The sequence below is a fragment of the Ahaetulla prasina genome, chromosome 4 (assembly GCF_028640845.1).
Source record: "Ahaetulla prasina isolate Xishuangbanna chromosome 4, ASM2864084v1, whole genome shotgun sequence".
Taxonomy (NCBI): Eukaryota; Metazoa; Chordata; class Lepidosauria; order Squamata; family Colubridae; genus Ahaetulla; species Ahaetulla prasina.
This window is the reverse complement of record NC_080542.1, coordinates 149,808,464-149,864,789: the sequence shown is the minus strand read 5'-3', so window position 1 is coordinate 149,864,789 and position 56,326 is coordinate 149,808,464. Positions and strand designations below refer to the sequence as shown.

At 44.9% G+C, this 56,326-nt stretch overlaps 1 protein-coding gene across 2 annotated transcripts; it reads right to left on the bottom strand.

The window, feature by feature from the left end:
- Positions 1-20,688: 20,688 nt before the first annotated feature.
- On the bottom strand, positions 20,689-28,305 carry LOC131196532 (verrucotoxin subunit beta-like). 2 transcript variants are annotated; one of them, XM_058179383.1, is made up of 4 exons: positions 28,262-28,305; positions 26,090-26,243; positions 24,872-24,990; positions 20,689-23,888 (listed from the first exon to the last, which is right to left on the bottom strand). In XM_058179383.1, exon 4 carries the CDS (start codon positions 23,618-23,620, stop codon positions 22,733-22,735), a length of 888 nt encoding a protein of 295 aa, XP_058035366.1. In that variant the 5' UTR covers positions 23,621-23,888; positions 24,872-24,990; positions 26,090-26,243; positions 28,262-28,305; the 3' UTR covers positions 20,689-22,732. The 2 variants fall into 2 exon arrangements, with proteins under 2 accessions (XP_058035366.1, XP_058035365.1); XM_058179382.1 differs by lacking the exon at positions 28,262-28,305 and having other exon boundaries at positions 26,090-26,786.
- Positions 28,306-56,326: the final 28,021 nt, after the last annotated feature.

Below are 56,326 nucleotides of genomic sequence, written 5' to 3'. Positions count from 1 at the left end.
AAGACAAATTCCTTGTGTGTCCAATCACACTCGGCCAATAAAAATTCTATTCTATTCTATTCTATTCTATTCTATCCTGTTCTGTTCTATTCTGTTCTGTTCTGTTCTATTCTATCAAAATGGACCTGGGGAAGGTGAAGGCTGTGCTAGACTGGCAACTCCCACGAACACAACTTAAGCAACTTCAAAGCTTCCTGGGGTTTGCAAATTTTTACAGACAATTCATCCCATCCTTTGCTGAGGTTGCGCTCCCTTTGACGGAATTGTTCAAAACAGGTCCGTCTCCCACCAAGGCAAAACCTAGTCAACCCCTAGACAAACAGGAATACTAATAAAATTTAACAGCCAGGAAGCAGCAGGTGAAGCTAAGCAAAATCACATCAGATCCCTGCACAATTAGCACAGCCCCCACCCGCCAGGGCTGTGTGCTCTCTCCACTTTTCTTCTCTCTGTATACCAATGACTGCATCTTAAAAGATCCCCCTGTTGAAGTACAGGTGTTTGCAGATGATACAACAGTGATTGGTCTCCTTCGAGATGACGACAAATCTGCATATCGATGGGAGGTTGAACACAAGCCTTGTGGTGTGACCGGAACAATCTTGAACCAAACACACTCAAAACTGTAGAAATGAGGGTCAATTGTAGGAGAAACCCTCCTATACTACCGCCTCTTACAATACTAGACAACACAGTAGCACAAGAGTGCCTACCGTTCCTGCCCTATTGTTTCCTTTCGTTATATCCAATTAATATAGTTATTACATACTCATGCTTATATATATGCTCATATATTGTACAGTTATTTCATGCTTATGCTTATATATGTTGTGTGACAAAATAAATAAATAAATAAATAATAAAACTTTCAAGTATTCTAGGTTCTATCATATCTCAAGACTTAAAATGGACACCTAACATCACAAACATTGTCAAAAAATGACAACAAAGAATGCTTTTTCTGTGCCAACTCAGTAAGCTCAAACTGCCCAAGGAGCTGCTGATCTAGTTCTACAGAGGAATGATTGAGTCTGTCATTTGTACCTCTATAACTTGTTGAGTTGTTCCACAACCCAACAAGACAGACACAGATGTCCACAGATAATTAGAACTGCAGAAAAAACAATTGCCTTCCACTGAGGACCTGTATACTGGACAAGTCAAAAAGAGGGCTGTGAAAATATCTACAGATCCCTCACATCCTGGACATAAATTGCTTCAACTTCTACCCTCAAAACGACACTATAGGGCAGGGGTGCCCAACCTTTTGGACCTCAGGGACCACCAAGTTTATAATTTTAAATCCGGGGACCATTAATATGAATCCAGTGTGCCGCTTGGTGAAGTGCCTAGACTCCCAGTGACGGGAGGGGGTCCTTCAGGCATTGTCCCTCCTCTCCCTTTCTCTCTTTCTCCTCGCTCCCCCTCCCCTCTCTCTTCCACTCTTTCTCTCTCATTCTCTCATTCTCTCTCCCCCCTCTCTTTCTCTCTCTCCCACTCATTCCCTCATCTCTTTATCTGTCCCGCTCTTTCTCTCTTTCTCTCTCTCTTTCTCTCCTCCTCTCTTTCTCTCTCCCCCCACTCTCTCTCCGCCCACTCTCTCTCCCCCCTCTTTCTCTCCCATCTCTCTCTCCCCTTTCTCTCTCCTCTCTCTCTTCCTCTCTCTCTCCCATCTCTCTCTCCCCACTTTCTCTCTCCCCTCTTTCTCTCATCTCTCTCCCCTCTCTCTCCTCTCTCTCTCTCTCCCCACTCTCCCCCCTTTCTCTCTCCCACACTCTCTCTCTTCCCCTCTTTCTCTCTCATTCTCTTTCTCTCTCCACCTCTTTCTCTCTCTCTCCCTCTTCCTCTCTTTCTCTCTCTCTTTCTTCTCCCTCTCTCCTTCACTCTCTTTGTCTCTCCCCCCACTCTTTCTCTATCTCTCTCTGATTCTTATTCTCTGTGCATCCCTTTCAGAGCCAGGCGGCTTCAAGCAAGAGCTGCAAAGAGAGTGGCTCCCCCCCCCCCGGGCGACATACCCAGGGAGGCGGGCAAGCCAGGTGGCAGAGCACCCTTTGAGTTTTCCCTTCAGCTGAATAAGCAGCCCAGGGATTCCGGGAGGAGGAGGAGGAGGAGGAGGAGGAGGAGGAGGAGGAGGAGGCGGGCAAGCCAGGTGGCAGAGCACCTTTGAGTTTTCCTTCAGCTGAATAAGCAGCCCAGGGATTCCGGGAGGAGGAGGCGGGCAAGCCAGGTGGCAGAGCACCTTTGAGTTTTCCTTCAGCTGAATAAGCAGCCCAGGGATTCCGGGAGGAGGAGGAGGAGGAGGAGGAGGAGGAGGCGGGCAAGCCAGGTGGCAGAGCACCCTTTGAGTTTTCCTTCAGCTGAATAAGCAGCCCAGGGATTCCGGGAGGAGGAGGCGGGCAAGCCAGGTGGCAGAGCACCTTTGAGTTTTCCTTCAGCTGAATAAGCAGCCCAGGGATTCCGGGAGGAGGAGGCGGGCAAGCCAGGTGGCAGAGCACCCTTTGAGTTTTCCTTCAGCTGAATAAGCAGCCCAGGGATTCCGGGAGGAGGAGGCGGGCAAGCCAGGTGGCAGAGCACCTTTGAGTTTTCCTTCAGCTGAATAAGCAGCCCAGGGATTCCGGGAGGAGGAGGAGGCGGGCAAGCCAGGTGGCAGAGCACCTTTGAGTTTTCCTTCAGCTGAATAAGCAGCCCAGGGATTCCGGGAGGAGGAGGCGGGCAAGCCAGGTGGCAGAGCACCCTTTGAGTTTTCCTTCAGCTGAATAAGCAGCCCAGGGATTCCGGGAGGAGGAGGCGGGCAAGCCAGGTGGCAGAGCACCCTTTGAGTTTTCCTTCAGCTGAATAAGCAGCCCAGGGATTCCGGGAGGAGGAGGCGGGCAAGCCAGGTGGCAGAGCACCCTTTGAGTTTTCCTTCAGCTGAATAAGCAGCCCAGGGATTCCGGGAGGAGGAGGAGGCGGGCAAGCCAGGTGGCAGAGCACCCTTTGAGTTTTCCCTTCAGCTGAATAAGCAGCCCAGGGATTCCGGGAGGAGGAGGAGGAGGAGGAGGAGGAGGAGGAGGAGGAGGAGGAGGCAGGCAGAAGCAGGAGGGGGCAGAGTGCTCTGGAGAAACAAGGCATGCCGGGAAGGACTGCTGCCTGCTGCGCCATCACGAAATTGAGGTGGGGGGGGTTGATACTAAATGCAAGACATCCCCCCTCAGCCCCACCCCCGCATTTCTTCCAAGAAGGCGGTGCTCTCATTCTCACTCTCTGTCTCTCATTCTCTCTCCCCCTTTCTTTCTCTCTCTCTCCCACTCTCTCTCTCTCTCTCATTCCCTTTCTCTCTGTCATCTCAATTCCTACTGGCAGAAACCAGCTGTTCCCCTTGAATGATACAACTTTCTTCAAGGGCACATGAAGATCATGTCTCCCATTATCAACTGGCTCTACCAACCTTTGAAAGCACAGATTGTTCAACCAACCAATGTCCAACTAATCTTTGTTCAACCAACCGATGTTCAACCAACCAACCTCCAACCACCTATGCAAAATCTCCAACCATCCAAAGCTCAACCATCCATTGCTCAACCAAATGTTGAACAACCATCCAACCTCCAAAAACCCCCACCCGTCGTACATAACTCCCAACCAACTATCATTCAAAACCAGGTATGCACACCCCTTACTTCTTCTACACCAAACACTGCAGATCTTAAATGCAAATTGATAAATGCAAGAAGCATTGTAAACAAATTGCCTGAATTTATCCTCTTGTTAAACAATGGTGCATTTGATATTATATTTGTTTGTGAAACAAGGCTGAACTCATCCCTCCCTGACTCCATTATTTCAAACAAAGAGTATCATGTTAACCTGCAGAGGAGGTGGAGTGTCTATCTTTTACAAAAAGTCACTGAATCTAAAAAATATTCAAGTTACACATAAACTTTCTCTTCCCACTCTTTCTCTCTCATTCTCTCTCCCCTCTCCCTCTCCCACTCTTTCTCTCTCTTTCTCTCTTTCTCTCATTCTCTCTCCCACACTCTCTCTCTCCCACACTCTCTCTCTCATTCTCTCATTCTCTCTCCCCACTCTCTCTCTCATTCCCTTTCTCTCTCCCCTTTCTCTCTGTCATCTCAATTCCTACTGGCAGAAACCAGCTGTTCCCTTGAATGATACAACTTTCTTCAAGGGCACATGAAGATCATGTCTCCCATTATCAACTGGCTCTACCAACCTTTGAAAGCACAGATTGTTCAACCAACCAATGTCCAACTAATCTTTGTTCAACCAACCAACCTCCAAAACCCCCACCGTACATAACCCCAACCAACTATCATTCAAAACTAGGTATGCACGCCCTTACTTCTTCTACACCAAACACTGCAGATCTTAAATGCAAATTGATAAATGCAAGACATCCCCTCAGCCCCACCCCGCATTTCTTCCAAGAAGGCGGTGCTCTCATTCTCTCATTCTCTTTCTCTCTCATTCTCTCTCCCCTTTCTCTCTCATTCTCTCATTCTCTCATTCTCTCTCCCACACTCTCTCTCTCCCACACTCTCTCTCTCCCACACTCTCTCTCTCTCTCATTCCCTTTCTCTCTGTCATCTCAATTCCTACTGGCAGAAACCAGCTGTTCCCTTGAATGATACAACTTTCTTCAAGGGCACATGAAGATCATGTCTCCCATTATCAACTGGCTCTACCAACCTTTGAAAGCACAGATTGTTCAACCAACCAATGTCCAACTAATCTTTGTTCAACCAACCAACCTCCAACCACCTATGCAAAATCTCCAACCATCCAACCCCACCACGTACATAACCCCAACCAACTATCATTCAAAACTAGGTATGCACACCTTACTTCTTCTACACCAAACACTGCAGATCTTAAATGCAAATTGATAAATGCAAGACATCCCCTCAGCCCCACCCCGCATTTCTTCCAAGAAGGCGGTGCTCTCATTCTCTTTCTCTCTCATTCCCTTTCTCTCTCTCTTTCTCTCTCATTCCCTTTCTCTCTCATTCCCTTTCTCTCTCATTCCCTTTCTCTCTCCCTCTCTCTCTCTCATTCCCTTTCTCTCTCTCTCTCTCTTTCTCTCTCATTCCCTTTCTCTCTCATTCCCTTTCTCTCTCTCTCATTCCCTTTCTCTCTCTCTTTCTCTCTCATTCCCTTTCTCTCTCATTCCCTTTCTCTCTCATTCCCTTTCTCTCTCATTCCCTTTCTCTCTCCCTCTCTCTCTCATTCCCTTTCTCTCTCTCTCATTCCCTTTCTCTCTCATTCCCTTTCTCTCTCATTCCCTTTCTCTCTCTCTTTCTCTCTCATTCCCTTTCTCTCTCATTCCCTTTCTCTCTCATTCCCTTTCTCTCTCTCTCTCATTCCCTTTCTCTCTCATTCCCTTTCTCTCTCATTCCCTTTCTCTCTCATTCCCTTTCTCTCTCTCTTTCTCTCTCATTCCCTTTCTCTCTCTCTCTTTCTCTCTCTCCCTTCCTCGCTCCCTCTCTCTCTCTTTCTCTCTCTCTCTCTTTCTCTCTCTCTCTCTCTCTCTCATTCTCCCTGCTTCTCTCTCTCTCTCATTTTCCCTGTTTCTCTCCCTCTCTCTCTCTCTCATTCCCTTTCTCTCTCATTCCCTTTCTCTCTCATTCCCTTTCTCTCTCATTCCCTTTCTCTCTCTCTCTCTCATTCCCTTTCTCTCTCCCTCTCTCTCTCATTCCCTTTCTCTCTCTCTCTCTCATTCCCTTTCTCTCTGTCATCTCAATTCCTACTGGCAGAAACCAGCTGTTCCCTTGAATGATACAACTTTCTTCAAGGGCACATGAAGATCATGTCTCCCATTATCAACTGGCTCTACCAACCTTTGAAAGCACAGATTGTTCAACCAACCAATGTCCAACTAATCTTTGTTCAACCAACCAATGTCCAACTAATCTTTGTTCAACCAACCAATGTCCAACTAATCTTTGTTCAACCAACCAATGTCCAACTAATCTTTGTTCAACCAACCAATGTCCAACTAATCTTTGTTCAACCAACCAATGTCCAACTAATCTTTGTTCAACCAACCAATGTCCAACTAATCTTTGTTCAACCAACCAACCTCCAACCACCTATGCAAAATCTCCAACCATCCAACCCCACCACGTACATAACCCCAACCAACTATCATTCAAAACTAGGTATGCACGCCTTACTTCTTCTACACCAAACACTGCAGATCTTAAATGCAAATTGATAAATGCAAGACATCCCCTCAGCCCCACCCCGCATTTCTTCCAAGAAGGCGGTGCTCTCATTCTCTCTCTCTCATTCCCTTTCTCTCTGTCATCTCAATTCCTACTGGCAGAAACCAGCTGTTCCCTTGAATGATACAACTTTCTTCAAGGGCACATGAAGATCATGTCTCCCATTATCAACTGGCTCTACCAACCTTTGAAAGCACAGATTGTTCAACCAACCAACCTCCAACCACCTATGCAAAATCTCAACCAGCAAATGCTCAGTCTTACATATTGGAAAAAAGAACCTAAACACTAAATACAAGCTTGATGGACATTACCTTACAGATGACCCCCACCCTGTTAAAGATCTTGGAGTTTTCATATCAAATGATCTAAGTGCCAAAGCCCACTGCAACTACATCGCAAAAAAGGCTTTAAGAGTTGTAAACATAATCTTGCGTAGCTTCTTCTCCAAAAACACTACACTACTAACTAGAGCATATAAAACATTTGCTAGACAAATTCTTGAATACAGCTCGACTGTTTGGAACCCATACCACATTACTGACATGAATACAATTGAACGTGTCCAGAAATATTTTACAAGAAGAGTACTCCACTCCTCCGAATACAACAAAATACCTTATGCCACCAGACTTGAAATCCTGGGTTTATGAAACTTAGAACTACGCTGCCTTCGACATGACCTGAGTTTAACTCATAGAATCATCTATTACAATGTCCTTCCTGTCGAAGACTACTTCAGCTTCAATTGCAGCAATACACGAGCACACAATAGATTTAAACTTAATGTTAACCGCTCCAATCTTGATTGCAGAAAATATGATTTCAGTAACAGAGTTGTTAATGCTTGGAATACACTACCTGACTCTGTGGTCTCTTCCCAAAATCCCAAAAGCTTCAACCAAAAACTATCTACCATTGACCTCACCCCATTCGTAAGAGGTCTGTAAGGGGCGTGCATAAGAGCACAAGAGTGCCTACCGTTCCTGTCCTATTGTTTCCTTTCGTTATATCCAATTAATATAGTTATTACATACTCATACTCATATATATGCTTATGTATTGTATAATTATTTCATGCTTATGCTTATATATACTGTATGACAAAAATAAAATAAAATAAAAAGATTCTTTGGGACTTCCCCATCTGTTAGTCCTCTGAGGTAGACCAGGCCAGGAAGCCACCAACACAAGAAATATTAAGAGCTTCACTTTATTGATATAGATGATAGCAACAGAATCTTGACAGCCTTGATGCTCTTTCTCACCCCTTCACGTTTTCCTGGGGTGAATCCATGTTTTCCTATCAGCTACCACATATTTTCTGCAAGGCCATCTCTGTAATCATCTACACCAAGGGTCCCTGACTCATGGGCTCTGGGCTGCTACTGGTCCATGGCCCACCAAGAACTGGGTGCCACAAGTGAGCAAATCTCCATCCAGGCAGTGTGTGAAAACCACCCTCCATGGAATCGGTCCCTGGTGCCCAAAAGGTTGGGGATCATTGCTGTGCACCGCTTTCCATGGACGACACCTGTACTCCCTAGTAAGGGCATCTCTCTTTCAACCCTAGAACTTATTATTAAATCTCCCTCCCTCCCTCTCTCTCTCTCTTTTTACAAAAGAGGCTGTGTCTTTCATGGGTGGGTCAGGGCAGCTGGTGAGGCTCAGCATAACCTGCTCTGGGCCAGGATCCACTCAAAAGGCAGAGGGGAAGAGGGATGTTGTGCTATCATCTTGAGGAGGGGGACGTGGAATTCACCAGCTTATACTCCAAGGGTGGGTCAGAATGCAGGGTCTCCCCCAAAGGTTTTCACCCTGGGTCCAGGGAGGGGGTCCTTCTGGGTGGAAATCAGGATCCTGCTGGGTCCTTCCCATCTCTTAGCATCCTTCAACTCCACTCCAGAAATTTCTCCACACTGAGTTGCTTCAGGTCTTCTGGTCAAGCAAGAGGAAGAAGGGGACGTGTCCAGCAGCCAAATTTGCATCAGGAAGTTCAGGAGACAGACCAGAATTTCCTGTGGTCTGTCTCCTGAACAAATTTGGAAAGGACGATGTTCCACCCAGTTCCCCTTGGGGATAATGGACCACATCTTGTCTGGCCATTCCTCTTCCATGCCCTCTCCCATTCCTCCCCCAAGGTGGACATCCCCTTCTTTGGGTCCTTAGGAGCTGCTCTCCACCCTCCCAGATGTCTGAGCAACTGGCCCATGTTTCTAGGTGACCCCAGAGCTTCCTTCTGACACCCCAATATCCCAAGGTTTTGCTAGCATCTGATTTCCTGGGGGAGGGGGTCGGTCTATCTCCTGGAGCCCCTACCAAATAAAATTAAAACTTTTCTCAGCTTCTCACCCCACCCACTCCCCTCTTTTAAAAGAGCAAATGTAACTTTGTCTCCACCCGATCCACTAAATTCTCTAGGCTGGAGGCTCTCCAGAAGTTTTGCGATGGGTCTGCAAACCCTTCAGCTTCTCCTCACGTCAGTTTCCTTCCAAGAGATGGAGCACCAAGGCCACTGGGGGGTGGGGGGCACAGCCATAGGGGGAAAAAATCTCCTTGAGAATTGGAGATGCAAGTGAAGGGAACATATATACTGAAATACTAGAATTAGGAATGTAAGGGAAGAGATATACCTGCATGATGTAAATATATGTTTCCTGTGGCACTGACATAGAACAAACATGCCACACTGATATATGTATTGTGCCTTTGAAGCTGTAAGACAAACATGCTGGCGTCCTAAAGTCACAGAGTAAATTCCTGAATTGTTATTAAGACCTCATCTCTGGCAATTGTCAGGATAGCCCATCATTTGATCTCTCCCCACCCTACTTTGGCTGAGAATGTGTATGTCATCCTCCAGGAAATCAAGTGGTAATTAAGAAGACAAATGGAAAAGATAACACCACAGAAAGAAGTCAGATTACATACACTGACCCTTACTATTGTGTGACCCGATGTAAATCCAGAAGTTAGTTTACATTCACTGACTTATACTATGGGAACATGCAAACCAGATTCCAGAATACGCAGATGCCAGAGTTGAGGATTTATGACTTTTTGGGTATAAGAGGCATTGCTTTCTGTCATAAGTTCGTAGTTCTTCCTTGCATGTATGTATGCACCATTATGTGTTTGGAACAGCTAACCATTTAAGCTTGATCAAGATTAAATGCTATTTTACTCAAGTCTCTGTTTAAGTCTCTTGATTGGCAGTTATGAGCTGAGACATATTAATAAGATGGACTTTACAGCACCAAGATTGCAAGCCGGCAAAGAAACAGCGGCACGGAAGATGGCGAGGGGAGAGCTCGCTACGTCTTCATAAGGAAATGCAGCATGATGGGGGAGGGGATCAATTGTGGCAACCTCAGGAGAGGGAACATGAGGTAACTCACTGGGTCAGAGGAGGCCGTGGGTGGGGCAAATCCCACAAGTTCGGGAGAACCGGTTGTTAACTTTCTGAGCAATTTGGTGAACTGGTTGTTGGAAGAAATCATTAGGGCAGAGAACCCGTTGTTAAATTATTTGAATCCCACCACTGGGCAAACCTGAAGGAAAGGTAGAGAAATTAGCTTGAAGGAAAGGTAGAGAAATTAGCCTGAGGGAAAGATAGAGAAATTAGCTTGAGGGAAAGATAGAGAAATTAGCCTGAGGGAAAGATAGAGAAATTAGCTTGAAGGAAAGGTAGAGAAATTAGCCTGAGGGAAAGATAGAGAAATTAGCCTGAGGGAAAGATAGAGAAATTAGCCTGAGGGAGATAGAGAAATTAGCCTGAAGGAAAGGTAGAGAAATTAGCCTGAGGGAAAGGTAGAGAAATTAGCCTGAGGGAAAGGTAGAGAAATTAGCCTGAAGGAAAGGTAGAGAAATTAGCCTGAGGGAAAGGTAGAGAAATTAGCCTGAGGGAAAGGTAGAGAAATTAGCCTGAAGGAAAGGTAGAGAAATTAGCCTAAGGGAAAGATAGAGAAATTAGCCTGAAGGAAAGGTAGAGAAATTAGCCTGAGGGAAAGATAGAGAAATTAGCCTGAAGGAAAGGTAGAGAAATTAGCCTGAGGGAAAGGTAGAGAAATTAGCCTGAGGGAAAGGTAGAGAAATTAGCCTGAGGGAAAGGTAGAGAAATTAGCCTGAGGGAAAGGTAGAGAAATTAGCCTGAGGGAAAGGTAGAGAAATTAGCCTGAAGGAAAGGTAGAGAAATTAGCCTAAGGGAAAGATAGAGAAATTAGCCTGAAGGAAAGGTAGAGAAATTAGCCTAAGGGAAAGATAGAGAAATTAGCCTGAAGGAAAGGTAGAGAAATTAGCCTGAGGGAAAGATAGAGAAATTAGCCTGAAGGAAAGGTAGAGAAATTAGCCTGAGGGAAAGGTAGAGAAATTAGCCTGAGGGAAAGGTAGAGAAATTAGCCTGAGGGAAAGGTAGAGAAATTAGCCTGAGGGAAAGGTAGAGAAATTAGCCTGAAGGAAAAGTAGAGAAATTAGCCTGAGGGAAAAATAGAGAAATTAGCCTGAGGGAAAGATAGAGAAATTAGCCTGAGGGAAAGGTAGAGAAATTAGCCTGAGGGAAAGATAGAGAAATTAGCCTGAGGGAAAGATAGAGAAATTAGCCTGAGGGAAAGATAGAGAAATTAGCCTGAGGGAAAAATAAGAGAAATTAGCCTGAGGGAAAGATAGAGAAATTAGCCTGAGGGAAAGATAGAGAAACTAGCCTGAGGGAAAGATAGAGAAATTAGCCTAAGGGAAAGATAGAGAAATTAGCCTGAAGGAAAGGTAGAGAAATTAGCCTGAGGGAAAGATAGAGAAATTAGCCTGAAGGAAAGGTAGAGAAATTAGCCTGAGGGAAAGGTAGAGAAATTAGCCTGAGGGAAAGGTAGAGAAATTAGCCTGAGGGAAAGGTAGAGAAATTAGCCTGAGGGAAAGGTAGAGAAATTAGCCTGAGGGAAAGGTAGAGAAATTAGCCTGAGGGAAAGGTAGAGAAATTAGCCTGAGGGAAAAATAGAGAAATTAGCCTGAGGGAAAGATAGAGAAATTAGCCTGAGGGAAAGGTAGAGAAATTAGCCTGAGGGAAAGATAGAGAAATTAGCCTGAGGGAAAGATAGAGAAATTAGCCTGAGGGAAAGATAGAGAAATTAGCCTGAGGGAAAAATAAGAGAAATTAGCCTGAGGGAAAGATAGAGAAATTAGCCTGAGGGAAAGATAGAGAAACTAGCCTGAGGGAAAGATAGAGAAACTAGCCTGAGGGAAAGATAGAGAAATTAGCCTGAGGGAAAGATAGAGAAATTAGCCTGAGGGAAAAGTAGAGAAATTAGCCTGAGGGAAAGATAGAGAAATTAGCCTGAGGGAAAGATAGAGAAATTAGCCTGAGGGAAAGATAGAGAAATTAGCCTGAGGGAAAGGTAGAGAAATTAGCCTGAGGGAAAGGTAGAGAAATTAGCCTGAGGGAAAGGTAGAGAAATTAGCCTGAGGGAAAGGTAGAGAAATTAGCCTGAGGGAAGATAGAAATTAGCCTGAGGGAAAGGTAGAGAAATTAGCCTGAAGGAAAGGTAGAGAAATTAGCCTAAGGGAAAGATAGAGAAATTAGCCTGAAGGAAAGGTAGAGAAATTAGCCTGAGGGAAAGATAGAGAAATTAGCCTGAAGGAAAGGTAGAGAAATTAGCCTGAGGGAAAGGTAGAGAAATTAGCCTGAGGGAAAGGTAGAGAAATTAGCCTGAGGGAAAGGTAGAGAAATTAGCCTGAGGGAAAGATAGAGAAATTAGCCTGAAGGAAAAGTAGAGAAATTAGCCTGAGGGAAAAATAGAGAAATTAGCCTGAGGGAAAGATAGAGAAATTAGCCTGAGGGAAAGGTAGAGAAATTAGCCTGAGGGAAAGGTAGAGAAATTAGCCTGAGGGAAAGATAGAGAAATTAGCCTGAGGGAAAGATAGAGAAATTAGCCTGAGGGAAAAATAAGAGAAATTAGCCTGAGGGAAAGATAGAGAAATTAGCCTGAGGGAAAGATAGAGAAACTAGCCTGAGGGAAAGATAGAGAAACTAGCCTGAGGGAAAGGTAGAGAAATTAGCCTGAGGGAAAGGTAGAGAAATTAGCCTGAGGGAAAAGTAGAGAAATTAGCCTGAGGGAAAGATAGAGAAATTAGCCTGAGGGAAAGGTAGAGAAATTAGCCTGAGGGAAAGATAGAGAAATTAGCCTGAGGGAAAGATAGAGAAATTAGCCTGAGGGAAAGATAGAGAAATTAGCCTGAGGGAAAGGTAGAGAAATTAGCCTGAAGGAAAGGTAGAGAAATTAGCCTGAGGGAAAGGTAGAGAAATTAGCCTGAGGGAAAGGTAGAGAAATTAGCCTGAAGGAAAAGTAGAGAAATTAGCCTGAGGGAAAAATAGAGAAATTAGCCTGAGGGAAAGATAGAGAAATTAGCCTGAGGGAAAGGTAGAGAAATTAGCCTAAGGGAAAGATAGAGAAATTAGCCTGAGGGAAAGATAGAGAAATTAGCCTGAGGGAAAGATAGAGAAATTAGCCTGAGGGAAAGATAGAGAAATTAGCCTGAGGGAAAAATAAGAGAAATTAGCCTGAGGGAAAGATAGAGAAATTAGCCTGAGGGAAAGATAGAGAAACTAGCCTGAGGGAAAGATAGAGAAACTAGCCTGAGGGAAAGATAGAGAAATTAGCCTGAGGGAAAGATAGAGAAATTAGCCTGAGGGAAAAGTAGAGAAATTAGCCTGAGGGAAAGATAGAGAAATTAGCCTGAGGGAAAGATAGAGAAATTAGCCTGAGGGAAAGATAGAGAAATTAGCCTGAGGGAAAGGTAGAGAAATTAGCCTGAGGGAAAGGTAGAGAAATTAGCCTGAGGGAAAGGTAGAGAAATTAGCCTGAGGGAAAGGTAGAGAAATTAGCCTGAGGGAAAGGTAGAGAAATTAGCCTGAGGGAAAGGTAGAGAAATTAGCCTGAAGGAAAGGTAGAGAAATTAGCCTAAGGGAAAGATAGAGAAATTAGCCTGAAGGAAAGGTAGAGAAATTAGCCTGAGGGAAAGATAGAGAAATTAGCCTGAAGGAAAGGTAGAGAAATTAGCCTGAGGGAAAGGTAGAGAAATTAGCCTGAGGGAAAGGTAGAGAAATTAGCCTGAGGGAAAGGTAGAGAAATTAGCCTGAGGGAAAGATAGAGAAATTAGCCTGAAGGAAAAGTAGAGAAATTAGCCTGAGGGAAAAATAGAGAAATTAGCCTGAGGGAAAGATAGAGAAATTAGCCTGAGGGAAAGGTAGAGAAATTAGCCTGAGGGAAAGATAGAGAAATTAGCCTGAGGGAAAGATAGAGAAATTAGCCTGAGGGAAAGATAGAGAAATTAGCCTGAGGGAAAAATAAGAGAAATTAGCCTGAGGGAAAGATAGAGAAATTAGCCTGAGGGAAAGATAGAGAAATTAGCCTGAGGGAAAGATAGAGAAATTAGCCTGAGGGAAAGGTAGAGAAATTAGCCTGAGGGAAAGGTAGAGAAATTAGCCTGAGGGAAAGGTAGAGAAATTAGCCTGAGGGAAAGATAGAGAAATTAGCCTGAGGGAAAGATAGAGAAATTAGCCTGAGGGAAAGATAGAGAAATTAGCCTGAGGGAAAGATAGAGAAATTAGCCTGAGGGAAAGATAGAGAAATTAGCTTGAAGGAAAGGTAGAGAAATTAGCCTGAGGGAAAGATAGAGAAATTAGCCTGAGGGAAAGATAGAGAAATTAGCCTGAGGGAAAGATAGACAAAGTGAAGGTGCCTGAGTGAGGGACCAGGGTGGACTGAAAGCCATAAAGACAGCCTGTCGCAGGCGAAGGCACCCGGTTGCCTGGAAGAGAGGGGGTGCTTTGCATAAAGGGGTGCAAAGTGACATTGGCTTTTGTAGGCAGGAGTGTGTATGGGGAACATAACTTAAAACACCCATTGTGACTTAAGAGCCAAGGGGAGAGATGGCCTGTTTTGTATTGCCTTCTTTCCTGGCCTTTTTATCCTCAATCATGTGACCTCCAGGCAGTCCAGGCCCCTGCGATACCTTTCACTTTCGCTTTCGCTTTCCTTCTTTTTGGATGTGTTCGCTTTCTCAGTGCCTGGGATTGGGAAGTGTGGGGGGAGGGGGATCCAGCTCCAGTTGCAGATGAGGTGGTCCACAGGCAAGGGACACACTCGGGGCCCTGGGGAGAACAAGCAGAGCAGAAGATTTCCTGATCGATAGAATTGGGAAATCTCAGAACTGGAAGGGTCTCTTGAGGCCATCTAGTCCAGCCCCTGCTCAGATCAATTGTCCACCTAGAGCCTTGCAGATCTTCTCAAGGTTAACGTTCCTCCTGCTCTCCAACATCTTTTAAGGTTAGGAACCCGTTCTAAGAGTTGGACTACCTTCAAAATCCAGTCAACTGCCTTCCTGGGACATGGTTGCCCACCTGACAGGGCAAATCTGCTCTCTGTTTGGGGGAGGAAGATCTCCTGGCCTCAAAATCCTGCAGATCCACTGCTCAAGTCAGGCATCCTCAAGGGGTTCCTCAGATGCTCCCCAGGACCTTGGAAACATCTTGTCTGAGGGACCCTTGTGGCCAGCAGGTGTGACCATGCAAGGACCGTCTGGAGCCGCCCCAATGACTGGGCCAGGGACAATGGACACTTGGCATGGGTGACGCTGTAGTCTTGACTTGGTGACGGAAGGGTCTGCTGTGAATTGGTTCACCTCCCCCACTTGCCCTCCCCCCCCTTTTTTTTAAAAAAAATAGTTTTTATTCAGCATTTACATAGTCAAAATCATTGTTAAATTTTTGCAGCTTTCCGCTACCGGCATCTTTAATAACATCCATTTAATCTTTTAACAAAACTATATACGTATACATTTTATATATTGCTAACTAATTTCTATATTCATTACATTTTATAGCTATCCATTACACATTATCTATTTCATTCCTCTATAATATCTTCTCTTATGTTTATACATTTATACGTTAATCAACAGCGCATGCTCAAGATGGCGCTGCGTTTGTGAGAGTGAAGGGGAACGGCGGTCCTTTTCCAGCCAGCCCGAACGGGGGGAGACCGTTTCAATTCTTTTGGTCCCCCTGCCCGACTAGTTGAACAACTCGCCAGTCGGAGAGAGCAGGGCTGGCAACGAACGAGGTCGAGGGAAGTCGAGGGAAGCTGTGGCTCTGTTGGTGGGGCCGTTTGATGGCCACGGGAGAGGTGTTCCCGGCGTTCCCGGCGACGACGGTGGCGTTGCTTTCCAGTGGCAGAGGAGGAGGCAGCAGGAGGGAGTTTCACGGAGCCCTTGAGGAACACTCTCGGGGGTTCGGGGGTGTGGCCGCTGCAGCGGCGGCGGTGTCTTCTGGCGGCGGTGGTTATATCCCCGACGTTCCTGGTGATGGCGGTGCTGTTCCTGCGGCGGCAGCGGCGGCGGCGATGGCGATGTCCCCCGCCCTTTTGGAGCCCCAAGGAGCCCCCGTCCTCCATGGAGGGGGCCTCCTGGAGGCCCGAATGGCTGGACTGGGTGGCAGCTGCAGCGATGGCGGTGGCGACATCTTTTGGTGGCGGCGGCGCTCTTGAGGCAGCGTTGGCGTTGGTGGCGTTGGTGATATCTTTTCCCCTTGGGGCCGCTCTGAAGCCGAGTGGGTGTGACTTGCCGATTTAGGCCTTGGATTGATCCTAATCGGAGATTTGCCATCTGGACTGGCCGGGATGAGAACACTCGCCATTCTTCAAATCACATGTATTCGGCAGCGGAACTCCTTGGTCTGCGAGATTCCCCCTTCTCGCAGATGTGGCCCTCCACTTTATCGAGGGCCTACCTCGATGACTGATTTTGGAATCCCGAGAGGTGGCATGCGGCAAAGAAGAGTCTTCGGGGCTTTTTAAATAAAGGGTTTTTAAGGGGTGGGAGGGTAAGGAGAGGAGAGGGCCAGCCCCTGCGAGGGCTCGTGGCATAGCTGTATTAGGTTCGGAGGCGAAGGAGGAGGCTGGATCTAAATTCTATGGGGGCTGTTCCATTGGCACGGTAATTGGGAGGGGCAGATATGGCAGAAGCGGGGGCCCGCATCTTGTTCGGGGAGTGCGCACCCGCTGTTTGCGAGCGATCGCGCACTCCGGTCCTTCTGACTTCCCTCGTTCCCCGAGTGGCTGGAATCCCCAGAGCCTGGACCTTTGGCTGAGGCTGTGTAATGCCAGGTCCATGGTGAATAGAGCCCCCCTTATTTTTGATCTTATACAAGAGGGGGGTGCGGACCTGATGGGCATTTCGGAGACTTGGTTGGGCACGGAAGGGGGGGTGCCCCTTGTGGAAATGTGCCCACCGGGTTTCCGAGCATTTCACCAGCCGAGGGCCCAAGGTAGGGGTGGGGGGGTGGCGGTTATTATTAAGGAGAGTCTGGATCCGAGGGAGGCCACTGTACCACAGATAACCGGTTGTGAGTCTCTCTATGTGAAGTGGGGTCAGAGGATACAGGTGGGCTTGCTGATTATGTACCTGGCTCCTTGCTGCCTGACAGCAGCTCTGCCTGAGCTGTTAGATGTGATAGCCAGGATAGCGGTTGATACCCCCAGACTTATGGTTATGGGGGATTTCAACCTGCCGTCGATCGGTGAAGCATCAACGGCAGCTCGGGAGTTCATGGCTTCCATGACGGCCATGGACCTGACCCAGTTAGTTAATGGCCCCACTCACATCGGGGGAGGCATGCTGGATCTGATTTTTGTCTCTGGGCAGTGGCTGAATGATCTAGAATTAGGGGATTTAGTCATCGAACCCCTGTCATGGTCAGATCATTCGCTCCTTCGACTCGACTTCCGTACCGCCATCCAACACCGCAGGGAGACGGGGCCGATTCATTGGTTCTGTCCCAGGCGCCTGATGGACCCAGAGAAGTTTCTGACAGAGCTTGGGCCATTTCCTGAGGATCTAGCCCATGGCTCGGCTGAAGAACTAGCCGCCGCCTGGGAAAGGGCGGCAGCTGGGGCTTTGGACCGTGTCGTGCCTTTGTGGCCTCTGATCCGGCATCGATCTCGACTGGCTCCTTGGTTCTCTGAGGAGCTGAGAGAGATGAAACGCCAGAAAAGACGCCTAGAGAGTGGATGGAGGGCCAGCCATTCTGAATCCGACCGAACACTAGTAAGGTCTTATATTCAGACTTATCTAGTGGCGATAAGAGCAGCAAAACGTGATTATGTTTCCGCTCTTATTGCATCGGCAGATAATCGCCCAGCCGCCCTGTTTAGGGTAATCCGCTCCCTCCTTCATCAGGAAGCGCGGGATGACCCCTTGCAAGGGCGTGCTGAGGATTTTGGACAATATCTGCACGATAAAATCGCTCAGATCCGGGATGGTTTGGACTCAAATTGGGTAGATTCGGACAGGATGACGGAGGTAAGTCTTGATGACATTATCTGGGAAGAGTTCGATACTGTGGCTCCCGAGGACATGGACAGGATACTGGGGAGGCTGAATGCAACCACATGTTTATTGGACCCGTATCCCTCCTGGTTGGTACTGGCCACACAGCCGGTTACACGAGGCTGGCTCCAGGGAATTGTCAACGCTTCTTTGATTGAGGGTGTTGTCCCTACCGCTCCGAAAGAGGTGGTGGTGAAGCCCCTCCTCAAGAAGCCCTCCCTGGACCCAGCTGTTTTAGCGAACTATCGTCCGGTCTCCAACCTTTGTTTTGTGGCGAAGGTTGTTGAGAGTGTGGTGGCACGACAGCTCCCCCAGTACCTGGATGAAACTGTCTATCTAGACCCGTTCCAGTCTGGTTTCAGGCCTGGGTACAGCACGAAGACGGCTTTGGTCACGTTGGTAGATGATCTCTGGAGGGCTCGGGACAGGGGCTCTTCCTGTGCCCTGGTCCTATTAGATCTCTCAGCGGCTTTTGACACCATCGACCATGGTATCTTGCTGCGATGGCTGGGGGGTTTAGGAGTGGGGGGCACAGATAGGTTCTCCTCCTATCGCTCTGACCGGTCGCAGACGGTGTTGGCAGGAGGGCAGAGATCGGCCGTAAGGCACTTCATGTATGGGGTGCCACAGGGGTTGGTTCTCTCGCCTCTCCTCTTCAACATCTATATAAAGCCGCTGGGCGAGATCATTTGTGGTTTTGGGGTGCAATACCATCTGTATGCTGATGATACTCAGCTGTACATTTCCACCCCTAACCACCCCAACGAAGTCGTTGAAGTGATGTCCCGGTGTCTGGAGGCCATGCGGGTTTGGATGGGGAAGAACAGGCTTCGACTCAACCCTTCCAAGACTGAGTGGCTGTGGATGCCGGCATCCCGGTACAGCCAGCTGATGCCATCGCTGACTGTTGAGGGCGAGTCATTGGCCCCAATGGAGAGGGTTCGCAACTTAGGCATCCTCCTGGATGGACGGTTGTCCTTTGCAGAGCATATGACGACCGTCTCCAGGGGAGCTTTTTATCAGGTATGCCTGATATGCCAGTTGCGCCCCTTTCTAGACCGGGATTCCCTATGCACGGTCACTCATGCCCTCGTCACTTCCCGCCTGGACTACTGCAATGCTCTCTACATGGGGCTCCCCTTGAAGAGCACCCGGAGGCTCCAGTTGGTCCAGAATGCGGCTGCGCGGGTAATAGAGGGAGCAGCTCGAGGCTCCCATATAACACCCTTCCTGCACAAGCTGCACTGGCTTCCTGTGGTCTTCCGGGTGCAATTCAAGGTGTTGGTTACCACCTTTAAAGCGCTCCATGGCATAGGACTGGGCTATTTACAGGACCGCCTGCTGCCACCAATAGCCTCCCATCGACCTGTGCGCTCCCATAGGGAGGGCCTCCTCAGGGTGCCGTCCATCAAACAATGTCGACTGGTGACCCCCAGGGGGAGGGCCTTTTCTGTGGGGGCACCTGCCCTCTGGAATGAGCTGCCTCCAGGGTTACGACAACTCCCTGACCTCCGGACCTTTCATCGCGAGTTGAAGACGTTTTTGTTTTACCGTGCAGGGCTGGCTTGAAGTAATAGTAATTTTAATAGGGGTTTTATTGTAGTTTTATTATTGTTTTTAAGTCTTAACTCGGCCAAATTGAATTAGTTTTTTAACAGGTTTTTTAAACTTTTATGTTATATGTATAATTGTGTTTTATCTGGCTGTAAACCGCCCTGAGTCCTTGGGGAGAAGGGCGGTATAGAAATCAAATTAAACTAAACTAAACTAAACTAATTTTAGATTCTTTCTCATGTTTCGTAATATATCGTTTCCTCTCGGTCTTTTATTTCCCTGTTAATTTATCTGCTTCTGCACATTCTAGCACTTTTTTAATTATCATCGAGTTTGATGGAGCAAATTTTTGCTTCCAATTTTGTTGAAATGAAATTCTGGCGGCCGCAATTATATGTAATATGAGGTAGTAAATTTCTTTTCTAATCTTTTGTTTGATAATTCCCAATAAAAATAATTCGGGTTTAATAGCAATTTTTCCCCCTGTCATTTCCTCTATCCAATTTTGGACTTTTAACCAGTATGTTTTTGCACTGGGACATGTCCACCACATGTGCAAGTATGTCCCATGTTGATAGTTGCATTTCCAGCAATACAGTGTATTTTTCTGGGATATCTTGGCCAATCTCACCGGGGGTAAATGCCACCCTATAAAACATTTGTAAGTATTTTCTTTGTAGGCGGCCAACAATGTCATCTTATAATTTGTTCTCCATAATTTTTCCCAATCCTCTAACTCAATATTATACCCCCAAAAAATTGCCCAAATTATAATCGTTTCCTTCACCGTTTCCTCCTCCATTTTAAACTGAAGGAGGCATTTATATATTTTGGTAATTATTTTCTCTTCAGACCCAGTTAATATTTTATCCATTTCCTGTTGGTCAGTTTGGAATCCATATACTACTGTCTTTTTTGTATTTTGTTTGAATTTGTAAATAGGGCCACCAGTCAATTTTGATTCCTTCTTCTAATAATTTTTGTCTAGATTTCAAATTCCCTAATCTATCTAACAGTTCCTTGTATGTTACTATTTTATTCAGGTCAATTAAGTTAGGGTAGACCTCCATTGTCAACACCCATCTTGGAATTTTTGGATAGAAATTCCTTTTAATTTTTGTCCAGGTTTCTAATAGTACTTCTCTCACTTGATGCCTCTGGAAATATTTATGGGCTTTGTCTTTTCCATCCCAGATAAAGGTTTGCCAACCTTTTTGCAAGTCGTGGCCCTCTATTGTTAAAATTCTTCCATTCTTCAAGTTTATCCATTCTCTAAGCCATGACAATACTGCAGCCTGGTGATATATTTCCCAAATCCATGCTTACTTCTGGCATCTTGTAACATTTTAAATTTGATTTGGGGTTTTTTCCCTAGCCAAATAAATTTACTAATAATTTTATTCAATTTGTCAAAAAATATTCTCCCCAATTTTATAGGTACTGTTTAGGTAAGATGTTTATCTTTATCGTGGTGATTCTCCCAATCACTGAAATTTGTAGTTTTGCCCAATTTTCTAAGTCTTTTTGAATTTGTTGCAATAATTTAGAGTAATTGTCTTCCTTTATTGAAGATATTTTTGCTGTAAGCCCAGGTACTTTACCTTTTTGATAATTCCTGGTTTCTCCTCTAATTTCTTATCCTGTTTTTTCATGAGGTTCTTTGTAATTATCTTTGTTTTGTTTTTATTTATTTTCAGGCCTGTTATAGTTCCAATTTTTTCTATTTCTTGTAAGAGCTTTTCTCCTGTTTCCAAGGGGTCCCCTAATATGAATGCATGTCATATTATGCATGGTGCACTTGCTCAACTTTAGGTGGGGGAGGTCTTCTAAGAGCAGCTTCCAGCTCCTGACGTTCCTTGAGGACCTTCATGGTCAAGGTTAAACTTTTGGTCTCCACCATCTTTAATGAGTCAAAGAAATTCTTCATGCTCTTGGTGCCCATTTTCCAGAACATTTCAGCAGCAGCATTCGGGCTTCCTCCATTTTCTTGGGGAGCAAAGAGGGCTGAATGGTTGAATCTGAAGTGCAGAGGGATTCCCGACTCATCCTGAGCACATGGCAGGTGATCCTCCTTGAGGGCCTCCAGGACAGGTGGGGTCCCCACATCAGCAAAGGTGATGAGGAGTTGGATGTTTTCCTTCAGGTCTTTTCCCAACATGGAGAGCATGGAATCAAAGACACGTTTTTGGATGTGAGTTGAATGGGCAAGGAAGGCCTGGGCCACCAAGCAGATGGCATCCACATGGTCAATGCCCCCTGGGGTGGAGAAAAACTCCAGGAGTTGCTCCTCAACCAGTTTGTCTTGCTCTCTTGTGCCTCCAAATCCTGGAGTGTCAATGATGGTGAGAGAATAGGGAATTCGGAAGCCCTTCTGATGGTTCACCACATAGGCTCTGACTTCAGACATCCTGCTTCCAGCTTCACATTTCTAGGAGGTTTCATGAATGAGTTTGAATCTGAAATTATCTTCCCACTGGACACCCAGGATATAATTGATCATCCCATTGATCAGAGCAGTTTTCCCACATCCTGTTTCTCCTATGACCAGGATCACTTTGTTGGGCACTTCTGGATTCTGCTTTCCAAGCTGATACACGAGAGAAGAGGTGGAGGCATCTGATGGGACTTTCTGCAGAGGAAGGGCAAACACTAATGGCTGTCTGTACTCCACCAGGGAGCTTTCCTGAAGGAATTGGTGGGTTACATTGTCTGCAGTTTCTTCCTCCAGTGTTTTGGAGACCTTCATCTCCTCACTGAGGACACCCAGAGCTCCGTTATCACACATGGCCAACACCCGTATTCTGTATGCCGTCTGGGACTTAAGGTCTTCAATGCTGAAAAACTCTGTTTTTCTCCCAGTTCTTTTTTCAGTCCATTGGCCATTTCCGTATTCAACTTCCATCGTTCTGTACTCCACCTTGTATTCCTTGACCACAACTCCTGAGGCAATGATGCTGGGGCTCATCCAGGCCACAGAAATGACAGAAGATGATGCATTCTTAATTTCTCAGGAGGGCTGGTGGGAAGGATCTTTATGGGTGAGCTCAGGTCACTGGATTTACTAAATACAAGCTTGCAACAAGCAGCGTACTGGAACTGGTACTCCGTGTTTGGAGGCAGATCTTTCAACAGGAACGTCTCCCTGGTGTCCTCTGTCCTCATGGTTTGCCAATGTTCCTCCCCTGCAGTCTTAAAGTCTACCACATAGTTGGAGATTGTAGCGTTTCCATAATCAGCTGGTTGAAACTTCAGCTGAATGCTGTTGTGTCTCAGTTCAGGAATCAGGAAAGGGAGAGGTTTTGAGGGCAACTCAAAGTTCTTGTTGACCAGCCTTTCATCTTCATAAAGTTATATTGAGGCTCCTGGGTTGTCCACATCTGGCAGTGAGGCCACAACAAAGCGGACCTTCTCATTGGATTGATTGACACTGAGAAAGTCTTTGATGGATTTGGCAGCTTGGCGAGCATTGCGGGTCCACCCCTTGTCCTCAAACCAGGCCGTGTCTTCCTTCTGTCCAGGAGTGGACCTTGTGGACTTCACCGATTCTTGCAAGAATTGTTTCTGAAGCCGGTCCTGTAAGCTCAAAAGAAATGGCTCCTTTTTACATAAAGAGGTGAATATAAAGGAGACCACATATACATTCTGAGGTTCAGAACTATTTCTTCCAGTTGGTTCTGAGATGAGATAACTTTTATATTATTTAGAATAGTCAGATAAGATTTGATAAAGTTAATTTCTCTTTTCTTGCTGTCTAGAAATTCATGGAGTCTTTGGCTGCTGAAAGGTGACTGGTTGACGGACATCAAGATGTCCCCCAGGGTCCCTTCCTCCTGCCCTCCTCCCCAGATGGAAGGCAACACTCTGGCCAGCTGTTTCTGGAAAATCTGCCTGTGTTGCTTGCACAGATCCTTGAACTGTTGGATCTTCCTCTTGATCTCAGGGAAGGTCTCAGCCATGGGATTCTTGGCTAGATCGTTGCTTTGCATCTGGATTTCGTTGAGTTCCTCCAAGATGTTTTGAGCATCAAAGATCAATGTTAGGCTGATCTCATGGACCATCTTAGCTGCTCTAGTGTCCAGCTTGGTCAGTGGGTAGAGCCAGACCTTCATAGGAACAGCCTTCTCCACATGTTCCCCTAACATTTTTGGGAGAGTTTCATAAACTTTGATGGCATCTTGGAAAGTGACTGGATTTCTCTCCAAAGAAAAGTCTCCGTGGAACTTGCAACTAAACCTCAGAGCATTCTCTTTCTCCTTCTCAGTCAGTTTGAGCTCTGCTTCTCCCGTGATGGATATCAGCTTCTTGACTGTAAGCTGAAGACTTCCTTGAATATTTTTCACCGTCTCCATTGAAGAAACTTTTCGGTCAAAGACAAAGGCTCCGTAGAGGATGGCAGTGACCACGTGGGTGGCTGTGCCCTGCTCAAAGACAGCTGGGTAAGAGACATTCTGGATTCCCAGGTGGCTCATGGTCAGCTGTTCGTACTTGGTGGTGGTTTTGTACTAAAGGGTGACTCTGGCCTGTTGCTTGGACTTCTTTTTGTCGCAAAGATACTGGGCCGACCCCCCCCCACTTCAACCAATCCTCCCAGGAAACTGGCCTTGAGGGAGGCTGAGATGTCCAGGGCAGAAGCCTTATCATCTATGCTGTCAGATGCAATGATTTCAGATTCTGTCTTGGGCTGAGGCTTGATGGTCAGGTCCTTCTGAAGAGAGCTGTAATCCCAAAGGGTGACTCCTGCAAGAAACACAAGAACAAGGTCATAAATTGAAGACCATCTTCCAAACACCTGCAGCTGGATAGAGGACCTCCAGAGAGATGGGACAAGGAAGGCATCATTTCCCCTGGAGGGTTCCCTCATTTGTTCTGTCCGGCCATCACCAGAGAAGCTTCCTTCCCATTTTGCAAAATATTGCAAAGTCGAAAGGCTTTTGACAGAGTAGAGAGGAAAGGGAATTTCTATGAACCTCTTGGTTTCCAGAAAGATGTCCAAGGTCCCTGGAGAAGCCATGTCTTTCATCAGGGATTCAGAGGCTTCTTCTCTCTCCAGGCCTTTCCCCACCCACCCACCTCAGAAAAGCACCAAGACCATAACCTGAGAATTATTTATTTATTTTTATTTATTTACATTTATATCCCACCCTTCTCCAAAGACTCAGGGCGGCTTACAGTGTGTAAGGCAATAGTCTCATTCTATTTGTATATTTACAAAGTCAACTTACAAATTACACCCTCCACTTCAGCCCTCTGGATTCTCCTTTTGACAGAGTAGAGAGGAAAGGGAACCTCTTGGTTTCCAGAAAGATGTCCAAGATCCCTGGAGAAGCCATGTCTTTCATCAGGGATTCAGAGGCTTCTTCTCTCTCCAGGCCTTTCCCCACCCACCCGAGAAAAGCACCAAGACCATAACCTGAGAATTACACCCCCCACTTCAGCCCTCTGGATTCTCCTTTTTTTATACCATTTTCCAAATCATTTCACAGACTTTGGTTTGGAAACCGACCCTCTGATTGGCAGGCAAGGCCGGGCCTGCTGTGTGCCTGGCCAAGGGATGGATACACATTCCCGGCTAGCAGCTCCTACTTAGTTAACTGCTACTAGTAGGCCATGTGCCCAGGAGCTCAACTCTGTCCCTGGCCTGAGCCTGCCCATCTCTGGCAGTGCCCATCTCCTTCCTGCCGTTCCTCCCGAGACCCATCAACCTTTCCTCCAGCTCCCACCTGGGATGACAGCCGTAAAGCATCCCCAGCTGGAAGGGGCGGCCCAGGACTGCTATCTCTTTGGTGTCCTCTTCCAGGGCCTTGCTCGGTTCCTGCGTGTCGCTGACTCTTCTACTGACCTGCAAGAGACGAGAACAATCCGTAGGAGGCCGTGACTGACCGATGTCTCTATGAGTTGTGCCCCTTCCTGGAGCCCCTTCCCCAGGTTTCTTCCCCCCGTATCCAACACCAAAAGCAGTTCCAAGAAAAGGCCATTGGGTTCAAAGACCACTCCTGTAAAGAGTTCGAGGAAGGGGATTTCTGTTGGGGAATTGCGCCACCAGCGTCCAAATGGAGTCAGAGACACTGACACTGAACATGGCTTTGTGTAAATGAATATCTTTTTTTTATTATTATTTACATTTATATCCCGCCCTTCTCCGAAGACTCAGGGCGGCTTACATTGTGTAAGGCAATAGTCTCATTCTATTTGTATATTTACAAAGTCAATTTATTGCCCCCCCAACAATCTGGGTCCTCATTTTACCTACCTTATAAAGGATGGATGCTGAGTCAACCTTGGGCCTGGTGGGACTCGAGCCTGCAGTAATTGCAGGCAGCTGTGTTTAATAACAGGCTATCTTACAGCCTGAGCCACACCGCTTATCTTGTTGGTAAATAAGAGAGGCAACCAGGAGCACCGTTCAGTAAACCAAAACAGCAGGAACATCATGAGGAAAATCACAGAGAGCAGACAGCAGAGGTCCCTGATCTTTTGTGCACCAGGGACCATCTTCATAGAAGAGAATTTTTCCATGGACCGGGGGAGACGGGGTAGGAGGATGGACGCTCTCTAGTTCCTGCAGATGCACAGATGCAACTTTGCTCACTTGTGCGGACCAGCTGTTAATAGGCTGCAGGCCGGTATTGATCCACAGCCGGGGGCTGAAGACCACCGTCAGACAGGACACACTGACCATAAAGGCAGGAAACAAGGAAACACCCCCCATTCTTTCCTCACTACACGTTAGTCTGTGTGCAGCTCGACATGAAGCTAAACCCACCTATCCTCCAGTAAAACAGACTTTGTCCGTAGATCTGAATGCCTTATTAGAAGAACAAGATACGGTGAAAAGGAGGAAAATAGGGATACATACAATAAGAACCAAGTACAAGATAGGCAGAATTAAGTTAGTGCTGAACAGAACAATTAATAAATACAAGCAATTTAAATCTGACCAGGGATGCTCTGTGTGTGGGACGTGGATTTGTCCTTGGATGACCACATGATGCTGCAGTTTAAGATGGATTCTTCTTCGTGCTCCTGCCTTCCTGAAATGCTAAAGGAAATGGAGCCTGGCTTCCCAGCACATACTTGGTTTGAGAGCGCAGCCTGACGGGTAAAATGGGTTGAGTCAGCTTCAAACAATATACTTGATATTTTGTCCCTCTGGCCACTAGATGGGGCTAGAGGACAACAACCGTATGTGAAGATTGTATGTTAAGGCACATTGTCCCTCTGGCCACTAGATGGGGCTAGAAAGCAGCAACAGTGTATCCCTTCTCACTCAAGGCAACCAATGGTAGCTCAGATGGCCTCATGCAGTAGCAGATCACTTTACTCCAGAGCTCCCCGATCTCTGTTGGCATGGATCATGCATGCCCCAGAGATGCCATGTTGCATTGCCAGGAGCACAACCCCCCCATCACGCTAGCATTGCGTCATGTCAGCGCTAGTGGTGACATGAGAGTCGTGTGGGCTCTAGCGTCGCCAGGAGTGCGCACTCCCCCCCGTCATGCTAGTATCATGGCATCACACGGGCACTGTCGTATCTTTTCTTATGTGTACACTCAGAGTGTATGCACCAAGACAAATTCCTTGTGTCTCCAATCACACTTGGCCAATAAATTCTGTTCTATTCTATTCTATTCTATTCTATTCTATTCTATTCTATTCTATGAGCGTACACATCCCCACTCGCACTAGCTTCACAGTTAAGGAACTAAGATGATAAAACATATGAAAAACAGTCAAAGGATTTGGGTTTGGCCAGTCTAGAAAAAAGAAGGTCTAGGGGGTGACATGATAGCAGCATTCCAGTATTTGGGGGGCTGCCCCAAAGAAGAGGGGGTCAACTTGTTTTCCAAAGCACCCAAAGGCAGGACAAGAAACAACGGATGGGAACTAATCCAGGAGAGAAGTAACCTGGAATGAAGGGAAAACTTTCTAACCAGTGGTGAAATCCATTTTTTTTACTACCGGTTCTGTGGGCGTGGCTTGGTGGGCGTGGCAGGGGAAGGATACTGCAAAATCCCCATTCCCTCCCCACTCTGGGGCCAGCCAGAGGTGGTATTTGCTGGTTCTCTGAACTGCTCAAAATTTCTGCTACCGCCTCTCCAGAACCTGCTGGATTTTACCTCTGTTTCTAACAGGAGGGACAATTAACCAGCGGAACTGAAGAGACTGGACAGTTATTTGTCTGAACTGGAAGACCTCCAAGGTCCCTTTCATTATTCTGTAATTCTGCAAGGCTCTCCTGCCTGAGCAGGGGCTTCGACTAGAAGACCTCCAAGGTCCCTCTATTCTGATGGATCGATGCAGTTCCTCTCTTCACCAGGAGAGGGCGAGGCAAGGTTGGGACTCTGCTTCTCTATAGGGAAAAAGCTGCCTCAGTTTTAGTGTTCAGGATTTTTGGGTGGGGAGGTTTTTCCTTTCTCTAAAATCAAGGCAGGAGTGAAATCTAAAAATTTTCCCTACCGTTTCGGTGGCCATGGTTTAATTGGTGTGCATGGCTTGGTGGTCAGGTGACTGGGTGGGCATGGCCAATAACAATAAATAATAAAATGTTTTGTTATTGGCCAATAATAATAATAATAAACAAAGTACACAAAACAATAAGAGGTACCAAAAACCAACTTTCACACTTTACACACACACTACATAACACAACACAAACAGACTCACACACAATGTAAAAGCAGCCGCACTTCACCCAAAATGGCCCCTGCAACAAGCAGGAACCTCACACAGCCACAAAAAGCTCAAAAACCAACTTTCACACTTTATACACATACAACACAAGACAACTGACTGACACACACACACAAAATGCCAAATACAGCTTTGTGAGATTTTATGTGTTTGTGTAGTTGGAGTGAAATGCTACAGAAACACACCAAATCTCAGAAAGCTGCACAAATATTTTATGTTATTATTTTATTTTATTTATATTTTTAGATAAAAGCAGCTAAATTTAAAACTTCCTTAACTTTCAATTGCTATGTCTAAAAAAAGAACTCCTTAAAAAAACCTCCCAATTAACTATTTTTTTTAAAGCTCCCCCCTCCCCCCCAAAAAAAGATCCCGGTTACTTCCCCAATTCAAGGGAGAAGGCAGATTGAGTTGCTCACCATGAGATGGATTCCAGGCAGGCAGGCAGATTAAGTTGCTAGCTGATGCAATTGATTGAAGCAGCCGAAGCAAAGCAAGGCAGGAGAGAGCCCGAAAAAAGCAGAACGCTGCCAAGTAGGCAAGTGGGGATCAGGCGATTGGGTAGGCATGAGTGGGGGGAGGGGAGGGATTTTTGCTACCGGTTTTCTGAACTACGCGCCTCCATCGCTACCGGATCGCCTGATCCGGTCCAAACCGGAGCATTTCATCCCTACTGAGCATCTCTTAATATTTTTTTATTGGGGGGTAATAACTCCCCCCCCACATAAAGAATGCACTCACACACATAAACCTGTACGCACCTGCAAACTTCCTCCTTTCCCCTTCCTGGATGGGATGCCCCCTTCAGCCAAGCCCCCCCCCCGTCCCCTGTCTGCCCACAAGAGGCTTTTGAGGAAGGAGAGTAAAGCCCCAATTCCTACCATTCTTCCCCCCACCCCCCTTGCAAGGAGGGCAAACCCTAATCCCTCCAGGGGTCTTCAAATAGTTCCTGGGGGAGGACAGAGGGGGAGATGGGATTGGGAGTCCTAAGGGCATGGGGTGGGGGGGCTTTAGAAGAAGGTCTCCCTTCCTTGCTCCCTGATTCTAGCTCTGCCTGGACAGAATTCCCCAGAAACTTCAGAAAAGGAGCAAGCCCCCTCCCCAAATAAACTGGGATATCCCCTCCCCCACAACAACATAGCTGCTCCTGTGTCACACCTATTGCTAAGTCACCTGCCGTTCCCTCCCCCTCCCTCCTCTGCCTCCGGTTGCCTTTCCAACAAAACCCCAGCTGTCTGAACTAACCAAGGGCATTCAGAAGGCCCTCCTCAAAGATGAGTGGTTCCAAGCACACCAAAACACCCTCAGCCGGCGGCTGGATTGTCTTGGAAAGGGTCAAAAATATACATACCAAGTAGTCTCTGGGTGGTGGTCCTTCGACGGTTTCACGATGTCCGAACCATGGGCCACTTTGGTTTCCTCAAAATTTTCCATCTGACCAATTGTCAGTTTTGGTGGCCTCAGCTCAAGAAGAACGTCGAATAATACGTCCGTAGTTGCGTGACATGTGCCAAAATGAAGAAACAGCCAGGCAAGCCTACTGGCCTGTTACAGCCTGTGGAGTCTCCTAGTAGACCATGGGAGGAGATAGCCATGGACTTTATTATGGACCTGCCACCCAGTCAGGGAAACACAATAATCTGGACGGTTGTTGACCTGTTTTCAAAACAGGCCCATTTTGTGGCCTGTCCAGGATTACCAGTTGCCAGGAAGCTAGCCAAGCTTTTCATCGCTCATATTTACAAGTTATATGGGGTGCCATAGAGGCTTGTATCTGACCAAGGGGTTCAGTTTACCACCAAGTTTTGGCGAAACTTCCTGGTCACAATAGGGTCATCGCAGGGTCTCAGCTCAGCATTTCACCTACCTATTAATGGTGCAGCGGAGAGAGCTAATGCCATGATAGAACAATACATCTGGTGCTACATGAAACACCAACAACTGGACTGGGCAGACCTACTTCCCTTTGCGGAGGTGGTGTATAACAACGTTCATAGTAGCACTGGATACACCCCATTCCAAGTAGCCACAGGAACTGAGTTTGTACCTATACCAGAGTGTCCCCAACCAAAAGCTGAAGGTGTGGGATTACGGGAATGGATATCCCATATGCAACAGGTGTGGAGGCGATCAGGAAGGCCCTACATAAAGCAAGGGAAACATACAAATACTATGCCGACAAAAAGAGACAACCACAAGGTCAATTTCATATGGGCCAGAAAGTATATCTGTCCACTAAATAACTGAATCTGAAGGTGCCCAGCAGAAAACTCGGCCCCAAGTATATAGGACCATTTCCCATAGTAGAAACAATAATCCAAGTGGCAGTACATCTACAACTTCCACCTTTATTAGGAAAGACCCATAGCAGCCTACTGTGTCCATTCAGGATGTCTCTGTTAAGGGGAACCCCTCCTCCTCCTCCTGTTAATGTTGGGGGAAGCTATCATTACACGGTAGAGGAAATCCTGGATGCACTCTAGAACTGAAGTTGCTTGCAGTGCCTGGTCCTATGGAAGGGATACCCTTTAGTGGAGGCATCCTGGGTACCTTTGCAGGACGTTAACGCGGCAAGGTTGCTTACCAGATTCCATTGCAAGCCTCCGAACAAACCAGGAGGGGCAGGTACATGAGTGCCAAAACCTACCCTACCTTTGAGTTTTATCTTCCAGATGCCGTCCTCATGGTAGGGAGAGCCACATGTCAGCCTGATACGATGATGCTTGGCGCTGTCATTCAGGCGGAGCCAAGAGATTCACATACAAGTCCAATGCCGATTGTGCATTCATCCGGGCCATGTGAGCACTGGTGCTGCTGTCACCATACCAGAGACAGTATGAAGCTCTCACTGCTGTGTGGCCGCAGCCATGTTCCCAAAAGCCGATGCTGGCATTCTCACAGCGCAACTGAGAGGTGGGGCCAGTAAACAGCCAACAGAGCCAAGCTGCAGAGTTTTTGCTGAATCTTGGCTTGTCTAAGGAACTAGCCGGCCAGCCTGGATTAAGGGGTGGGGTGTTAGCTGAATTACAGGCTGAAAGCGTTTTGGGGGTGTGGCTGGGGTGGTGGTGTCATGGGTGGAGCGTGGGAGGCATTAAAAAGGAGGTGGGGAGCACTGTGCGATAGCGCTGATTATTTTCTTCACTGCGATTGATTGTTGGAATGTGCCAGACCACCGAATAGATTGCTATACCCAGGAACCTGGTTTGTCTTCTTTCCAAGCACCTGTCCAGAACCTGGCAGTAGGTAGACAGACAGACAGATATAGAAATATACATATAGGTATATATGTATATGGAAAAAGATAAATAGATAGATAGATAGATAGATAGATAGATAGATAGATAGATAGATAGATAGATAGATAGATAGATAGATGGACAATATAGATTATAATATAGTTTAGATCAACCCTGACTGCTCTTTAGAAGGCCAGATCCTGAAATGAAACTGAAATACTTTGGCCACCTAATGAGAAAGAAGGACTCCCTGGAGAAGAGCCTCATGCTGGGAACGATGGAGGGCAAAAGAAGAAGGGGACGACAGAGAACGAGGTGGCTGGATGGAGTCACTGAAGCAGTAGGTATGAATTTAAATGGACTCCAGAGGATGGTAGAGGACAGGAAGACCTGGAGGAATGTTGTCCATGGGGTCGCGATGGGTTGGACACGACTTCGCAACTAATAACAACAACAACATAGTTTAGAATTCATAATTGTTGGTCAGAGTTCTAGTCCAACCCCTTGCTCGAACAGAAGGCCCTTACAGAATGACAGAATCCCAGAGTTGAAAGGAACCTTGGAGATCTTCTAGTCCCATCCCCTCCTTGAGCAGAAGACCTCATACCATTCCATACAAATGGTTATCCAATCTCTTCTCAAAACCTGCAGTGATGGAGCACCCCCAACTTCTGGTGGCAAGCTGTTCCATTAGTTAATTGTCTTCACTGTCAAGAAGTTTTTCCTTAATTCCAGGTTGCTTCTCTTCTTGATTAGTTTCCATCTGTTGCTTCTTGTCTTGCCTTCAGCTGCTTTGGAAAATAAGTGTAGCCCCCCCTCCCCCATCAAACTATTCTAGATAGTTTGGAGGGTTAACCCTTGAGAGTTGGACTTTGATGATGCTGTCAAAAATTGCACTAACTTTCATTAGTGCAATTACTAACATAGTACTAATTACTACTAATTAGTGCACTAACTGTGGGACGCGGTGGCTCAGGGGCTAGGATGTTGAGCTTGTCAATCGAAAGGTCGGCAGCTCAGCGGTTCGAATCCCTAGTGCTGCCGTGTAATGGGGTAAGCTCCCGTTACTTGTCCCAGCTTCTGCCAACCTAGCAGTTTCGAAAGCACGTAAAAATGCAAGTAGAAAAAATAGGGACCACCTTTGGTGGGAAGGTAACAGCGTTCCGTGCGCCTTTGGAGTTGAGTCATGCCGGCCACATGACTACGGAGATGTCTTCGGACAGCGCTGGCTCTTTGGCTTTGAAACGGAGATGAGCACCGCCCCCTAGAGTCGGCAACGACTAGCAGATATGTGCGAGGGGAACCTTTACCTTTTAGTGCACTAACAGACATTCAGGAATGTCTGCAGGACATGGTCAGAAGTTGAGATCATGCCACCATGGAGTAATTGAACCTTTCTCCCTCTTGTAGGCATCTCAGTTATTCATTGTCTATGCTCCAGCCTCTCCTTCCAGCCTTGAACATGGATTTCACACCGGAACATTGAGAAGGTCTCCGACTTCTGTTTTCTTAAGGACCTTCCATGGTTTGAGAAGCTCCACACAATCCAAGATTGTCTTTCTAGATCTTGACTGCATTTGGGCCTTCTCGGCTTGCTCAAGAGACCCAGCGGGCACCAGCCATCCTGTTTCTTCTTGCTTGGTCTTTTCTGAGGTCAGCTTGAGCATCTGGCCTTCCCCAGGAGAATTAAAAAACAGGAAGTTGAAAAAGAAAGTGAAGTCCACCTTTCAGTTGAAGCATTTCTGAGAAATGTCCACAGATCCTGGAAACTGAAAGTAGAGCAGGTTGTTATTTTTTTGTTTGTTTGTTTTACATTTATACCCCGCCCTTCTCCGAAGACTCAGGGCGGCTTACAGTGTATAAGGCAATAGTCTCATTCTATTTGTATATTTTTTACAAAGTCAACTTATTGCCCCCCCAACAATCTGGGTCCTCATTTTACCTACCTTATAAAGGATGGAAGGCTGAGTCAACCTTGGGCCGGGCTTGAACCTGCAGTAATTGCAGGCTTTGTGTTCTTAATAACAGGCTTTACCAGCCTGAGCTATCCGGCCCCTATCCGGCAAGGCTCGACTAAGGGGCTCACCAAACAGCTCCCATCTCTGTGGGACAAAGATCTGTCTCAGCTTCCCGTTGATGGAGAAGCATAGAAAGTGATGTTTCTTTCTGGAAAAGTCTTCCTGAAACTGGTTCCTTTTTCTTTTGTAGAACTTTGGTTGCTTTGAACCACAAAAAGGGAGCCCAATACAATGAATGTATCTGAAATTTAATGTGGAGAAAAGCAATGTTTATACATCTGGTCAGGAAAAACCAAAGGTACAAGTACAGAGCAGGGGGGTTGGACTAGAAGATCTCCAAGGTCCCTTCCAACTCTATGATTCGGTTCCTCTCCTCTCCTCTTCCTCCTCTTCCTCCTCCTCCTCCTCCTCCTCCTCCTCCTCCTCCTCCTCCTCCTCCTCCTCTACTCCACCCAACCCTACCCCACTGCAACGCACCCCAATATATTGCATTTTTTGATACAGAAACTTCATTAGTAGATGGTGGGTAGGAAGTGAACATAATATATCACATCTTTTGATAGAGAAACTTTATTAGTAGATAGTGGGTATGCAATTAATCACTTAAGGCCTCAACATCTTTTTTGTAATGTGGTGACCAAAACTGGATGCAGGAATCTATGTGTGGTCTTAAGTTTGCTTTCTTTGATTTCATGAAGACAGAATCACAGGGCTGGAAGGGACCTCAGGAGGTCTTCTAGTCCAAACCTATGCTTCTACATTCTTGGTTCTATTGTCTATTCTGATAGGGAAGAAGGGAAGGTGAAGATTTAATTGTCTTCTCCACTGGCCTTGCTGAGATGGCTGAGCCTTGCGTCTTCAGAGGATGTCTTGACTCTTCGTTGGCATCGAATAGCTGTGCTTTCTTCTTCACTTCCTCTTTCCACAGTGAACGACAAATTAAAAATATAACAAAAGCAGTCGACTGTGTCTTTTTTTTGTACAAGTTTTTTTTGTTTTTTTTTTAATTTATAAAAAAGTTTTATTTTTACATTCATATCCAACAACTCATCCAGTCATATACAATTAGTCGGGCTTGCCCAGTCACCACCCCCTCCTTTTAACTCTCTTCCCTCTTCTACCTTCTTCTACTTTCCAGACCTTCCTCCCCTTCTCTTATCTACATCCTCTCCTCCCTCCACCCTCCACCTTCCTTCTCCCTCTTCTACCCCTCTTCCTTCCTCTTCTCCCTCTTCTCCCCCTCTTCTCCTCTTTTCTCTCTCCCCACCATTCTAAAATGGTAGCTGGGTAGCTGGGTAGGCCCGACCCTACATTAATTATATTTATACATCTTCAATCATCCCTGTACATTAACCATCACTCCATCCTTTACCCTCAACCCCCCCCATTCCCCTCCCCCTTACCCGCTCCCCGACTTCCCAGAACAAACTGCAGGGTATCAAAACTAACAATCATAATCCAAAATAATTCCTAAATTATAATCTCTAGTCACTCCACACATATCACACTCTCAATTCCCCTCTCCTTCAAAAATATATCTAATACAAAATATTTCCTAAATTTACTCATATGCTATTCGATATTTTTTTATCTGATACCTATTTTGAATATAATCAATCCACATTTTCCATTCTAAAATATATTTTTCTTGTGTATAGTCTTTCAAATAAGCAGAGATTTTTGCCATTTCTGCCAGATTTGATACTTTGAGTGTCCATTCTTCAATTGTAGGTAATTCTTCTTTCTTCCAACATTGAGCAATCAAAAGTCTTGCGGCTGTTATTAAGTTCAAAATCAATTTAGTCTCTATAGCTGTACAATCCATAATTATTCCTAGTAGAAAGAACTGTGGAGTAAACTTAATCTTCTTTTTCAGAATGTTCTGCATGATCCGCCATATTTTAATCCAAAATGCTTTAACTTTTTTACAAGTCCACCATATATGGTAATAAGTGGCATCTTCACAATCACATCTCCAACATTTAGCCTGTACATTAGGATACATACATGACAACTTTTTGGGATCTAAATGCCATCTGTAAAACATCTTATAAAAATTTTCTCTCATATTTTGCGCTTGTGTAAATTTAACATTCCTCACCCAAATTCTTTCCCAAGTTTCCAACATTATTGGTCGCTGAAAATTTTGTGCCCACTTAATCATACAATCCTTAACCAATTCAGTCTCTGAGTCTATTTCTACTAATACAACCTCTTAATATGCTTTTGACCTTGATCTCTCATTTGTTTTAACAAATTATCCTCAGTTTGCTTAATACCTATTTTTTGATCTAATTTTCATCTAGCTTGTAATTGTCCATATTGAAACCCTGTATAATTTTTCTCTTCTTCCTCCATCCTTTCTCTGGATTTTAATTGTAATTCCCCCTTTTCCATACAAAGGAGTTCTTTATAGGTAACTACCTCCATCTTTTGATATATATTTATATTTTCTATCATGTGTCTTGGGATTGCCCATATTGGAATCTTTCCATCTAATTTATATTGATATTTCCTCCAGATCCTCAATAATGCATTTCTAATTATATTATTTTTAAATATTTTATCTACTTTCTTATCATATAATAAATAGGCATGCCACCCATATAACAAACCATAACCTTCTATATTCAAAACTCTTTCCTCAGTTAAATTAATCCAATCAGTAATTAATGATAAGACAACTGCTTCATAATACAATTTTAAGTTAGGCATTTTAAGACCCCCCCCTTTCCCTTGTATCCTGCATTATTTTTAATTTTATTCTTGGTTTTTTGCCCATCCATACAAATTTACTAATCCCCTTTTGCCATTCCTGTAATTTAATATCATTCTTAAGCACCGGTATCATTTGAAACAAAAACAAAAACCTGGGCAAAACATTCATGTTTATAGCCGCTATTCTTCCCAGCAAAGATAGTTGTAACTTCTTCCAACTCTCCATTTCTTTCCATACCTTCTGCCACAATACCTCATAATTATTTTTGTATAATTTAACATTTGAAGCTGTAATATATATTCCTAAATATTTAACCTTTTTTGTACAAGTTTTTGTTCATTTTTTGTTTCCCCCCTCCACCCAAACATAATTCATAAACAATGTAGTGACCTTATACAGTTCAAACTATTCAAATATATTTTTCTTAATTACAATTTTTGCCAGAATATATTTTTCCCTTAACTTTTTGTTCCTTTCCTAATATTTCTTTGCTTATTTTATCAAATTACATCTTTTTTTGCTCTTCGTTTTCTGATTTCTCCATTTTTATTCATATTCATTCCCTTTCATTCCTTTTCTTTTTTTTGTTACTATTTCAATTTTTATTCTTTAAATATTTTCAGGGTTGTCATTTCTCCATTTCTTTCACAGCAACCTTTTCTTACACGCCTTTCCTTCCCTCCTTTCTTTATTCCTCCTTTCTTCTCCCCTCCTCTCCTATTCCTTCCCTACTTCCCTTTCCCTTCTGTTCCTCCACCCTACTTCCTCCCTCTAACCTTCTCTCCTACACTTATCTCCCTCACCTTACCTCCCTTCCTCTTCCCTTTCTTTTCTCTCTCCCTCTCTCTCCCTTCAACCTCTCTCCTTATCTCTATCTCTTGCTGTATCTATTTTCAATTTCTCTAATATCCAGATATCCCCAATTCTCTTAATTATTACACATATTTTTCCAACCTCCTTTCCTATATTTTAAACCTTAACATTATCTTCCATCTTATTCCATTTATATCATATAATCAGTTAATATAACTTTCCATCTCTTATTATCTTAACATTTCTATTCAAAATTCAATACTTACTATTTTCTTCCAGCAATATGCATCATTTACTAACATTTCAATTTTATCCCATTTTGCATCTTAAAATTCAATTATCTTCATTAATAAACCATACCATTCCAAATTTTCTCTGCTGGAATTTTGATCATCCCACATTTCATGCATTAACTCACCCACCCACCCACCCACCCACAAAAAGAAAGATAAGGAAGCAAATCTATTGCTACTTTAATTTCTTTCCTTTTGTCCATTTTTCTCCTACCTCTAACCATTTTCTTTCAGTCTCTCCCAGACCCCTTCTCTTAGTATTTTCCTCCTTTCTTCCTTCTTTCATTTTTCTTTCTTCCTTCTTTTCCTTCTTTCCCACTTTTCTCTCGTTGTCACTCTTTTGATGTCCCCCCTCAATTTTTCTCTTTCTTCCTCTTCTCTTTCGTCTTGCTAAACCCATTGTAATCATCTATTTTTCTCACTATCTTTTTTATTTTTTAAATTGTCCTTCTCAATCTTTTCTTTTTCATTTTCCCATCTCTTTTTTTAAATTTCTTTCCTTCTCTTCATTTTTACTTTTCCACTATCAATCCCAGTATTATCATCTGTATTCTCCTCACTGATTTCTTTTCCAGCCATATGTCTCACAGGCTCTCAGATCATCATAAGCATTTCGCAAAATTCCTCCCAATTTTCCATATTTCCAATACAAGGAGAAAGACTTTTTAAATCAATTTATAACCAAAATTTAAGTCCATATATTTCTTTTCTTTTTTTCTTCTTTTTTTCTTCTTTATTTCTGGAAAAGTCCACCCAGTATGTTTTTAAAATATTCCAATAAGTATTTATTTGTTCTGCTCCCCCTTCTTGCAAGTTCCCAGCAGATGTCCAAACAATGCTTTTTTCCCATGCTGGTCTAGACGCTCTGATACTATCTTTCCTCCATTTCTTTCCCATTCACAAATATTTCAGCTACAAAGTATCTATTATTAGTCCACCAAATTTCTCATTTCCTGACTTAAGTTTTTGTTAGTAAATGATGTTTTCTTTCAGTTTTTTATTCCTTTTCATATTTAGTCTCTTCCACAGTCAAAATAAAATTCAGATGAAAGGTTTTTTTGGGGCTTTAATTTCCAAGTTCCATTTCCCCCCCCCTTCTATTTGTACTTCCGCATGCCAATTTAGCTGTTGATTCAAAATAAAAACTTCTTTCAAGCCTTAGTGATTTTTCTTCTTACCTATATGATGGCAAATCACTTTTCCAGTAAGAATCCTCCGTTTGGTAACCTCTCCTACTCCAATCTTTTAGCGTGGTTGCCCCTGCTAGTCACAGCTCAATGGCTGCCTTTCCATGCCGCCAGGTCGGAGGCTGATGTCGGCGCTCCAGGGAATTTGCCACTTCCCTGTTCGCGCCGATCTGTGCCTCCTTTCTTCGCTGTCTCTACAGGACATCTATGATCCCAAAAACGGATCCCCAAAACGGCAGGAATATCGGCAATCCTCAGGATCCTCGAGGAGCCCCGAGAATCGCCGTCTGGCCACACATCCCAATCAACTGTGTCTTTCGATACAACTTCTCTCTCTCTTTTCCTGATTGCTTATTTGTACCCTTTTACCAGGGGTGGGTTTCTACCAGTTCACCCCGGTTCACGTGAACCGGTCGCAGCGATGGAGGGAGACTCCGCCCGCCCACCCAGACATCATCAAAAATGCTCTGTGCATGTGCAGAAGCTTCTGCGCATACGCGGAAGCGCTGCATGCTCCCGAAGCAAGCCCATGTGCCCATGCACTACCGATAGCAAACTGGTAGCACCGGGATATGAAACCCACTACTGCCTTTGACTATCATTAAGTGTTGTCCCTTATGACTCTTGACGAATGTATCTTGTCTTTTTATGTACACTAAGAGCTTATGCACCAAAGACAAATTTCTTGGGTGTCCCATCATACTTGACCAATAAAGAATTCTATTCTATTCTATTCTATTCTATTCTATTCTATTCTATTCTATTCTATTCTATTCTATTCTATTTCTTTTATGTACACTGAGAGCCTATGCACCAAGACAAATTTCTTGGGTGTCCCATCATACTTGACCAATAAAGAATTCTATTCTATTCTATTCTATTCTATTCTATTCTATTCTATTCTATTCTATTCTATTCTATTCTATTCTATTCTATTCTATTCTATTCTTCCTGCTTTGTTTGATTGGTGGTCCCTTCTTCCCTCAGCCCAGGTGTTTCCTCTCTATTTTCAGACCATGGGGGGGGGGGTTCCCAATGAGAATGTTTTACTTGTGCCATCCTTCTCGTGCCCCCTCATCAATTTTCTTCTTGGACGGTGCCCGCCCTGCCCCAATGGCATTGCCCAGATGGCTCCTCAACCACTGACACCAACTCAGCCGGGGAGGGGCAAAGCAAACATCTCTTCATCCTGCTTCACAGGAGGTGACCATCATCCTGCAGAGCCCAAGGGACTTGCGCACCGTTCAACTCAACACTGCCACCAAATCGTAAGCTGGGGGCCTGAATGGGTTTGGCTGCAATGCACAAAACTCATCCATTTCAACTCTGGTTTTTTTTTTTAATCTATGCTTTTACTTGGGAGGTTTCTAGGGTTTTATTCCATTGTTGCAACTGGCCCAGGGCCACGTCAGGTGAGATCTATGCTGCAGAAATTTAACAAATGAGTCATGAATAAAATCGGGGACATCTCAGCCTCCCTTTGGTTCAAGATGTCTATCGGGGGCGAGTCGTTGGCCCCGATGGAGAAGGTACGCAACTTGGGCGTGCTCCTGGATGGTCGGTTGTCCTTTGAAGATCATTTGACGACCGTCTCCAGCAGAGCTTTTTATCAGGTTCGCCTGATCCGCCAGTTGCATCCCTTCCTGGACTGGGATGCCCTATGCACGGTCACTCATGCTCTCGTTACCTCTTGTCTGGACTACTGCAATGCTCTCTACATGGGGCTCCCCTTGAAGAGCACCTGGAGACTTCAGCTAGTCCAGAATGCGGCTGCGCGGGTTATTGAGGGAGCGGTTCGGAGCTCCCACGTAATACCTATCCTGCACAGACTGCACTGGCTACCTGTTGTTTTCTGGGTGCGCTTCAAGATATTGGTTACCATCTTTAAAGCGCTCCATGGCTTAGGACTGGGCTACTTACGGGACCGTCTACTGCCGGCCTCTATCTCCCAGCGTCGGGTGCGTTCCCACAGAGAGGGACTCCTCAGGGTGCCTTCAGCCAAACAGTGTCGACTGGCGGCCCCCAGGGGGAGGGCCTTCTCTGTGGGAGCTCCGACCCTGTGGAACGAGCTTCCCCTCGGGCTTTGACAACTACCTGACCTTAGGACCTTTCGCCGTGAACTTAAAACCTATTTATTTCGTATGGCTGGACTGGCCTGATTTTAAATTCTAAATTTTAAATTTTAATTGAATTTTGATGGGTTTTAAATTTCTGTAATTTTATGGGGTGTAATGTTATTTTAAATTTTCTGGCAAATTTGAATCAGTTTTTTAAGGGTTGTTTTAATTATGGTGTATGTTTCTGTTTGTATTTTATTTGCCTGTTCACTGCCCTGAGTCCTTCAGGAGAAGGGCGGTATACAAATTAAAACATCATCACCATCATCATCATCATCATCATCATCATCATCATCATCATCATCATCATCATCATTATTATTATTATTATTATTATTATTATTATTATTATTATTATTATTATTATTATTATTTGATGTCTTGTATACCTGCATGGTCTTGATAATGTAAGGAAATAGATATACTGAAATATTAGAATATTAGAATTAGTAGAAAACTTGCTAATGATATTTGATGTCTTGTATACCTGGTTGGTCTCTTGTTTGTATAACTGCACGTGGTAAATATCTGTTTTCCATAACACTGACATATATATTATGCCCTTTTGTAGTTAGAACATAAATATGCCATCATGGATGGTTATTGAGGTCACAACTGGCTAAATTCCTGGATTATTATCACCCTGAAAATATATGGCATATGTCTCATCTTGAGAGTATCTGGAACGTATCAGAGTGATCTGTGGAATATACCTCACCTCATATAACAGAATAGTTGGAAGGCATCAGAGCAATCAACATGCCATCTTTTGTTGCCTTAAATGGGGACTAATGACTAATTGGAAAGACAAACGGAGAAGATAAAACCACAGAAAGAAGATTACGTGCAGTGACCAAATCCAAAGTTAGATCACATTCACTGACTTTTACTATTCTTTACTATTTGGTGAGTTAGATTGTATTACTACATAAATCTAGGGGTTAGATTGCATTTACTGACTTTTACTATGTTTTACTATGAAGTAATTAAAATACCACAAAGATCTTTCTTGGGTATAAGAAAAAACACTGCTTTGTCTTGTGTGTGCAGAATTTCCCTTTCATGTCCCTTGTACGTGGGTTAGGAACTTCTTACCCAGAACTTTAAATTTGATCAAAGAATAAAAGTCTGTTTTTTGTTCTCAAGCCTCCGTTTAAGTCATTATTTTGGTTCATTTTTGGCTTAACCGTATTGCCAAAACCTTACATATTTGGCGCCAAAACGTGGGGCGAAGGCAATGCTTTTCTTCTAAGCGGCTACAATTTCGCTTTCCACAAGCTGAATCCCTGTGAGACTCGGCAACGATCTTCACAACGGTGGACGGAAGAAACCGACAAGGACCAGCGGCGACGTCAAGAGCGCTCCCGGCAAGTTTCAGCCAGCGACTTCGACCTGGTCGAATGTTGGAAGACTCCGTTTCCATCTGGACCTGAACGCCAAAGAGGCTTGAACCCGGGAGTGGGGGAGATTATACTCTTCTAGGTGAGTAGAAATTTTTTGTGGGGGGAGGTAAGAGGGGAGTGTTGCTTTGTGTAATGTATTTGAACTTTAGGAGGGAAATTTGGGTGGGAACAAGCACGTTGCTGATTGGCTGATGCCTCAGCCAAAATAGTATTTAAAGAGGGGTTTTTGCCTGTTGGTTTTTGCTGGGATCACAATAAACCAAAGAGTTGTTGTCACTTGTATCATCTCCTGCCTCTTCATTGCCCGAATTTAACATTGGCGACGAAGGTGGGATGTTGAGGCAGTGAGACTAGGAAAAGAGCTGAAGGAGTAATGAAGCTTCAAACCCAGCCAGTATCAAGGGCGGATACATAGCGATGTCTAGCTATACGCCGTCAGCACCATTCGACCCAGCCAAGGAGAAATGGGGGTCGTACATGGCTTGTTTCGAGTGTTTTCTCGAAGCAAATGTACTGCAAGGAGTATCGGATAATCGGAAGCGTGCTTACTTCCTGAGCCACTGCGGACCGGAGGTCTTCGATACCGCCGAATCGCTGTCGGAACCAACGCCGGTACAGTCGATGCCATGGCAAACACTACAGATGACATTGCGAGTTCACTACACGCCGGTGCCATCAAAGTTTGTACAACGGTTCGAGTTGAGGCAAAGGGTTCAGCGAGAGGGTGAATCGATAAGCGTGTACATGGCCACGTTAAGGAAAGCCGCAAACCACTGCAAGTACAGAGATTTGGAGGACTCTTTACTGGAACAACTCATTTGTGGGGTCAGGGACATCCGACTACAGAGACGGTTGCTGTCGAAAAGCAACCTAACCCTGGCGATAGCCCTGGATGAGGCCAGGGCACACGAGATGTCCACCAAAGCAGCGGAAACCTTACAAAAGCCGAACACGCCAAATGCCACGGCGAAAACAACGCCAGTCCACAGCGAGGACATCCAGGCCGAATCGGACGGTGAAGAAGAGGAAGAAGTTTTTCACACCGGGAGGCCGGAGAGAGGCGACCAGGACGAGTGCGTGAGCTGCAGAGGCCAACACCAACGACAAAATTGGAGGTTCAAAGACGCAATTTGTCGGCGGTGTGAAAGGAAAGGACACATAGCTCAGGCCTGCCAAGCCTCTCAACCTTCCCGCCAAAAATTCAAACCGGCCAATCAGAGCGCCGGATCAGCAAAGCAGCCAAGGATTGGTCAATTCAAAAAAAGCACGAAGTTGAATCAGACCCCTGTAAGAGTGGGCCACGCATCGACATGGCTAGAAAAGAAGATATTCACCAAGACATACATCGAAGGAGTGCCGTGTAAAATGGAGGTGGATACCGGCTCATCAATCACGATTATGTCTTGGGACACCATTGCGAGGGACCTGCCAGACATCACGAAACGCCAGCTGCAAACCCAAAAGCTGAGAGTGCAAGACTACCAGGGAAACCGAATCCCTGTTCGAGGAGTCACGTCCGTCAGAGTGAAATATGAAAACCCTGCCGATCACCATCATAGATGGAAACCTACCCAGTTTGCTAGGTCTGGACTGGTTCAGAGCCTTGGGCATGGAAGTAACCGGGGTTTTCAGAAACGGTGTCAACCTGAAGGATGAATTGCTGAACGAATTCGAGGACGTCTTCCAAGACTGTCTGGGCAAGTACGTGGGGACCCCCATCTCTTTCAATCTCAATAGGTGGCCCCTATTAGGTTAAAAGCTAGGAGGGTCCCGTTTGCCCTAAAGCCAAAGATTGACAGGGAACTAGACAAACTAGTAAGCCAGGGAATACTAGTCCCCATCGACCATGCAAAATGGGAGACACCAATAGTGACCCCAGTCAAACCGGACGGATCAGTCCGGATTTGCGCTGACTATAAGGCAACGCTTAACAAAGCCTTGCAAAAGAGTGCATACCCCGTTCCCGTAGTGCAACATTTGTTGCACTCGTTAGGCCAGGGACGGGTTTTCGCCAAACTCGATCTGACTCAAGCCTACCAACAATTACCAGTAGACAACGGCACGGCTGAAGCGCAGACAATTGTCACACATCGAGGCGCTTTTAAATACACTCGCCTTCAGTTCAGAGTTAGTGTAGCCCCCGGGTTATTCCAAAACTTAATGGAATGACTCCTACAGGGTCTACCGGGAGTAGTTCCATATTTCGACGATGTACTGGTAGCAGCAGAGAACTTGGAAGAGTTAGGGGTCAAACTGCGGAAGGTCTTGGGCATTTTCAGGTCTGCAGGGCTTAAAGTTAAACTCAACAAATGCCAGATAGGAGTTGAATCTGTAGAATTCTTGGGTTACCGGATAGATAGGGAAGGCATCCACCCGACTGAGAGCAAAGTGCGAGCCATTAGAAAGGCTCCTGCTCCAAAAAACAAAACAGAATTACAAGCATTTTTGGGGCTTGTAAACTTCTGTGCGGTATTTTTAAAAAATAAGGCAACAGTGGCCGAACCGCTATATAAACTGCTAGCGAAAAAATCTGTTTGGACTTGGGGCAGGGTTGAGGCTAGGACATTTGATGGCGTGAAGAATCTCTTGTCCAGCAATAGCCTCCTAATCCAGTACAATGGGACACTGCCACTAGTACTAGTCTGTGATGCATAACCTTACGGGGTAGGGGCTGTTCTCAGCCATAGGTTACCAAACGGTTCAGAAGCCCCTATAGCATATTTTCCCCGTACGATGTCCGCAGCGGAAAGGAACTACAGCCAACTAGACAGGGAGGCCCTGGCCATAGTTTCAGGGGTTAAAAAATTCCACGAGTACCTGTTTGGGTGGCAATTCGAAATAGTCACAGACCACAGACCCTTGTTGGGACTCTTGGCGGGGGACCTTCCAACACCGGTTGCATTATCACCCAGGCTGACCCGTTGGACTATTTTCCTGGCAGCATACTCGTACAAGCTGTCTCACTGACCGGGCAAGGAATTGGGACATGCGGATGCTCTAAGTAGATGCCCGTTGCCAGAGACTATCGAAGACCCGACCCCAGGGACGCCTGTCTTATTAATTGACTCTTTGGACTCTGGCCCAGTCACATCTACGGAAGTGACTAGGGCATCTTACAAAGACGTTGTCATAAGAACTGTGATTGGTTGGGTGCAGAGGGGATGGCCCACTGCACTGAAGGATCGGTTCAAAGATTTTGCAAAAAAACGTTTGGAACTGTCGGTACAAGGGGGTTGTCTGTTATGGGGGGATAGAATGGTTATTCTGGAGAAATTATGAGGGCATGTGTTGGAACTATTGCATGTGGGCCACCCGGGGATTGTAAGGATGAAAAGCCTAGCGAGGAGTTACGTGTGGTGGCCACAAATGGATAAAGACATTAGCGACCGGGTAGGGAAATGCCAAGCATGCCAAGAATCAAGGCCACTACCCCCAACAGCCCCCATAAGGGAGTGGGAGAAACCCCAGGGTCCTTGGTCCAGGATCCACATAGATTTTGCCGGGCCGTTGCATGGGCAAACCTTCTTAATTGTGGTGGATGCCTACTCGAAGTGGTTAGAAATTTTACTCATGAAAACCACAACAGCGGAAGCTGTAATCACAGTATTGAGGCATCTATTTGTAACACACGGGTTCCCCGACACTCTAGTGTCCGACAATGGCCCGCAATTCACGGCCACCCAGTTTGAGGGGTACTTAGCTGAAGAGGGCATCCGACATGTCCTCTCAGCGCCTTTCCACCCGGCGACGAAGGGACTTGCAGAACATTTCGTTCTCAGTGCCAACGAAGCGCTATCCAGAATAAGCCCAGGAGATTGGCAAGCCAAAATTGATACCTTCCTGGCAGTACAACACAGAACTCCCTGTGTGGCCACCGGCCGCAGCCCATCGGGGTTATTGATGGGATTGCCCCCTAGATCGGTTAAACCCAACATATTCCCCTGATGGGTACCAAGGTACAAAGGGAAGAACCAGAGAAATGACAACAGGTGACCCAGTATGGGCACATAACTATAGCGAGGGCCCAGTGTGGCTATAGGGAACAGTTATAGGAGTAACAGGCCCGAAATCATATTTAGTGGACATGGGGGATGGCCGAGTGTGGAGACGCCACATCGATCAATTACGGAAAAGAATGCAAAACAATCCAGAAACCAAACAACCAGACCCTGACTACCCAATATTTAAACCAACAGCTAACTCAACCCCGAGGCGATCGGAGGACTTAGCTGAGTTTGAAGAAGTCCAGCGACGCCAACCGGCTCCTCCAGAGGACTGCAGGGACGACTCTGCCAATAATCCAGGGCTGGATGGCCCAGAGGAGGAGCTGGGAGGAACAAACAGTCCCTCCGACCAGCTCGACTCACTCCCAGGAATGAATTGCGCAGGTCAGAAAGAGTTAGGAGACGCCCTGTCTACCTGCGTGACTACGTGGAAAAATAACATGCAAATTTTATGTAAATAGTGGTACAATGCGTTCTGGGAGGGGAGGAGTGTAATGTATTTACACCCAACAAGAAAAACACAGACTTCAGAGGATAATTAGAACTGCAGAAAAAATAATTGCTACCAACTTGCCTTCCATTGAGGACCTGTATACTGCACGAATCAAGAAGAGGGCCGTGAAAATATTTGCAGATCCCTCGCATCCTGGACATAAACTGTTTCAACTCCTACCCTCAAAACGACGCTATAGAGCACTGCACACCAGAACAACTAGACACAAGAACAGTTTTTCCCCGAAGGCCATCACTCTGCTAAACAAATAATTCCCTCAACACTGTCAGACTATTTACTGAATCTGCACTACTAATCGTTTCATAGTTCCCATCACCAATCTCTTTCCACTTATGACTGTATGACTATAACTTGTTGCTGGCAATCCTTATGATTTATATTGATATATTGATCATCAATTGTGTTGTAAATGTTGTACCTTGATGAACGTATCTTTTCTTTTATGTACACTGAAAGCATATGCACCAAGACAAATTCCTTGTGTGTCCAATCACACTTGGCCAATAAAATTCTATTCTATTCTATTCTATTCTATTCTATTCTATTCTATTTGAACTTTAGGAGGGAAATTTGGGCGGGAACAAGCAAGTTGCTGATTGGCTGATGCCTCAGCCAAAATAGTATTTAAAGAGGGGTTTTTGCCTGTTGGTTTTCGCTGGGATCACAATAAACCAAAGAGCTGTTGTCACTTGTATCGTCTCCTGCCTCTTCATTGCCCGAACTTAACACTTTGTGTGTGCGTGAATGAGAGGAGGGAAATTCCTATTAGAGGTTTGCCCTCCAAGTGAGTGCGGAGATCCAATTTGCGGTTCTGATTATTCGCGAGAATATCAGCCAGAGCAGATCGCTTTGAAAGGCGGGTGACTGTTGGAATAAAAGTCTGCAGTGAAAGGGTCGTTCTGGTCAAAACTCTGAGCTTGAAAGGGGAGCCCAAGAAATTCTTTTGAAAAAAGGAGAGTTTGTCAGTTCCGAGCCTAGGAAGTGCCCGAGAAAGCCCCTCACTGGACAAAAGCCCTTACAAAAAAGAGGGAGGGTTTTACTCAAAACCCCCTGACCGAAGAAGCCCGAGAAAGTCTCGAGGGAAGAGACGGGTCTTTGGCCAAGAACTTCGAGCTGTCCCCGGCCCGAGAGTGAGGCAGACCCCGAGCTTGAGTAAGGTAAAATCCCTTACAAAAACAACAATAACAACAAAAAAAAGAATAAAATATATAAAAAAGAAAAAAGAAAAAAGAAAAAGAAAAAATGGGCAACCATACTGGTAGCTTGTTTGGAACAAGTAACCTCGTAGGAAGAGTAGAGCCATGTTCCCCTGTAAAGTGTGTATTGATTCACTGGAACACGTTGAAACCCATCGTAACAACCAACGTTGTTTTTAAAAAGGAAACGCTGAAAACCCTTTGTAAATCCATCTGGCCAGAAGGAAGCCTTGATTTAGATTTCATCAAAAAATTTACTGATTTTTTGGCTACCATCAGACGAACTGAAGAAGAACGCTATGTTGGTTTCTTTTTTAACCTTCTCTACCGGCCAGACATTCGGAGAGCATGTGGGCTCAATCCAACAGCCTCTTCTAAAATTTGCCCCCTTGTCACTTTCAAAAAAGGAAACAAACTGGCCAAAGTGACTGAAGAGGAAGAAGAGATCCCCCCACCATATTACGCTGTTCCTCCCTCCCCTAATGCAGATGCTGCGCCCTTATTGGTGCAAACGCCTCCAGCAGCATCCCAGCCTGCCTCCCAGGAACAGGCAACCCCAATAGCACCTCAACCCGGTTTGCAAGAACCAGAGCTCCCATCGACACCACTGCTGTCCCAGCCTGTTTCACAGGATTCAACACCCCAAGCAGCTCAATCTTTGTATCCGGAACTGTCTGCTCTAAGCCCCCCTCACACCAGGACTGGACTAACCTACATGCCTGCCAATCTACCAGGTCCTTCAATCCTAGCCCCACTTAGGCAGGTTCCCATGAAAGATCAACTGGTGTTTGTCCATACACCGTTTACCACCAATGATCTTTTCAATTGGAAAGCAGGACTTCCACCTTACAGGGAATCCCCCCAGAGTTACGTAGAACTTTTTTAACGTGTGATAGCCACCCATCGACCTAATGTGCCTGACCATTTTACTCTCCTGTCAGCACTCCTGTCCACTGAGGAAAAACAACAAGTTCTTAAGGCTACCATGGCAAACTATAACGCAGCTAGGGAACATGGCATTCAAACTACTCACGATGCCGCAGCCTTATGGCCTGAGCCTCTAGTTCTCTTTAGCCCCAGTTATGAAGTCGACCCCAATACAGATCAGGGCACCCTCATCCTCCAGAGAGCCAGGGATTTTATCCTTCAAGGACTAAAACTGGGTGTCCCAAAAACAGTGAATTTCCATCGTGTTCATCAAATCGTCTAAAATCCCAAAGAATCTCCTGCTGATTTTCTGAATCGTTTGAAAGATGGGTTCCAGAGATTTAACATAACAAAACAACAGAGTTGGAAGGGACCTTGAAGGCCTTCTAGTCCAACCCCCTGCCCAGGCAGGAAACCCTACACCATCTCAGTCAGATGGTTATCCAACATTTTCTTAAAAATTTCCAGTGTTGGAGCATTCACAACCTCTGAAGGCAAGTCGTTCCACTTATTAATTATTCTAACTGTCAGGAAATTTCTCCTTAGTTCTAAGTTGCTTCTTTCTTTGATCAGTTTCTACCCATTGCTTCTTCTTCTACCCTCAGGTGCTTTGGAGAACAGCCCGACTCCCTCTTCTTTGTGGCAGCCCCTGAGATATTGGAACACAGCTATCATATCTCCCCTAGTCCTTCTTTTTGTTAAACTAGACATACCCAGTTCCTGCAACCGTTCTTCATATGTTTTATCCTCCAGTCCCCTAATCATCTTTGTTGCTCTTCTCTGCACTCTTTCTAGAGTCTCAACATCTTTTTTACATCGTGGCGACCAAAACTGGATGCAATATTCCAAGTGTGGCCTTACCAAGGCATTATAAAGTGGTATTAATATTTCATGTGATCTTGATTCTATCCCTCTGTTGATGCAGCCTAGAATTGTGTTGGCTTTTTTAGCAGCTGCTGCACACGGCTGGCTCATATCTAAATGGTTGTCCACTAGGACTCCAAGATCCCTCTCACAGGTACTACTATTGAGCAAGGTACCACATATACGGTACTGGTGCATTTTGTTTTTTTGGCCTAAATGTAGAACCTTACTTTTTTCACTGTTGAATTTCATTTTGTTAGATAGCGCCCAATGTTCAAGTCTGTCAAGATCTTTCTGTAACTTGAGCCTATCTTCTGGAGTGTTGGCTATTCCTGCCAGCTTGGTGTCATCTGCAAATTTGATGAGTTCCCCATCTATCCCCTCGTCCAAGTCATTGATGAAGATGTTGAAGAGTACTGGGCCTAAAACAGAGCCTTGGGGTACCCCACTGCATACTTCCCTCCATGTGGATGTAGTTCCGTTGAGGACTACACGTTGAGTGCTGTTGGTCAGCCAGTTACGAATCCATCTGGTGGTGGTGCTGTCTAACCCACATTTTTCTACTTTATCTAGTAGTAGGTTATGGTCTACTTTATCAAATGCTTTACTGAAGTCCAAGTAAATTATATCGACAGCATTCCTCTGGTCTACTAATTTTGTCATTTTGTCAAAGAATGCGATAAGATTAGAATAGAATAGAATAGAATAGAATAGAATAGAATTTTATTGGCCAAGTGTGATTGGACACACAAGGAATTTGTCTTGGTGCATATGCTCTCAGTGTACATAAAAGAAAAGATACGTTCATCAAGGTACATTAGTCTGGCATGATCTGTTTTCGACAAACCCATGTTGGCTTTTGGTTATTCCTTTGTTTGCTTCTAGGTGTTCGGTGATTCGTTGCTTGATTATCTTTTCCAGAATCTTCCCCGGTATTGAGGTCAGGCTGATAGGTCTGTAGTTTCCTGGGTCTGTTTTTTTTCCTTTTTTGAAGATGGGAACTACATCAGCTCTTTTCCAGTCCTCTGGCAGCTCCCCTGTGCTCCAGGATCTTTGAAAGATATAGTTCAGTGGTTCTGAGATCACGTCTGCCAGTTCCTTCAGAACCTTGGGGTGTAATCCATCCGGTCCTGGTGATTTGAACTCGTCTAGGGTAGACAGGTGTTCACTTACCATTTTCTTCCCTATTTTAACTTGTGTTTCTAATCTGTTTTTTGTAGTGCTGTTTTTGATAGGTTGGATTGTTTTTTCCTTTTGTGTAAAGACAGATGCAAAATATGAGTTAAGTAGATCTGCTTTCTCCCTGTTGCTTGTCATCTTCTTGCCACTTTCTCCCAGCAATGGGCCAATTGTTTCCTTGACTTTTTTCTTGTTTTTAACATGTTGGAAGAAGCTTTTTTTGTTATTTTTTACTTTTGTCACTAGCCTTTGTTCATTGTGAGCCTTAGCTTTCCTCACTTCATCTTTACAGGCTCGGGCTATTTGCTGATATTCTGCCTTAGTTATTTGCCCCTCTTTCCACTTTTTATATTTGTCCTTTTTGTCTTTCAATTTGTCAGATAGTTCTTTATGCATCCATGCTGGTTTCTTTTGAGATCTATTATTTTTCTTCTACATTGTTATTGTGTTAGACTGTGCTTTTATAATCTCACTTTTCAAAATTTCCCAAGCTTCTTGAGTCATTTCCCCCTGAGGATTCTCATCCATTGAATCCTTCTCAAGCTCTCTCTAAGTTTATTGAAATTAGCTCTCTTAAAGTCCAAGACTCTAGTTTGACTTTGTTCTACTACTTGTATTTGCTTAATGTCAAATTCCAATATTGCGTGGTCACTTGCTCTCAAGGTTCCTGTAGCTTCAACACCTTCTATCATTTCATCTCTGTTATTTACTGACCTTGATCCTGATAATCCAGCTAACAATGTTTTACTAAAAATGACTTTTGTGGGCCAAAGTGCTCCTGACATAAGGAAAATATTGCAAAAACTGGAAACCCCAACTGCTAAAGACTTAGAAACCCTTGTTCAGACAGCCTTCACTGTGTATGCCCAGAGGGAGGAAGAAGAAGAAAAGAAAGAAGACAGAAGAATGAGAAAGCAAGCTGCTCTCTTAGCAGCTGCTTTGAGTCCCCAAAAAAGAGGGAGGGGAACTTCAGCTAAACCCCCCCTCCAGAGAGACCAGTGTGCCCGATGTCACCAATCCGGCCATTGGAGGAGAGAATGTCCTCTTGAACAACAACTTCCCAGTCGAGGACGAGGACAATACAGGGGGCAGGGAGGGTTCAGGCCAGAAGCCCCAGCTCCCTCATCCCTTATGTCAGCCCAGGCATCTGAATTTTATCCTGAAAACTATTGACGGGACTCTAAAGGGCCAATTGCCCAGACCCTCTAATGGAGCTAAAAGTGGGGGACAGATCTTATTCCTTTTTGATTGACACAGGGGCTACTTTCAGTGTCCTAAACGATGAATCAATCCCCTGCCTCTCTTCCACAACAACCCCCATTATTGGAGCAACTGGGATAGAAGAGAACGCCCCAATCAGTCACCCACTGGTGGTTGAACCAACCAGAGGACCATCAATCAAGCATTCCTTTCTAATATTGCCACAATGTCCTATCAACCTTTTGGGGAGGGATCTACTAGGAAAACTGGGTGCAGTTATACAATGCACTCAGCAGGGAGTCTCCCTTAATATTCCCCCCGAAAGGGCCTATCTTTGTTTCCTGGAAAAAGGAACGACCCTTAACGGCCCTGATTCTAACAAGAGAAACCCCCAGGTGTGGTACCAAGGAACTCCTGGGTTTGCAAAATTTGCCACACCTCACATGGCTCAACTCCTCCCGGATGCTCAACCTATAGCTATTCGCCAGTATCCCATCAGACGGGAAGCCAGGATTGGTATTAAGCCTCAGATTGAACTTTTCCTAAAAACTGGCCTCCTTGTTCACACCCAGTCATATTGATCAACACCAATTTTCCCTGTCCCTAAGCCTGATGGGACTTGGCGAATGGTACAGGATCTTCGTGAGGCCAACCGCCGGCTCCGCCCACTCCACCCCTTGGTAGCCAATCCATATACCTTGCTGACTACCCTCTCTAGCAATCAGAGCTGGTATACGGTCATAGATTTAAAAGATGCCTTCTTTTGTATCCCTCTGGCTAAGGAGTGTCAGTCATACTTTGCCTTTGAGTGGGAAGACCCTTTCGATGGTTCCAAATGCCAGCTGACTTGGACTCACCTGCCACAGGGCTATCGCAACAGTCCAACAGCTTTTGCTGCAGCCCTTGCCCACGATCTTAAAGACTTGGACACCCAACGAACTTCCCTTTTACAATATGTGGATGATTTACTGATAGCTGGCAAAGACCAGCAGGATGTTGAAAATACTTCAATCGCCCTCCTAAACCATTTGGCTAAAAAAGGCTACACAGTATCTAGAAAAAAGGTCCAATGGGCAATTCAGGAAGTACCTGGGTTTTGTCCTGCGCAAAGGCCATCGGTTACTCCATGAAAGCCGCCTGCAAGCCATCTCAGCCCTGCCTGTGCCAACTAACATTAAACAACTGCAAACCTTTTTGGGTATTGCTGGCTATGGGCGATTGTGGATTCCAATGTATTCTGTCATTGCTAAACCACTTTATCAATTGACCCAAAAAGATATGGCCTGGGACTGGAAAGGGAGCATCAGAATGCATGGCAGGATTTGAAAGATGCATTGGCCCGTGCTTCTGCTTTGGCGTTACCTGACCAAACGAAAGGTTTTGAACTCTTTGTCTCTGAAATGAAGGGATGTGCCCTTGGTGTTTTATTGCAAAGACTAGGTCCCGAAAAAGTTCCGGTTGCTTACCTATCCAAAGGGCTTGATCCAGTGGCCAGAGGATGGCCAGCCTGTCTCCGATCCGTTGCAGCCACAGTTATCCTCATCCAGGAGACGCACAAAATAACTTTGCCCCCCCCCCCTTAATGTTTATACTCCTCATTCAGTTCAAACTCTCCTTCAGCAGAAACTCCCAGCATGGGCAACCTCATGCAGGATTTCTAAGTATGCAAGCCAGATTTTAGAATCAGACTCTGTTCAGCTTCACAGATGTGAGAAACTAAACCCAGCTACTCTTCTGCCCCGAGAATGGTCCCAAGCATGACTGTTTAACTGTTTTGGAATCGGTGGTAGGCATTCGTGCAGATCTTAGGACTGATACCTCTTGACAATCCTGAGACTCAGCTCTGGACTGATGGCTCTTCATTTGTAAGAAGTGGAAAAAGATACACTGGCTTTGCTGTAGTCTCCAAAGATGGACCCCTCCTCCTACAACAACTCCCTTCTCACTGGTCTGCTCAAGCAGCTGAGCTCCTAGCTCCAATTGAAGCATGCCATTTGTCCGCTGGTCTGCGTACCAACATTTATACTGACAGTCGTTATGCATTTTTAGCCGCACACACCCATGCAGCCCGATGGAAAGCACGTGGTTTTACAGGCGCTGATGGGAAAAGTTTAAAGATGAAACCTCTGCTAGAAAAACTTATCTCGGCTGTTAGGAGACCATCTCAGTTAGCCATCACTCATTGCCGAGGATACCAGACAGACCATAGTGAGATTTCCCGAGGAAACAGGGCTGCTGATTATTGGGCTCGCCAAGCTGCTGAATCAGGCCATGCTCTCCATTCCACAAATTCCAACCTCTTAGCTCTTCTGCCCTGTGATCCCACACTCAAACTGCCTGCCCTATATGATAAAAGGGATCAACTGGTGTGATGGGTGGTGGGTTGTCCAGAACAGGATTCAGCTCCCCCAACAGATGGTGTGGAAACTTGTCCACCGAGCACATTGTATGTCTCACAGTGGTCCTCGCCCACTTCAGAAGTGGCTCTCCTCTCGCTACTGCAATCCAAACCTACGTAGCCTTTGCAAGACTGTTGTTTCTCAATGTGAACTTTGCCAAAGGAATAACCCCCGTGGGAGCAGTCCGCTTCCGCCTGGCCGTCTCCGAACTGCCCGGTATCCAGGGGAAGCCTGGAAAGTAGACTTTACTGAACTCCCAAAAAGGGGAGCGAAAACTAACCTTCTTGTTTTTGTCGATTTCTTTACTGGATGGCCAGAAGCCATTCCGACTTCCACTCAAAAAGCCAGAGAGGTGGTAAATGCCCTAGTTGATCAGATTATTCCAAGATTTGGAGTCCCTAAGGGTCTAGAGTCTGACAATGGCAGGCACTTCACCTCACAAGTTACCCAAGATGTCAGTAAATTTTTAGGCATCCCTTGGCACCTTCACTGTTCTTATAACCCAAAATCTTCAGCTAAGGTGGAGAGACAGAACAGGACCCTGAAGACACATTTATCCAAACTCTGCCAAGAGACCCAACTCCCATGGACAAAAGTACTCCCAATAGCCTTGGCAAGGATCAGGGCCCTACCTTCAGGGAAATTAGGACTGTCACCCTTTGAAATGATGTATGGTAGACCCTTTGTTGGGTCTACCCTACCAGACTCTAGTGAAGGGAGAGGAACATCTCATCATATTTGCATAATCTGGCGCAGGTACTGTCCTCTATCTCTAAACAGGTCCAGTCTGCTTTGCCTCCGGCTTCTGATGTGCCACCACTGGCTGAGCCAGGCCAGTGGGTAAGGATTAAAGAATTATCTCCAACCTGCACCCAACCCAAGTGGTCTACACCCCGCCAAGTTCTTCTCAGCACCCCCACGGCTCTGTCCAATAATTATCTTCACCTTTAAGTATTTTTACCACTATCCGGATACCATACGCACAGTAATAATTAAATAATTTGGGGATTCCTAATCCGCCTTCCTTTTGATTTTGATACCACATTTTCTTCACTAATCTGGGTCTTTTGCTACCATTGCAAAATTTATCCAGTTTTTTCTGATATCCTTCAATATCTTTCTCTGTCAGATTTAGTGGTAGCATCTCGAATAAAAAGTTGAACTTGGGCAGCAGCATCATCTTACACATTGCAATTCTACCAAACCAAGACAACTTTAAAATTTTATATTTATCTATCTTCTTCTCAGTTTCGTTAATCACCACATCATAATTAAGTTTTTCAATTCTTTAACCTTAAGTGAAAGCACTATACCCAAATATTTCAATGTGTTTTAATCCTTATCCCAAATTGCTCTTGCATATTCTCAGACTCATTACCATTACTATCCATCAATAATTCTGACTTTGACCAATTTACTTTCAATCCTGTCATTTCTTCAAATTCTATCAAATGCTTATATATCTTTTCAAATCTTTCTCTACATTTTCAAAATAATTAAAGTATCATCCATACAAATTTATCTTATACCCTTATATCCTTCTAATTCTTCATCTTTTCTATCATTTTGTCAATATTTCCATAGCCAATAAAAATAATGTTGGGGACAGGGACATCCTTGTCTCGTACCAGCTTCTAATTTTATCTCTTCAGTTAATATTCCATTCACCTTCACTCTTGCACTGCTCTTTTGGTACAATTTTGAAATAACATGTATAAACTTATTACCAAAGCCTAAAGCCTCCACAATTACTTTAATTGTTTCCCATTGTACAGAATCAAAAGCTTTAAAAATATCCAATGATACTATACCAATTTTATCACCATTATATTCAGCTACATCTATAATATTTAATACTCTTCTAACAATATCACTCATGTATCTACCCTTCACAAAGCCTACTTGATTATAACTTATATATCTATCTATAAATCTATTTAATCTATTACTTATAATAGCAGTAAATATCTTTGCATCCTGATTAATTAAAGAAATGGGCCGATAGGACTCAATCCTTTCTAAATCTTTATCTGGTTTAGGAATTAGGGATATCACCGTTCTATTCCATGACGAAGGTACTTCCCCACCATGTAATATTCCATTGAATAATTTTTGCAGTCTTGGTATTATTAATTCTTTAAATTCTTTATAAAACTCAACAGGTAATCCATCCTCACCTGGAGCTTTCCCTAATTTTAATTTTTGTATTATTCCATTAATCTCATCTTGTGTTATATCTTCTTCCATCAATTCCTTATATGTTTGATCAATTTTCACCACATACTTTTCTAAATAACTCTGCAATTTTCCCCGATTAATTGATTTCTTTGAATATAGATTCTGAAAAAAGTTTCTAACCACTTCACATTTCTCTAATTTTTTATAACATCTTATACCTCTATCATCTATCAAAAC

What these genes read in the sequence shown, in the direction of transcription:
- LOC131196532 (XM_058179383.1), bottom strand. Translation starts at nt 23,620, where the DNA reads ATGAGCCACCTGGGAATCCAGAATGTCTCTTACCCAGCTGTCTTTGAG.